This window comes from Apium graveolens, chromosome 3 (assembly GCF_009905375.1).
Source record: "Apium graveolens cultivar Ventura chromosome 3, ASM990537v1, whole genome shotgun sequence".
Classification (NCBI taxonomy): domain Eukaryota; kingdom Viridiplantae; phylum Streptophyta; class Magnoliopsida; order Apiales; family Apiaceae; genus Apium; species Apium graveolens.
In genome coordinates, this window is record NC_133649.1 from 83,266,053 (window position 1) to 83,337,432 (window position 71,380).

General features: G+C 38.2%; 6 protein-coding genes, 1 non-coding gene and 1 pseudogene across 9 annotated transcripts; 4 read left to right on the plus strand and 4 right to left on the minus strand.

Moving 5' to 3' along the window:
• Positions 1–4,082: 4,082 nt before the first annotated feature.
• On the plus strand, positions 4,083–7,629 carry LOC141714396 (CENP-B homolog protein 2-like). Its single transcript, XM_074517917.1, has 2 exons — positions 4,083–4,281; positions 6,032–7,629. The coding sequence occupies exons 1-2, from the start codon at positions 4,083–4,085 to the stop codon at positions 7,627–7,629; spliced, it is 1,797 nt and encodes a 598-aa protein (XP_074374018.1).
• Positions 7,630–9,453: 1,824 nt separating this feature from the next.
• On the plus strand, positions 9,454–12,267 carry LOC141714397 (uncharacterized). The gene is made up of 5 exons (XM_074517918.1): positions 9,454–9,560; positions 9,676–9,835; positions 11,172–11,485; positions 11,572–11,638; positions 11,768–12,267. The coding sequence occupies exons 1-5, from the start codon at positions 9,454–9,456 to the stop codon at positions 11,774–11,776; spliced, it is 657 nt and encodes a 218-aa protein (XP_074374019.1). The 3' UTR covers positions 11,777–12,267.
• Positions 12,268–14,420: 2,153 nt separating this feature from the next.
• Positions 14,421–14,494, plus strand: TRNAN-GUU (transfer RNA asparagine (anticodon GUU)). Its single transcript has one exon. It is a non-coding gene; the product is annotated as a tRNA-Asn (tRNA).
• A 951-nt stretch (positions 14,495–15,445) lies between these two features.
• LOC141710803 (protein TEEBE-like) lies at positions 15,446–17,271 on the minus strand. Its single transcript, XM_074513331.1, has 3 exons — positions 16,981–17,271; positions 16,334–16,834; positions 15,446–16,176 (listed from the first exon to the last, which is right to left on the minus strand). Exons 1-3 carry the CDS (start codon positions 17,066–17,068, stop codon positions 15,653–15,655), a joined length of 1,113 nt encoding a protein of 370 aa, XP_074369432.1. The 5' UTR covers positions 17,069–17,271; the 3' UTR covers positions 15,446–15,652.
• A 1,183-nt stretch (positions 17,272–18,454) lies between these two features.
• On the minus strand, positions 18,455–20,222 carry LOC141710804 (protein TEEBE-like). The gene is made up of 3 exons (XM_074513332.1): positions 19,900–20,222; positions 19,162–19,662; positions 18,455–19,064 (listed from the first exon to the last, which is right to left on the minus strand). Exons 1-3 carry the CDS (start codon positions 19,997–19,999, stop codon positions 18,532–18,534), a joined length of 1,134 nt encoding a protein of 377 aa, XP_074369433.1. The 5' UTR covers positions 20,000–20,222; the 3' UTR covers positions 18,455–18,531.
• Positions 20,223–21,689: 1,467 nt separating this feature from the next.
• LOC141712526 (PP2A regulatory subunit TAP46-like) lies at positions 21,690–31,962 on the minus strand (annotated as a pseudogene).
• An 18,534-nt stretch (positions 31,963–50,496) lies between these two features.
• Positions 50,497–52,706, plus strand: LOC141712528 (uncharacterized). The gene is made up of 2 exons (XM_074515498.1): positions 50,497–51,242; positions 52,388–52,706. Exons 1-2 carry the CDS (start codon positions 50,574–50,576, stop codon positions 52,544–52,546), a joined length of 828 nt encoding a protein of 275 aa, XP_074371599.1. The 5' UTR covers positions 50,497–50,573; the 3' UTR covers positions 52,547–52,706.
• A 640-nt stretch (positions 52,707–53,346) lies between these two features.
• LOC141712527 (polygalacturonase-like) lies at positions 53,347–56,332 on the minus strand. 3 transcript variants are annotated; one of them, XR_012571621.1, is made up of 10 exons: positions 55,656–56,332; positions 55,374–55,505; positions 55,113–55,265; positions 54,998–55,018; positions 54,697–54,904; positions 54,519–54,600; positions 54,317–54,425; positions 54,123–54,239; positions 53,626–54,043; positions 53,347–53,493 (listed from the first exon to the last, which is right to left on the minus strand). XR_012571621.1 is itself a non-coding variant. In XM_074515497.1 (9 exons), exons 1-9 carry the CDS (start codon positions 55,980–55,982, stop codon positions 53,819–53,821), a joined length of 1,389 nt encoding a protein of 462 aa, XP_074371598.1. In that variant the 5' UTR covers positions 55,983–56,330; the 3' UTR covers positions 53,530–53,818. The 3 variants fall into 3 exon arrangements, 1 of the variants encoding a protein (XP_074371598.1); XR_012571620.1 differs by having other exon boundaries at positions 55,098–55,265; positions 55,656–56,330; XM_074515497.1 differs by lacking the exon at positions 53,347–53,493 and having other exon boundaries at positions 53,530–54,043; positions 55,098–55,265; positions 55,656–56,330.
• Positions 56,333–71,380: the final 15,048 nt, after the last annotated feature.

Consider the following 71,380-nt stretch of genomic DNA (forward strand, 5'->3'; position numbering starts at 1 on the left):
GGCGAATGTGATGGCCTGCTGGATTACGAACCCATCCGGGCTGGAGAGGATCAGGCCGGCTCCGGACCTTTCGGCTGTAGCCGAGCCATCGACATGTAATATCCAAGAATCCCGATTGTTGAACTCTTTTTCCCTTTTGGATCTGGTTTCAGGCATCTCGGGGGTTTCCGGAAAAGTGCATTCCATGACAAATTCGGCCAACGCCTGGGCTTTTATGGTTGTCCTCGGGATAAATTTGATATTGAACTGGCTCAACTCGATTGCCCAATTGACTAACCTTCCGGAGGCGTCTGGCTTGTGGATGATTTTGCGAAGTGGTTGATTAGTGATTACCCTGATTTCCCGGCCTTGGAAGTATTGTCTTAGCTTTCTACTCGAGTGCACGAGGGCTAATGCGAATTTTTCCAAGTTTGGGTACCGGGTTTCAGCATCTTTCAGGACTTGGCTTGCATAGTATACCGGGGCCTGCGTTCCATTTTCCTCCCGGATGAGTGCGGAAGATACTGCTCTTTCCCCGGCTGCGATGTAGAGATAAAAGGGCTCCCCGGGCTTTGCTTTTGATAAAATAGGCGGGTTCATCAGATGTCGCTTTACTTCCTCAAACGTTGTTTGGCAGTCCGGGGTCCGGTCGATTAGCTTTTTGTTTTGGGCTCCTTTTAGCAGCTCGAAGAAAGGTAGGCATTTCTCTGCCAACTTTGGGATAAATCTCTGAAGTGCTGCTAGGCATCCTGAAAGCTTTTGGATGTCCCTTTGAGTCCGGGGGACTGTCATTTCCATTATAGCTTTGATCTTCTCCGGGTTGGCTTCTATTCCTCTTTCACTGACTAGAAAACCCAGAAACTTCCCGAAAGGGACCCCAAACGCGCATTTCTCTGGGTTCAGCTTCATGTTGTACTTCCTCAAGTTGTCGAAACACTCCCTAAGGTCCTGGATGTGCTCTGAGATTGTGACCGACTTAGAGATCATATCATCAACATAAGATTCCATGTTCCTTCCTAGCTGATCTTTGAAGATGGTATTCATCATTTTTTGGTATGTTGCCCCGGCGTTGATTAACCCAAACGGCATCATAACAAAAGCGTAGACAGCCCGGTGTGTGATGAATGCCGTCTTCGCGATGTCTGCCGGATTCATCTTGACCTGGTTGTATCCCGAGAAGGCGTCCATGAAACTTAATATAACATGGCCCGAGGTCGCGTCTATCAGCTGGTCAATGTTGGGCAGGGGGTAAGAATCTTTAGGACACGCTGAATTGAGGTTTGTATAATCCACGCACATTCGCCATTTGCCATTGGGTTTCTTGACCAGCACAATATTTGCTAGCCAATCCGGATACTTAATTTCACAGATTATGTCTGCCTTTAACAACTTTTCGACTTCTTGGTCGATTGCCTGTTGTCTCTCTGGGGCAAAGTTCCTTCATTTTTGTTTGATTGGTTTTTGCTTTGGATCTACATCCAGACTGTGTATGGCCACGGATTCATCAATCCCCGGCATGTCTTCCGGGGACCAGGCGAATACGTCAGCGTATTCTTTTAGTAGATCGATGAGCTCCTTTTGGAATGTGGTTTCCAGGCCTTTTCCGATCTTGATTTTTCGGGTGGGGTTCCCGGGTTCCAGATCTACCTCGATTGTCTGTTGGGCAGGTTCTACCTTTGTCTTATCCTTGCTCTCTACAAATTTTTGAATCCGGGCATCAGCATTGGTTACGCCGTATCCGGAGTCTTCGATCATGTTCACATCCAAACGGGCCCTTTTACTAAGGTGTTCTCGATGCTTCTTTCTGCTTTGTCCCTTGGGTAGGGATATTTTCTTCTTCCGGTTTTCCGGTTCCGTTTCTGCCATGACAAGTGCTTTTCCATAGCATTTACCTGCCATTTCCCTGTCTCCTTTCAGTTCTCCAATGCCTCCCGGGGTGGGGAACTTGAGTTTTAAGTGAATAGTTGAGGGGATCGCCCTGAGCTTGGTGATAGTGGGCCTTCCAAGGATCATGTTGTATGAGGAGGTTGCGCTTATCACATAGAATTTCATCATATGAGAGACCTGTCGGGGTGCGGTTCCAAAGATGATGGGAAGATAAATGATACCCCGGATTGGAATCATGGTGTTCCCAAATCCGTACAAGGGGTCTTCAAGACAGGGGTCCATTCGGAGGTGTCCGAGCTCCATCCTGTTAAGTGTGTGCTCGAATACAATATTAGCAGATGAACCATTGTCAACTAAAATTCTTTTTACCTCATTGTTTGTGACGTCAAGGGTCACCACTAATGCCAAGTTGTGATCCGGATCGAGGCCCTCGTAACCAGAATAAGAGAAGCAGATCGGCTCATCCTCCAGAGTCTGGATCATCATCACATCATTCTCCCGATCCGGGCTCCGAGGTGGAGAGGCTGTGCCTCCAAAGCTCTGTCTTTTTCATTTGACCCCCTTTGAAGATACTAGTTCATGTTTCCTTTCTTGATTTGGTCTTCTATGAACATCTTGAGGGAGAAACAGTTTTCAGTGGTATGGCCGTGATCCTCGTGATAGCCACAATGCTTGTCCCGGGCCCTGTTTTCGGGAGGCGCCGGCAAGGGTTTTGGCGGATAATAGAACGGTTTGCCCTTGATTTCGCGCAAAATGTCGGCCCGGGGCCTGTTGAGGGGTGTCCACTCCGGTTCCAGCTTGGGTTCCTTCTTTGTCTTGGGTTTCCTTTCACTCTTTCTTGATTCGGTGTATGTATCCCGGGGTGGGGTTCCCCGGGACTGCTAAATGTAGTTTGCTTGTCTGTCAAGTTTGTACCTTTTGTCCCTCCGGGATGACGAGCGTCGCTCCGGAGACTCGTCATCATCATGTATTCTTCTATTCATCTTCATTGATTTGAGGAAGTCGTTTTCCTTTATGAACTTTGATGCCAACGCATATGCTGATGCTAGGCTCTGGGGCTCCCTATGAATCAAGTCTTTAACATAGCCTTCACAAGATATCGGGTGCAAGTTTCTTCGAAAGATGTTTACTGCCTCCTTTTCTTCTAAGTTGGAGAGTTGGTTGACCGCTTCCTGGAATCTTTTGATGAATTTCGGGAGAGGCTCCTTGCTTCTTTGCTAGATTGTTTCCAGATGACACATCTGCAGCTCGTTCATCCGGTTGGCCCTGAATCTTTTCAAAAATATCTCGCGGAAGTCTCTCCAGGAATCCACACTCCGGGATGGTATGCGGCTGAACCATTTCTGAGCTCTCCCTTTCAACGTTGATGCGAAGAATCGGCATCTAGTCAGGTCGCTGTAATCATAAATATTAGATATTTGCTCAAAATAGTTCAGATGCTCCTCGGGGTCAGCCAGTCCGTCAAAAGAGTCAAAATTGAAGTGCTTCAGCCCTGACTCCCTGGGTGGATTCCAATTTCTTTGTGAACGGGGCTGCTGCCGCCCCTACTTCCATGTCGCCTTCCACTTTCCTTTTAAGGTCCCAAAGGACCCGGGCCATTTGTTCTTGCTTGGACTCCTTCTCTGGTTCTGAGTCTGAAGAAACATGAATCCGGTGAGCCTTTCTCTTTAGCTTGGCCTCCTCCTCCCGGACTCTCCTTTCTATAGATTCCTGGGCTTTAGCCTCTTCTTCTTTCCGGATTCTCTCACAGAGGGCAGCTCTTTTTATTTCGTCTCTGGCATCCTCTGGTGGCCTTTTGAAGTTCTTCGCAATCCGGTCGAAGACGGATCCTCGAGATTCTCCGGACCGTTCGCCGGACCGCTCCCGTTGATCCCCTGGGCGGGTCTCATGCTCGGCGTCGTGCTTTTCCTTCCACAAGTCCATGGTCGCCTGTATTAGTTTCGGGGTCATGCTTCCCCATGGATTGGTGGGGACCCCTGTGTGTTTGTGGGCAGCTCTTTCAATAACTATTCTCTGGTCTCCTGGTTGGAGATTTTGAGAGGGCGTTTGGGTTATGAGGAGCCCTTCGTCCAGATCTTCCATGTCTCCCTCCCTGGGTTGGGGAGGAGGCGGAAGGAAAGAGGCAGAAACTGCTGCTTTGCTTTTTCTCGTAGTCATGCTTATTTAAAGGTGCTATGAACTCAAAATAATAAAATTCGTAGAAACAGATCTAAGAGATGGGTAGTAGCGTTCTTACTGGGAGATGGTGTTACAAGTTTCTGGGCGGTGGGGCTGCGGATACGAACACCAATGGTCGGAGGTTCCCCCCTCCTTATAGCGCCAATGATAATCCCAGATCACCCCGGGGCCTTCTCCTGGCCGGGCCCGGACTCAAACTCCTTTTGGACGGCGACGGTGGCGGTGTGCGGTGTAGCTGTAGGATGGGAACCTACAAAACAGAACCGGAGGGGGGTGGTGTCCCCGCGGCACCTCCGGCGTGAGAATGAGAAAGGGTTTTAAGGAGAAGGAGGGCAAAGCGGGGATTATACGAATATATTTATGGGAAGTACGTGTGTGCATGTAAGTATAGGTGAGAGAGAGAGTATGCAAGATTGTAACCTGTATCCTTCCTTCTGTTCTACCTTTTATAGGCCTCCTACTAGGGTTTAGGGGTTTGTCTCTTTTCATCTGGACCGTAGGTTGGCCTTTTGGACTGTAGGGCATCTCGACGTCCGGGATGCGTCAGAGTACTATCAGATCCGGACCGTAGGAACGTCCTGGATTCTGGGCACCTGGACGGTGGTGATGTTGCCACGTGTCCTGGGCTCCTCAAGGTCAACGCTGAATGCGTCAGAGTACTATCAGATCCAGACCGTAGGAACGTTCTGGATCCCGGGAACCTGGACAGTGGTGATGTCGCCACGTGTCCTGGGATCTTGTATTTGGGCTCTGGGCCTCTTCAATTGGGCCTGACTTATTATGGGCTATCAGTCACTACCTCGATCTATGTGTATTTGTGAAAGATATAAGAAGTGTAAAGTACGATCTATCATATATCAATTTTAAATATAAGCAAATATAATTAAATAATTTGAAAAGTGATCTACATTAACCTTAACCTATGATATTATTTGTATGAGACCAATCTAAATTTGTATACATATTTTTTCTTTAATGTGACTCAAATATCCAAAAAATATATGAATTACATAAATTCTTGAATGATTTTACAATATTTTTCGTATGGTGGATATTGTGCCAAGAGAATTATTTGGTTTGATGTACGACGCAAATACGCGATGCTGTAAAATCATATCATATTTTTGCCACTGATATGCCTTTAATATTATTAGTATTAAGACTATTATTAAGAAGGTGATCTCTTTACTTAATTTGTCAACCCCTTCAAATGAGATTGTTGTCTTATATTTATACCAAATCCCAAATGGGCTATTTCTTACAAAATGGGTCTTCTTGTGTTTTACATTATATTTCATAACGATCCTAATTATAACTCGTTTGGGCCGTATTCTCTTGGTCCAACATTTGTCCCCCTCCTAGTTCGAGCAATATCTTTAGATTTGTTGAGTTGTTTCGAATTTTTGCACCTTGGTTGTTGGGGATAATGCGGGTACCTGAACAAAATTAGAGCAATGATGATGAGAGTGAGTGTGTAAAAATGATAAAAATAAGGAAAATATAATTGAAATGTCAGAAAAATGCTGAAATAAATTTTGACTCATTTATCTACAGTTAAACCTCTTTAAAGTAATACCCTTGGGACCGGGAAAAAATATTACTTTACCGAATTTATTACTTTATCGATATAATAATATTTTATTACTTTATCGATAAAGTAATATTTTATTACTTTACCGAATTTTTATGTTTACGTGGTACAGTATAATATATAATGTACGTATAAAAACTAGAATTAATCACATGCAATGTATTTGATCTAAAATTACTTTTATTATGATTACTTATATCCAAAAACTAGATGCATGCATATTAAAATTGCACCAGATCAGTACATAAAGGTAACATGTGTTGTGTACGTTGTATTGAAACTCAACCATCTAATATTTATTGTAATTCTTAAATAAAAATACATGAAGAGACACCATAATATTAATGATAAGACTTTGTGATTAACTATATAAAATGATAGAATGGTACACTACAGACACATACAATATCAACTTTGTTTTACAGTATACACCAATGTCTTCGCATCATCTAAAAGGAGTGAAAAAATCAGCAATCACAGATAAGATAAGGAGTGCTATTTGTGAATATAAAAAGGAGAATCCAGGTGTAAGCCAGAAAGATTTACAAGCATGGGTACATCAAAAATATGACTTAGATATCAGTCAATCAACTATATCAAACACACTCAAGAGAGCCTCGGAATACTTGTCCGACGAGAGGAAACAAAGTGATGTCAAAAAACACAAATCAGCAAAATATCCAGAGTTAGAGAAAGTTTTGTTTGAGTGGTTTCTTCAAAGGCAAGATAAAGTTAATATGTCTGGAGAAATCATTCAAGAAAAAGGAAAGGAGCTAATGAAGAAAATGTATGGGGAAAGTAATTCCGATTTTAGCTTTTCCAGTGGATGGTTAGAACGTTTCAAGGCAAGATATGGAATCAAATCTTATCGGCGTTTTGGTGAAAGTGGTTCAGTGATGATGGAGAACATTGAAAATGCATTGCCAGGCATCCAATCAAAATTGGATCAATTTCAGTTGAAAGATATTTATAACATGGATGAAACGGGATTATTCTATCGACTTGAAGCTGACCATTCACTAGCTACCAAACACCTAGAGGGCCGCAAAAAAGATAAAGAGAGAATCACTGTAGTTGTGTGTTGCAACGGTGATGGGTCTGACAAAGTTCCACTTTGGATCATTGGTAAGTACGCCAATCCTAGGTGCTTTAAAAATGTGAATATAAACAATCTTAATTGTGTGTATCGTTTTAACAAGAAGGCTTGGATGACTGGCTTGCTTTTTCAAGAATTTGTTACTTGGTTTGATAGTAAAATGAATGGCAGGAAGGTACTTTTGATTGTTGACAATTGTCCTGCTCATCCAAAAATAGTTGAAGGCTTGAGAAATATAGAGTTGTTCTTTCTACCTCCTAACACAACATCTAAGATTCAACCATGCGATGCTGGAATTATTCGAGCATTTAAAGTTCACTATCAGCGTCGTCTATATTCTAGCATGTTGCAAAGTCTTGAAGTTAATGCAACAAATCCTGAAAAAGTTAATATCTTGAATGCTATTAGTTTTGCTAACATGGCTTGGAATATTGATGTGAAAACAACCACAATTGCAAATTGTTTTCGGCATTGCAAGATTCGTTCAGAAGAAAATGATGAACAAGAACTTGGAGAAATAAATGAAGGTGTCGAAGGATTAAATGAAGTTATCTCTAATTTACGATATAGGAATGTGATGGATGTCGAGCATCTCTTAAACTATCCAAACGAGAATGATGCGGTTATGGAATCACCTACGGATGAAGAAATCATTGAGTCGGTAATGAGCACTGATGAAGGGACTGATCCTGAACCCGACGATAGCAATGTCATCCCAAGCGTGTCATCAAAGGAAGCATTTCAAGCACTCACCACTTTGAACAATTACTTGTTACAACACGAGCAAAACATACCAGGAGTTATTTTTGCTTTACATAAAGTCAAGGACGAGATTAATTTTGGCTTTGGTGGAAAGAAGAAACAAGCTACAATAGATTCATATTTTAATAAGAATTAAATTTTGTAATCATATACATTATACAGTATATATATATATATATATATATATATATAATTATGGAATTATTACTTTACATATTACTTGGGCCCTTAATGACTTTCGAATTTTTTATTATCTTATGCTTTTAGCGAGAATATTACTTTACAACATTGGCCCAAGTTGGGACCGATGAAAATTATTACTTAAGCGAGGTTATTACTTTATCGGATATTACTTAATCGAGGTTTAACTGTACGAGTATGACAAGCATTTATTTTTTTATTTTTTTTAAATGTATAAGTATTTGTTTTTTTTGTTGTTTGCCTCTCTTTCTTCATTTTTGGGTGGCATTGATTGGAGGTGGCTATTCGGCTGCTCTTCCTTTTGATAAAAACGCAGCGGTTTCCCGGAATTGGCTACTTCCACAGGTTCTTGATATACCGTGTAATTTTTCTATTTCTTTTTTTACTTTCACTTGCACTTATTTTTGTACTTCGATTCTTGTGTGTTGTTCCTTGTTTTATTCACCCGTTCTTATATTATGGAACAATCGAGCTCCTCAATTTTTATTTATATTATTTTTTGGGTTTAGTTGTCCGCTATACAAGGTTATCTTCTATTATAATAACAAAACTATCTAATAATAATATTATTATTATTTATTATTATATAAGTTAACTAGTCACCAGAGGAATATAAACTTATATTCCGGCAATGATCATTTCATTGATTCATTATTTAAATAACGAAAATTTCAATAATTATTAAAAATAATTTTTAACTATTAATCAATTTTAAATTAGGATAAACATTCAAAATCTTCCAATCACCGTGATGGCAAAATTCCAAGTTATTATAAGTATTTGTTAACCACATTCTTACATGCTTAAAAAGAAATACAAAAAATTCGTGAGAAGTATTTGCTCAATTACAGTATTGAACTAGAAAGTAAGTTTATTAAATAAATATCTCTCTCAGTTCCATTATCATAAAACATACAATTTTACTTTTGATAAATGAAAGATAATTTTTTGATCTTAAAATATGTGTCACGGCTTGTAAGCAATTTTTTTAATAAATCAGAGAAATCAATTACACATACGGATAAGGCTGTCAAAAAAATTCGAAAAATCCGATATCCGTTCGAAAAATTTGTACTCGTATCCGAGAAAAAGCGGATATTATCCGTATTCGAAATAAAACGGTTATTATCCGTATCCGAATCCGGGATATTCGAATCTGAAATCAAATAAATATATGATATTTAAATTATATAAATATATAATTATATATAATTTAAAATTTTATCTATTAGTTTATTGTGTGTATATACATTAAATAATACATTTATTCAAATTTTACATAATTGTACACATACCTTATACATATATAAATATATAATTTGAGTTTAATCGTAAAAAAATATTATAGTATTATCGTCAATACGATAGGGCCAACAAAAAAATTTAAAAAATTCGATATTCGTCCGAAATATCTGCATTCGTCGTATCCGAGAAAAAGCGGATAATATCCGTATCCGAAATAAAGCGGATATTATCCGTATTCGAATCCAACGATTGCGGATGCGGATGCGGATACGGATGTGCGATATCCGAATTATCCGTTTGACTGCCCTACGGAGATAGCTAATTAATTTTTATTTACAATAAAGTTTAAAAATGAATTATAAAATTATATTTTAAATGCACCTTCGAATTCAAACAAGCATAAACTCATTCCATCATTTAAGTAAACAAAAAAGGCAATAGTTAGTTACAAAAAAATTGGTAAATTTCAAATTTTCTGAAAACATCCCGCCATCACCAAAAAACAAAAAACAAAATGGAAGCATCATCACCATCATTTCCATGTGAAGATGAACAAATAGTAGCTTCAGCTCTTCTTCTTCTCTCAACTCCTCCTCTTTCAATCTCTTCTTCTACTTCCTGGTTATCTTTAATCACCGATCGATCATTTTTATTATTACTTTTCTTCGTACTTATTTCATCTCTGTTTTACTAATGTAGCTTGTTAATTTATGTGTTTTTCTTTGAATTTCTGTAGCTACGATAACAACATGAGTTTACTTCTCGCTTCTTCGAAATCTTACGATTCGAGTACGAGTGTGATGACGATCGACGAAGCTTCTTCTGCAAGTTTCCAACCGCTTCGTGTTGTTTGCAAGTTTCCTCTCTCTGTTCCTTCTCGTGAGATGAAGCTTAAGGTCTTCGATTATCTCTGATTACGTTTTCGAGAGTTTTTCGTGATTTATTATTATTATTTTTTTGAATTCATGATGCTTTGATGTAACTGTTTATTAGTTTTAGCTTTAATTTTTGCCTAATGTGATTGGATCAACGTGCTTTGTATATTGATTTTTTAAATAAGAAATGAAGCTGTTAATCTCAATTGACTTGGATATTGTTCTGTTTGAATCGATCATCAAATTTGGAGAGCTATTTTTATGATTGATTTTGCATGTTCATGATTGATTATCATCAAATTTTCATGCCTGATTTGCTTCGATTATCTCTGATTATGTTTTCGAGAGTTATTGGTGATTAATAGTGATTGAAATGGTTTGTTTGAATTCCTGATGCTTTGATGTGCTTTTTAATTAATTTTGGCTGTAATTTTTGCTTAATTTGATTGAATTAGCATGCTCTGTAATTTTATTTTTTTAAAATTTGAGATGAAGCTGTATATCTCAGTTAACTTAAATATTATTCTGTTTGAATCGATCATCCAAATTTGGGAGTTTGTTTTCCTAATTGATCTTGCTTGTTCAGATTTACGATGATTTGATATTTTTGTTCTGTTAGTTTTAGCTAATATTTTTGCGTAATTTGCTTGGATCAACTACTCTGTATATTTTGTTATTTGTTTTTGAGATGAAGCTGTGAATCTCGGTAAATTGGATTGTGTTCTGTTTGATCATTCATCTCAACTTAAATTTGTGACTCATCTTCATAGTTACCTGTTTGTTCGGATTCCAGATGATTGAACACATTATCGTTAGTTTAAATGATTTTTTTTTTGCGTATGTGCTTGGATCAACGTACTTTGTATTATTGTATATTAGTATATGGGATTTGAGATAGAGCTATGAATATAGACTTCGATAATGTTCTGTTTTCTGAACTGAGTTGTGGCCCTCAAGTTAGATTTTAATCTACTAGGATCAGAATCGTCATTTGGAATGTTTAATTCAGATTATAAACAATAGTTCTGTTAGGAAACTACATAAATGATTTCCACTACATGCTTCAGAATTTCGATTTGTTATGGTGCTTGAACGACATTGATTCCTAGCTTCAATATGCTCATACTGCAAATTTCTTATACATATCCTTTTCTATTGACAAGTGCTATAGCTGTGTTCCACTTTTATTTTCTGCCCTAAAGTAATCTAATCCTCAATTGATTTGCATTGACTCATAATTGTTGTGATGTGAATCTCATGAATTTGAGTTTCAACCTGTGAGTAAAACTGAAACAAATTTTAGAGCAGACTGAAGATATTATGATTTTTTAAAGTGAAATATAATTTCAATTTGCAGGTTGTGAGAAAGAGCCGGTCTAAGAATTTACGAATTTCTGATTGCCGAAAAGCAACTTCAGGCAAGTTGGCTACAGTTTCATGGGGATCCGAGACAAGGAGTGAGGCCTCGTCGTGTTTGTCAAGTACCACCAGTACCTCAATTTCCTCTGTTCAGACCTGCAAAACTACAGTAAAAAAGGCGGTGGAAACACCTCACCTGCACAGACGCGCTGACTCCATCATGAATCTATTGGCTCATCGTGGTGGTATTTCTGAAATCAGGATTCGTCAGTTTCTTGGAGATAGTCCTGATACCAGCAAGGCCCTAAGAATGTAAGATATCCTCTCTCACTCTATAGACTGATATTTTGCACATGCTTGATAAATAAAACTTGTCTGATATTCTGCTGGTGCTGCAGGTTAATGAAACAAGCTGCGGTGAAGAGGTCTGGAGCTGGAGGTCGATCTGACCCTTATATTTACATGGTAATTACTATTACTACTACTACTACTACTATCACAATACTTGTAATCTCAGGACAGTTTTATGCAATGTTTAAGTTTCTGTAAACTTATTATTTCATCATAATTTATTTGTGTCTGTTTTGGTTGCAGATAGCATGATGGGTGCTGTCCATTAACATATCAGAAATCTTAAGCAGATACTGCCGTAATAGTAATCCCCTTACTATCATACATCACATATCTTATGCAGACACTTTAGTATCCCACTTAATATTATTACCTGGGAAAATTTTGTTATTAGAAAGTAACGTGAACGTGGTTGAAAAGAACCACACTGCCGACCGATTACATGTTGAGACTTGAGAGGTTGTAATGTATAGCTCATTATAGTTGTTTGTCATTACATTTAGTACAGAGATCCTGGGGTCTAGTGATATAAACTATGCTTCTATAAAGATACCATGCATGGGTTTTGCAGATTGTGAGCTCTGGTTTTAGAAGGCAGTCCCTTTCCTTCGCAACTTAAAATAGACAGTTCTTATCATCTATCCCTTCATAAGAAGATAGCCTCATTTTTTAACTTGTCAGATAAAGGCCTTACATTTTGGATCTCCGGTGGTATATATTACCGGTTCATATATGTTTGGACATTAGGGTGGTGTAAATTATTTTGTTACCAAGATATTTTGTTAATTGCATCTACTAAATTGTTATCGGATATGTTATGGTAACTACTGTTAGATGCCTCGATGGTGTATACTGTATACAGTAACTTTTAAGTAACAAAAAGAGTCATTTGTTTCTTTGATGTTGCCGTGAAATAAGTTATTTATTGGCCGACAATTACTGGTTTTTGGTTGCTTGGAATTTTGTACATATTATATTGCAAACGAATTTATTATTAAACAATTGATGTTGTTGGAAGTTCTCTCTTCAATCCACTTGAAAAAACTAATCTCTTTTGTCATGAGAGACTGTATCTTCTAATGAGCAGGAGAAAACATAGATCCATATGAGAAAAAACGTCATGACTGATCCATAAAGAAACCCTGAAGCTAACACTATGTACTCTGAAATATGGAAGCAATAAGCGTCTCAATAGACGTACTTTTTTAGAGGGCACCAGTTTTAATATGCTTGTAGAAGAAAGTTATTAGTTCTTGTGTGAGTCGCAACCTGCTAATTGTCGATCTTAATTTTTAGCTATTCGAATTGCTGCATAAATATTATTGTCCACAAATGTCCGCAAGGGACTTTTCTTCTCTACATTTTACCTTTTAAACAACAAAAATTGGTGACGAAGAGAACATTTATGCTGCATCTTTTTGGTTATTGATCTTGTAACAAAGAAAGATAACTATTGGATTGAAAATTCAAGCTTTATATGCTTATCAAGCAACCCTCCTCCATGGGCTCTTGTTGACGGAGTAATTTGGTAACAACAAATATTGAGGTTTTTCGCTGAAATTAAGATCTATGACGGTGGTACTTTGCCGGAAAATCAAGCGGTGTGTGATGGTCTATGGTTGTTTTAGGCTGATATTAATCAGAGTAAGTGGTGACTCCCTTATCAGCTCTCAACTTCTTAACCCTCTCAATGTGTCTACGTACCCTTTATATAGGGATCAAGTCTGAGGTAGTTTTTGTAAAACAAGAAATCTAATGGGTTTAGACTTCTTATTCCTAGGCCCGATAGAAATCCATCCAGAGTTCGTCTTCCGCTAGTTTTAGGAATGTCCAACTATGAGGCCAAACCGCGAAGGCCCAAGGCTCGTCCGTAATCGTAGGACTTCACGGATAGTGCATCTCCCTGCGCAAGGATAACACTCCGCAGACGCAAGTATAGCCACGGTTCACCCCAAGTGTCGGACGCATAAATGTCCCCCGAATGAGGATAACCCACCTGATAACAGGACAGGTGATCTCAAACTCTTGGGTGCAAAGTGCATGATGACTTCAAAGTTCTTCAACGAGGACACCCGTTGAATATAAGAACAGAGTTCCCAAAGCACACACCAATATTAACCCCGCATCCCCCACGAGGACACCCGTTGAATACAGGAGGAGGACTTCAATCATTAGGCATACCCCTAGAGGCCTTTAAGTTTTTCACGGACATCCCCCTCCTTGACCGTCTCAAAGAAGGGAATTTTTCAAAAAGTACCTGCAACAAATACGTTAGTAAAGATAGTCATCCATTCCTCCTTTCCATGCATACTTTTGTCCTGAGGTCACCATTTAGAGTGTATTGACCAAACACAGGACGCGTTCTCAGATATTGGGCGCGCCCTAACTTCCATAAAACTTGTATTGTTTCTTCAACAACCGCTTCTCACAGCATGCCATAGTGACAGGACGCGTCTTAACGCATCCTCCAGCTTTCATTGCTAAAAGACCACATTCGCCAAATACTTTCACCATGGTGGACACGTACACAATACTTGGGCGCGTTCCATCCTAATCATGCGCTCCCAAGTTTCCCTATTATCAGACCATCCTCCATAAAACATCTTCTCTAGATTGGGTGCGTCCTCCGTGCTTGGGCGCGTTCTCACCTTCTTCAATACAATACTGAGTTTGACCGTACTTAATCCGCATTTGACCCGAATCAATTTAATGCCAGATTTTGGGTATACCAGCTCCATATATTTGTGCATCCTTGCTGGATCTCTAAAACATTTGTGCAGCGCATGAACATTCCATTGCGGACGAGATGAGTCATGAGAGTGACATTTGAATTTTCTTATTTGTTTTGTTGGTGACGTCTGATATATTTTGGATTAATTTTCTGTGCCCATCATCAGCTGGAATAGCTCAGTTGGTTAGAGCGTGTGGCTGTTAACCACAAGGTCGGAGGTTCAAGCCCTCCTTCTAGCGTTGCTTTTTTATTCTGATTTTGTTCTTTCTGCCAGTTTTTTTAAAATCTCCTTGCATTTGCATTACACTGAACTAGTTCCAAGTTACTGCAGAATAATACAGGTGTTAAAAGAATAATGTATCCAATCTTTCATAGCAAACATATCAGGAACTTGTAACAATTAAAATTAATGCAAAATATATCAGGTGGTAACATTATGTACATTTTTCATTTGTTATGATAGTTATATACATTTACTTAATGAGCAGTCTCTTAAAAAAAATTGCAGAGGGGGAGGAGAGTGTATTTTTTGATTTAGAGCATTGTTCTCCAGATCTGATCTTCAGATTGTGGAAAGTAGGGAACACGAAGATCTTTAATTTCCGACAGAGCAAGCTGATATTCTTAATGAATGAGCATGATACTGCAAGTCTGTAACAATGAACATGAACAACATGCTCAGAACTCAGAAGTAAGCATAAGTTCTTTTAGATGATCTCCTACACTTAACAATTGATCATATACCCAGAAGGTCATCATGAGAATTGAGAGGCATTGCATCAAAGAGAAGCAAGGTATATCACAACACTCAAACACCGTATATAAATACTTATTACAGAATATAACAGCACTTCTTTTACTTGCCAAAAATCTGATTTTGTTATACTAGTAGTTATTAAGGACAACCAGTAGTAGTTATCAATCTGTACTGTATACTGTCAAAAAGAATAGGTTATTACTTGTTTACATCCGTTGAGGATTGAGGAAGATTTTTCACTACTTGACAAAAAAAAACTTGCAACATAAAGGAATAATTTGTAGTATAATTGTGACACACTAGAAGGTGATACATTTTCTGGATTTAATTAAGTCCATGAAGAAAGAATGGAGATTGCGAGTAGAGTGATGTTTAATGAATGCGAAACCGTGAATCAAGTGTACATGAGAAAAAGATGTAGGTGGCACAAAACGAAAACAACATAGTGTACATATCATCTGTTATAGAGTACAATAGAAATCATGTCGGCAAACATATAAAGCACATTTCTGTCTTTTTAGCAAATTCCAAATACATTTTATGAAAGAAGTTACATCTAGGTTTATATTTCTATTAGACAATAAAAAGCAGAGATTCAGTAAATTTTGGCTTTTTGGATAAGCAGGACTAGTTCATCTTTTTATACTCTAGCAGGCCAAACTCTAACATTGTCCAGAACAGGGCCACAAATATGACCCCAGTCGCTAGTCTTTGTGTGATAATATGCACTAAAAAATGTGATCCTTGTTCTATCTGATATAGCCTGGAAGCGCAGACTAGCAGCTTTAAATCCTCCTCTTCCCAGTGATGTAAATTTAGCTTTCACAGTTTCTTTAGCTGCAAATGCTTCAATTACCATTGTTGCCTGGCAACCATTCTTTGCATCTCCAATTGTGAAGGTTAGGTCATAGAGCTTGTTAGCCACTGTCCTTACAATTTGTGCAATGGCACTTTCTCTTCCTCCAACTATTTCAATTGCAGCACTTCCTGATGGAACTGAAAAATGCTTTGAATCAATATACTTGACTGGTTTCAAGGATTCAACTATCCACCCGGGAAGTGGTGATATCAGATCTTGCAGCTTTGGAAGGAGAAGAACCCCTGTTGAGAAGTTCTTGAACACATGTGGACCGATCTCAAAGCCACCGTTTTTCACCAAATTACCTGTGCTCAGATAATAATCAGATTAAGCATTTCAGCCAATGAGTCCATTTGTCATGCAGGTAGTTCTTGTACTCACAAGTCAGAGTCAATTATCAGTTCAAACAAACAGGTTAGATATACTAGGACGAAGATTAGGAAAGAAAAAGAGCCGACTGACCTCTGCTATACGAGAGAGGGGGTATCTCCTTGATTGCAACAGCATCCAAGAGAGGGCCACAAGTGGGATCTTCTTGAATACCAGGGTTGTGGAAGGTGACTTTTTCACTAGCAGAAGAAGCCTTAAAAGCCCAAGCATAAGTGTCCCCTCCATCACTGCTGAAAAGGGTCTGAATCGGGAGGTCACTTGATTGACCAGGGACTGAGACCCTCAGGATCTCATCTTGAGCACAAGTTCTGGTGGCTGAAAATGTGAGTGAGTATATGGATCCTGGCTTCAGACCAGACACAAGTTGAGATATCGAAGCTTCATTTCCTAGTCGGGCTGCATGCGATCCACGAGGGATTGCAAAGTAGAAGCCACCTGGCTGTGGTCCGCCAGAGACATACTCAACTAAGCCACTGATTTCCCATTTAGGCAGGGAGTACTTCCCTATGATTGCTGTTTTCTTCATCTCTGATGGCTTTGGTCCAAGCTCAAAGTTGCCATTTGCAAGATATCCTGAAACATATTAGAAATATTACTTAATGTAACTGTAAGAGCAATATAAAGGACAGATACAACAAAGACCCTGTCACCTAACACTAAACATATGCAGTAAGTAGCTCAAAGATGTACTAATAAGGAAGCTAGTTATAAGTACATACCATCAAGATACGGAGGATTAGCTGCAAATGCAAAGCTGAGGAAGAGGGAGAATACCAGGAGACGACAAAGTGAGAGTAAAGAAGCCATTTTAGCTATTTTTCGTAGATTGTGATTACAAAAAAACGTTCAAGTTAGAGATGCCCCAGAGGATAGGGAGAGGTCAGATATATATAATGTAAAATAGACATCAGAAGTTGAAAGCAGAGAGTTGGGAGTGGCACGTTAAAAGTAGCATTAGTTTAGCCGTGAGATGTGTTAGTGTTGATCGTCTCTCTTTCCTGTCTCCACTTGTCACTATGCATATCAACATATAGTATATAACAGATTTCTTTATTTGTTAATCTGTGATCAATAAATTGTAATTAAGACAATTACGCGTGCTTATGAGATTACATTAGTATATTGTTACCTTGCTTTGCATCGAAAAAACGAACAATAAAAGCCATGAATCCCAGATTAGGAGAAATTAAAGAATTCCCACTAGTTGAAACAAGAAAACGTCCTTTACATGCTACCAGTAAACATAAGCACATATCAGTCAATAATCTAGTCTACCAGTAAACGTTAAACCAGTGTACACTGTTGTTTCTAGTTAGTAGATCAGGTGATAGTTTGAGTTCTGTTGGAGATATCCAAGTACTTCAATACTTCAATTCTTGCAACTAAGTGTTACCATAATATAGGAACTATAATTCTCCTTCTTAATTCTTGTGCAGAGCAGTTGAATATAATTTATAGCCTAAGAGGATTTAATCATCTACCTCTGTTTAGAAGTTGGAGGTTTAAGTAAAGGTTAGCAGTATGGATCAAATTAGAAGTTTGATCATATTAGTAGTATCTGGTAGTACGTGAATTAAAATAGCGATTTGAACCTAATTCGCTAATTTTGAAACAACTATTTCGAGGAGTCTTTTTTAATTAGCATATTGGCGCGTGCCTAGTAAAAATACAAACATTTAATTCAAATAGCTACTTTCCAAGCGGTTTAATTCGAAACAACTAAATCCGATTCGCTAAATTAAATTCAATCCGCTAATCAAAATTAGTGTTAACCGGTAACAGTCAAATTAGACCATAGGTTATTATGGTAGTCCGCGCCTAGGAGTTGAGTTGCACAGTTCCTTAATTCAATGAAATTGACATCGGCTCCCTCATACATTTTAGAATATTGAATAATGTACCCATGGTGGTTCCTAGAGTCTTCCCCAGTCAGTAGCCGTGATTCGCTCTGCTTTGTTCAACTTTCAATTGCATTTTCTTCAATCTTAACAAATAAGTGTTCTTTAAAACTATTTTCTGTCTCTTTACCACGTGCATTCCGTTACTTATCCGTACTTTTCAATCAGTACTAGATGTTTATTATTACAACTGGATCATATCTTAAACCAACTTTCCCTGATTGACGGACAGGTTTATAAGATACACATGTTTCGTATCTTCTTTTTCACTTCTTTAGACTTTAAAGCGCGCATGATTTCAAATTTAAATCGATCAAGATAAAGAAAATGTGTATTACATGATACAGGTTATTTTGTTTTAAATGATGAATGTTACACAGAGCGTCTGGACGCAGAGAATACCCTGACATTGTCCAATACAGGGCCACAAAAATGACCGTAATCGTTAATTTTTGTATGATAGAATGCGCTGTAGAATGTGATTCTTGTTCTAGCTGAGATTGCTTGAAACCTGAGACTCGCGGTTTTAAAGTACCCCTTTCCTTGAGATGTGAAGGGAACTTTTAAAATGCTTCTAGCTGCGAAAGCTTCAATTGTCATTGTTCCATGGCAACCATTCTTTGCATCTCCGATTGTGAATATGAGGTTGTAAAATTTGTTTGGCACGGTTCTTATGATTTGAGCGATGGCACATTCTCTGCCTCCGATTAATTCAATTGCCGCGAGCCCTGAGGGAACTAAGAAGTGGTTTGAGTCAATGTACTTGACAGGTTTGATGGACTCTATTATCCATCCAGGAAGTGGTGAGTATAGGTCTTGTATTTTCGGAAGGAGGAGCACCCCTGTTGAGAAGTTCTTGAACACATGAGGACCATACTCAAATTCACCATTTTTCACTAAATTACCTGCATAAATCAATGGAACAATCATATCATTATCAATGACAAAGAGGCATTAAGTAGCTGATATAATAAAAAATTAACCGGGTGGCTAGACATGTACCTTTTGAGTACTTGGGAGAAGGGAGCACCTCCTTGATTGCAATAGCATCCAAGAGAGGGCCACAAGTAGGATCTTCTTGAATACCAGGGTTATGGAAACTGACCTTGACACTACTAGACGGAGCTTTGAAAGCCCAAGCATAAGTGTCACCTCCATCGCTACTATACAATGTTTGAATCGGAAGATCACTTGATTGTCCAGGGACCGAAACTGTAAGCACCTCATCTTGGGCACAAGTTCTAGTAGCTGCAAATGTGAGGGAATAGATTTTGCCTGCTTGGAGATTAAGAACCTGTGATATGGAACCATCATTGCCTAGTCGTGCTGCATGAGCCCCGCGAGGGATTGCAAAATAAAACCCTCCTGGTTGCGGACCACCTGAGACATACTCTACTAGACCATTGATTTCCCAACGAGGCAAGGAATACTTGCCAATTATCACTGTATTCTTCAGGTTTGACGGCCTCGGGCTTTGCTCAAAGTTCCCATTGGCAAGTAACCCTGAATAACAACAATAATGTCAGTGGTAGATAATAAAAACACTTGGCGCCACTACTTTCTTTAAAAATGTATAATACTAATTACTTGATCTCCTATCAACTCGACCAGTAGTTACCTGTAAACGTATTAGACTTAAAAAAGACAATTCATTGTTTGATCGATCTCACAGCATGTAAGTATATGATAAGATAACAGGAGTAATTAACTGTAAGGCCGTAAGGGCAAGGGAGTCGTTACCATCGAGATAGGGAGCAGTAGCTGCTAGAGAAACAGAGGTGAACAGGTGCAGCAACAGAAAGCTTATAGAAAGAAAGGTAGCCGCCATTTTTGTATGCATGGATGGATTCAATAGAAGAAGATCAAACTCACGTAACAAGGCAATATCAGCTCTCAAGTTGAAGATCGATTCTTCTACTTAATAAGTGACTGATAAGACTGATAAGAGGTCGATATTATATATATGCAAGACGCATGATAGCTAATTAGCTAGGTGCATGGTAACCATGTTCATTTACCACGGAGGCAGGCGTAAGATACGTTTTCTTGTACATCACTGTACTGTATCAGTTTATGTATATTTATTATAAACAACTATTCTCAGATCGGCCGACTCTCTTGCTACTAGGTCGGAAGTTTAGCCTTCATCTTTTTCTTTCCCATGATTCGCTCCGGAAATTTATACAACATATATATATATATATGTTATACCAGACATTAAAATGAAAGGAAATGTCAAGGGCGAATGCTATCATAAATGAAATGAATTTTCGTGCATAATATAAATCCCACATATAGAAAATGGCCACATTATCTTGTGCATTATAAATCCCACAAATAGAAAAAGTCCACATGATCACACTCGTGATATCCTTTTCGGCAGGGGTGTACACAGTTTGGCAAATCCGACCAATCCAAACCGACTCTATTTCGACCGAACCAAACCGATTTTTTTTAACCCGATACATATTTGGGTTGAAAAAATGTCAACCCGATTTAATGAGGTTGTATATGATTTTCAATAATTTTAAACCAATCCAACCCAACCCGATTAAAAAATATATGTACATGCTAATAATTTAATCCAAAAATTATGTTTAGGCCTATTACATACATCCATTTATCTGTAACTCTAAATGTTACTTATAACCTCCGTGTTCATAGTTCATTTCGTAACAATAGATGTTTGATTAATGTTATATTTTTGCATTTACGATTCATTCCAATATTTAAAACGTAAGCAATATTATTAGTCATTTTGGTGTCAAAAATTAGATGCTTAAGACTATTCAATATGGAGGATTGTAATATTTTTTTGAACTATTTTAAGTGTTTTAGACTTTGAAATCTTATGTTTTATTATACTTTTTTATATTAATTTTGTAAATTAATAAATCGATCAAACCAATTCAAACCGAACCAAACCGAAGTATACAAATTGGTTTGGATTACAAATTTAAACGGTTTGGGTTGGGTTGAAATTTTGAAAACCCGAATTAATTGAGTTTGGTTACTAAATTCTCCCAAACCGCCCAACCCGATCCGTATACACCCCTACTTTTCGGGGTATGTAGCATTATTCTAAAATGAAAAGGCAAATAAAATTAGTTCAATGAAAAGGGTAGATATGTTCCTGTGCAGATAGATTTGATTTAATATTTGACAACAATGCAAAACTCACATTTCTGCAGCCCGATCAGTGATCAATATCATAAAACAGCTCTTTTCACAAAAGAAAAAGAGGAAAAGCCCAGCCTATAAAATTATGAAAATTTTGCAAAGAGCAAATTTCCGACTCATAAATTGTTGAGCAGAAGCAAAGTTTCATACATTAACTGATGTACGGCCTAATAATGTATAACCACCGCCCAAGTTGTACCTTGTTACAAACTTGTCCCCGACATATTTTTTTTGGAAAAGTAAATTTAGATTAAATACAAACTATACGAGTAGCACCAAGGAGGCCAGGACCACTCGTAGATGCAAAGCTCTTGCATTATTGTAGCCAGCAAACTAAAAGTTGGAGAAAAAATCAGAACAAAAACATACCAATTTCAAGAACCGTAGAATGGACCACAATAAAACACAAATATCGTAAAGGTTAAGGAACAACAATATGGTTATACGACAAAACGAATTTGTGGATGTATTTACAACACAGCTAAAATTTATTCTATATAATTGACAGTGGCACCTAACCACAAGGAGTGAGCTTCTTATTGCCCGCACCCCGAGGATTCTCATCTTTCCAGTCATCCCATGCCCTAGCTTTATCTTGGGCTGCATCGTCATCTTCGTCCTCCTCTTCTCCCTGCCTTGTCTTTTGACCATCATTATACCATGAAGATTTGGCCTCTGCCATCATCTTGGCAGTTCTCTCTTGCCAATCATTCATCATATTCATCTCTGTTAACCCAGCCTCCTCGATGCTCATTGTCGGGAGTCTACAAAATTAATTACAAACATTTATCCACATATACAAAAGAAAAGTCTATTACGAAAAAGAAAAATATAATTCAAGAAAGTATTTCAAGTCATATTCAAGGTGGGTAGAATAATCACCTGTGTCCTGCTTGGAAAACCTGTGCGGCCATCCTTTCCCTTTCGCTTGTAACTCTTCCACCCACAAGACTTGCTGGTGCAAATATCAAGGGTTGCTGGTGTTTGTGCTCATGTGCCTGTGAAACCTGGGCTCTCCCCTCTAGAACATCTTGGGCAAATGTAGCGCATGTAATTGGTGCCGCTGGTTTTGTGTATTGTGCTCGAGCTGCAGCACCACGATGCCAGGCTTCAGCCGTCTTAGCACGCTCATCAAGAATAGCCTGTGAAATTCCCTTATCACCGTCCTGCCAAAGTAGAAAATCGATAAGCATATCTGATCCTCGAATCGCTATTAATAAATAGTCACCAAAGATCAAACAAGGCAGTAAGAAGCATGCTTTTCCGGTTTAAAACGCTAACAAAAGAAAAGAAAAAAGCCACCATGCATTGTTATCAAGTCATCAACCAGTTGCTACTAGTCATACAACCACCATCATTTAATCAGTGTTCTAAAACCGTTAACCGGACCTAATGGTGACAAATTCTTGTTGCGAATATCCGGGCCTAGATTAAAAGGAATAATCAAAAGACTAATTGTTTATAACATAATATTAATTCTTATATATTACATATATTATATTTACTTGTGTATTTAAAGATCGTGTGATAGAGCGCGATGAGATAGCTCAAGTGGTAAAGGGCTTATCTCTTGTCATCCTATGTTCTGGATTCGGCTCCCGCTCATCCCCGAGATCATGAGAACGGATACTCATTTGTAAGGCATATAAGCCTAAATTATTCAAAAAAAAAGATTGTGATATATTTATTAGAAACATTATAAGTTAAAGCTAAAAACAAATATAAATATAAATACAAGTTCTGGGTTGCATATATACTGGTTTGGGCTTGTAAAACGGCAGTAAATCGAGGCGACCAGTCGACTGAAATGTCGACATTCGGCTGGTCTAGACTCTAGAGTTTGATTTGACCTTCCTTTACCGCTTGGTTAACTAGTGTAGTCGACTAGTTGAGCGACATGATAACATGGGTGCTTACAAATGGTAAGTGTATCCAGAGGCAAGGAATCATACACGCGTTTATCAATTATATATATCATCTTTAAAATTCACCTTCCACCTCTTTTCTCCCAAATTCCCTGATCCACTGTTGTTCTTTTCTACCTCCTTTTGTAATTTCTGAACCCTTCCCCCTTCGTTATCACCCATAGCAGACCATCTCATCTTTCATCAAAATCCCATAAATTAACCTAGCTTTAGGACTTCATTCGTGTATTTATCTATCTGACGCCTGACGCAATTAAAGAACAAACACGCACAGGGGGGGGGTGTGTGACCTCTTCATACTTGGTGTTATTAGACGTAATATGCGCACTGAAGCACAAAGGCCTCCTGGAGCATAAGCGCAATGCGATAAGCGCGCTTTTTTAAAAAGAGCGCAAGAGTTAAAAAAAATGCATAAAAAATAAATTTAACATTTTATAAGCAAATCATGTTGTCATAAAACATGTTAACGATTACCAGATTCAAAATCAAGGCACAAATACGAAGTAATGATAACAAAAAAAAAGGATAGAGAATCAACTACAAGCCTTGTAGATTGGTTCTGGTCTTCTCAACAGTTGACAACTTAACATAACTAAAAATCATAACCAGGCTCTTTTTGAAGATTTTCAAAATCTTCATCCTTACTATCCTAAAATCGTTCTCGGCTAATTGCCTGCCCTGTATCATTCGTGTGTTTATATATCTGTTTGTATGTCTGTATCGTATCATTCATGTTTGTATATCTATTGGCTGACTAAGGTTTTAGGGCTTTGTTATGACTTGTTTCCTTAAAACTACCCAACAGTCCAATCAACGGCACACACACAGTCAACAAAAAACAAAAAAGCACGCTTTTTCTGCTCTTCTTGCACATCATTTAAGCGCTCAAAGCGCACAGAAGCGCACGCTTCAGTGAAGTTCCATCGCATAACCAAAGCGAAGCGCTTTAGGCTCGCATCGCATCTCGCATATGCGCTCGCATATGCGAGTGCATATGCGCGCTTTTAATAACACTGTTCATACTAAAGAGGTGCAATGATCAGATTGATAGTGAAAGATCAAGCCTCTTATATATGTAACTCCAACTTTCTAATTTTGACCCGAATTCTGAAAAAAAAATTGTGTTTGGGACATTAGGGTGATTATTAGGGTGACTGGCACAAACCTACCTAGTTATAGTTTGTTAGATATAGGAATAAAAATGAAATCATACACCATGTCGCTTCAATTATTTAATATAAAATTCCATGTACAGAAAATATTGCACTTCAATTTCTCAATGCAACCAAAATTGAAAGAGGAGAATGAACTAGAAAGTAGGAAGAGTGAAAAGTAACACTTCTTGTTTCTTCAATCAACTCATAAACAAAAACCCTGAACCTACTTTCTTCACGAAGCTGCTATTTCGCAGCGTTTCGGAGATGATTGAGTACTTCACACTTCAAATATATAACTTTTAACAAATAAAACAATCCCGCCCCTATATTTATCATCATCATGGTTGTTAGTTGACAAGTCGAGCCCGAGTACCGTGGAATTGACTAGTCGACAAGTCGCCCGACTAGTCGTAAAAAGTTGTAAATAGTCGACAAGTCGCCCGACTAGTCGTAAAAAGTCGTAAATAGTCGACAATATCCTATGTAGAGTAATTATAATATTATAATATATAATATAAGTAAACATACTTCAAAATTATAGTTCAAATAAAAACTAATAGATAATAAGTTCAAATACCCAAAGTCAAACATCTCTAATCAAATAAAAACATAACTAAATAGTCAAATCAATTAAACAAACACAATCATGCATCATAATCATCCATCTCGGAATCATCTCCATCCCCCTCTCCATCTCCTCCTTCAGTATTCTCCTCGGGTGGGACACCATAATCATCTTTCACTTCCTCATCATCGAAAGGAATTATTTTCTGCAGAAACTAATTTATTAAACTTAGTGGCAGTTGCAGGTACAAATGTAATGGATGAGCAAATGGAGGTCTGTAAAATTCAACAGTGAGCAACAGTGAGCAAATGGACAGTGAATTTATGTGTAATGAGTGATACTGTAAAATAAATGATTTGATGTTTACTGGAAGTATGTAACAGAGTGTATTGGTGTTTACTGTAAGTTGTTTATAAAATCAAAATGCATAATTTGATTCCTAAAATTTGATGTACGATTGTAATTAATAAAAATAAAAGCGATACAAAAACTGAAAATTTTAAAGTGATGCAGAAAAATATTACTTTAAATATTAAGTAATATTTTTAAAAAGTAATAGAAAGTAATATTACTTAATATTTAAAAAGTAAAATTAAATAAATGAAATTAAAAATGATTCAGAAAATATTACTTGATATTTAAAAAGTAAAATTAAATAAAAGAAACCAGAAAAAATCATAAAAACTGAAGGTATTTTTTTCAGTTTATAGTTTTGAAAAAAATACAAAAAATTAGGTGAAAAATCATTATTTATATTAATAAATAGATAAAACTTGTTTTTTGGAAAAAATAAGTCGGCGACTCGGTTGTGTATATACGTGTATATAAACACATATATACACAACCAGAGAGAAAGAAAAAAAGGAGACGAAGAAAGAGATGGAAGAAGAAAGAAAGAAAGGAGAAAGGAGATGAAGGAGAAAGAAAGAAAGGAAGAAGGAGATAGGAGAAAGAACTTACCGGAAATCGGAGATCGGAGAAGCTTCGCCGCAGTAGTGCCGTCGCTGGGTCGGAGAAAGGAGATCGGAGAAGCTTCTCTCTTTATCGCCGTTTCTTGTCTCCCTCTTTTTTTCTTGTGTGGATCTAAAAACGCGCAAGTTTTAACACACATAACCTAATTTTTACTTAATTGGGTCAGATACCAGGTCAGACTCAGGTCGGATCCGGGTAAAACCCATGGACGCCAGAAACTATTAGTCGGCTTCGACTTATTCTACTGTGTCGACTGGGCGACTAGTCGCCGGCTAGTTGTCGACGTGACGTGACAACAGTGATCAACATATAGGTTCAAATGTTTATTAATCACAGGGATACTCTCCATAATACCTGTGACAACCCGGGTCAAATCCCGAGTCTTTTTCGAAAACCGGGCCAAGTCCCGATTACGAGTCCGAAATAAATCGAAGCACATTGTCCCGAGTGCAGCCAACTTGGGTTACAACAAGCCCACCACAGACCCCCAAAATATCATGATTTGTTAGTGCACATAGTAGTAGTACTTCGCCTTATAAACTGAACAGAAGTCTCAAATCTCCTCGATCTGGGACCGGGGTGTTACAAACTCCCCTACTTAAACTCCTGACGTCCTCGTCAGGCCCGAACAGACAGCCCATAGGTCCGGATCGTTCCTCTCAGCCATTGTGGGATAATACCGGTTGGCTTCGTGTCCCCACCTCCGGATCTCTTGCCATTGTGGGATAAATACCACCAGCCTTCGTGTCCCCACCTCCGGCAACTTGACGCATCAAGCTTTCGAGAGTCAGCTCTGATACCATATGTGACAACCCGGGTCAAATCCCGAGTCTTTTTCGAAAACCGGGTCAAGTCCCTGATTACGAGTCCGAAATAAGCCGAAGCATACTGTCCCGAGCACAGCCAACTTGGGTTACGACAAGCCCACCACAGACCCCCAAAAGATCATGATTTGTTGGTGCATATAGTAGTAGTACTTTGCCTTATAAACTGAACAGAAGTCCCAAATCTCCTCGATGTGGGACAGGGGTGTTACAATACCACCATCCTACAATTGGCTTTTTCCAGTGGTACCACATCATAGTTTTAACTTATTCGTCGTGATACCTTTAAAATTTAAATAGCCACATCCTACAATTGGCTTTTTCCAATGGTACCACATCATAGTTTTAACTTATTCGTCGTGGTACCCTTAAAATTTAAATAGCCACATCATGAAGACTTACATAACAGCTGACATATAGTAACACGACTTTACACGATAGAAACTCATATAGTTGGTATAAAACTATGTTTTAAGCAAAGTTTAAAGTTTTCATCTCCCAACACAAAAATACACTATACACCATAGTTGTCACGACGCTCGATTAGTCGCGACTAGTCGACGACTAGTCGAGCAGTCGACGACTAGTCGAGCAGTCGAGATTGGGCAGACTGGAGAACATTGGATATTTCAGGCGACTAGTCGTTCCAGTTCATCGACTAGTTTATTTTAAAGACCCAAACCCAGTCAAAACTCGGTTCAAATCCAGCTAAACAGATAATTCAACCCTAATTTGTGATCCAACGAAAGAAATGGCACAACCCAACCCTAACAGATAAGCTTCTGAGCTTTTCCACTTTTCAGATCTTCTTCAAACTAATTCACAGTAAGCTTCTTCTTCTGCTCCTCCAGCTTCTACGCCGGCTCCTCTTCGTCCACCTTCTTCTATACGTGTGTATATATATAGTTATATACGTATATGTATAATAGTATAGGTAAAATATGATATATTTTATAACTACATATATATTATGTATGTATATATACATACAAATGTATCATATCATGTATGTATGAGTATATAATTTATATATGTAAATTGTAAGCCCTCATTCTTGGATATGAGAGACAAGGACCTGAAATACAATATTTTGGTATATGTTAGAAACTTGGAATTTAGAAGCCTAAATTATAATATATAATGTAATATATTTAATTATAATTATATTTTTTTTGGTCGACTAGCGACTCGCCTCGACTTGGCGCCGTGACAACCATGCTATACACTATTGATAATTCATTTTTTATAAGGTATTTTCTTAAAACAGAAATGAAGGAAGGGCACTTTTAAGTTTTAACAAGTTATTACTTGTTCGAATACAGAAGACATGTAGTTACTATTTCTAAACCTTGAATTCAAGGCAGCTGTCCCAAACAAAGGAAATCATATGAAGCATTATGGTGATCAGTTCCAGTTGTATAGCCATCTACTTTATTCACATTCGTATAATTATAATATCAATAATATTATCATATGATCCATAAACACATAATTGAGCCTCAAGATTTAATCATCTTAATAAGCTACATGGCTACATAGTAAGTCTTTTCAACACCAGGGTTATTAGCAAAAAAAGAGGTTGTAATTGCTCCAAAAAAATTAGAATATATCTCAAAACCAGGAAAAGGTCCCTATGTAAGCGGCCTTTTGATTTCGTTATTTATTGTAAACAAACTGTTTTGAGGGAATCAAACCCATGACTTGACATTTGACTAAGATTCACAATAAAGCAGTATTAAAGAAAATGAACAAGTATATATACCTGTAATTGCTTTTCCTTTATAGCAGTTAGCATTTCTTCCTCTTTCTTTAGCATTTCCATAAGATCAAAAGCCTGATACATGATATCATGGCAGGAGTCATCATAATGAATCTGATGCCGACTACATAAAATATGGAAAAAACACATCCAGAATAAAATTTTAATAAGAAAGATGCACTAACCTTGCAGATATCCAAAGAGATGGTAATAAGCCATGCCTGTCAACCAAGATGACCGGGGAGGGGCAAAAAGTTTGTCAGTGATTTATGTATAATTTGAAAAATAATAATACATCAGGATAAACAATGTTGTACATTTAAGTTGCGAACATCACAAACAACCTTACAGGGAACATGTAAAACAATCTTTAACTACGTTAATAACTACGACTGTTTGTGTTAAAACTAGCTTTGTATTTTACCCACAGGACAAGCCAAACATGTAAAAATATTGTTTGAGTATCACAAATGATCTTATAGCTTTTGCCTGTGATAACCAAACTGTAATTGAGGTATTAGAAAGTAAACACCATACATTTGCTATCCATGCATTTAATTATCTTCGCCTTTTGGTAGAGAGTTAATTTAAATGGCAAAGGCCCCAGAAGAACCAACAGAAGTCAAGCTAACAGTCACTTATGCTTTTAAAATTATGACATGTGCATTTCGTGAAAGTAGTGGATTTTACGTATCACTTTTTGTAGAGTTAACAAAAATCATTATAGGCGCAGTCATCAGTTTGCAGTTGCATACAAGGAGGGGGGAAGTATCTACAAACTATAGAATTAGATATATGTAATTGAGTATTCACGAACTACAAGTATTAACCTCTCTTTCTTCCTCTCCATCATAATCTAGTACGTCTTCCTCTTCCGCCTCAACTGGAGTAGATAAAGCAGATGCTCTAGTGGAACGCATGCGTCGCTCTTTACTTTCCTTTATTTCAAGTAGCTTTGACTCTGTCCGCTCTTTGACGCTTAAACCGAGCTATCTGAAATAACCAAAGAAATAAATAAGAGCAGCTTCGTGCTATCATTTGGCTATAAACATTAATACAAAATATATATAACATGTATGTATGCATAGAGGGGCGGATCCAGGAATCAAGTTCCGGTGGGACACCGTCTATATTTTGTGAATACACCCTTATATTTTTGAATTGTCGGGGGGCACTTTCATATATTTTCAAAAAAACATCAAAAAATTTAATGGTGAAAAAACATAATATTTTCTTTTAAGGGGGACACGTGTCCCCGGTGCCCCTTACTAGATCATCCCCTGTATGCATATACCTATGTTCACCTTCTTAGCCCTGCGATCCACATCAGAATTAGGGCCTCTTGCAGATGCTTCTAACTCCTCTTCGGGCACAAGCTCCATTGCCTCGCAAAATGAAATGAACTCCTACAGAAATGAGAAAATTATATCACAATTGTGTTACTTCTCTGATAAAATGAACTTCCCAAATGTTCTTTTCAACTATAGATTAATGTATCTATTTCGACCTATTAACTTTTATAGAAGAACTTAACCTTCAACTTCACAAGTGAGGCTTTAAGAATTTGTAACCTGTCACCTTCTACTGTTTTCTCTGTTAACTCAGCTAGATAATACGGCACCTGCAATCATGTACGGAACCCATATTAGAATCTTTGTAAATCAGATTGGTCTCAGAATTATATCAAAGATATCGGATAGCATAACTATACCAACAGCCACAGTTTATTAAAGAGAAAAAAACTGAGAAACGATCAAAACGAACATAACTAAAACATATAATTTACAATTGTTTTAAGGGAAACCCTTTTTTAGGTAAATGGTTCTCTTTCTTGGAATGGAGGGTGCTTGTTAAACGCAAAACTTTCCAGAAAAAATTTCCATTATACTAAAAAATACATGAACTGCAAAGTTTCTAGACTTATTCTAATTTATAAATGTAATTCGTGATTTTCTAATGTTGTGTTTGGTTGGGATGAATGAAAATGGAGGGAATGAAATGAAATTTGAACTATAATATAACTATATAAGTAGATGTTCAAACTTTTCATTCCTTCCTCCACTCCATTCCTGACAACCTAAACAAGAGAGGAATGCTCCATTCCACACCAAACCTAACTTTTTCATAATTCCTATCCTAACAAATTTGCATTCACTCATTTATTCTATTCAGAAATTCCCTCCAACCTCCATTATTTCCTATTAGTTTTCATTCATTCCATCCCAGTCTCTCCCCAACCAAAGTCAAAATAAGAAGTAATAGATATCAACAGAATATCCCCATTCATTACAACACAAACTATGATGCTTGTTAGCTTAATTATAAAACTATGAGTGCAATTTCTGCAGGAGCATTTATTGTCAGTTCTAATTTTAATCCAACTAAAACCTACTCATGTACTTGATTTCTACGTAATCAATTAGCCAAACTACGTAACAGTTTAAATCAGTGTCAAACACCTTTTTGACTATAAAATGCAATATTTTCAAATGAATAATCATATAATTCAATCAACTTTTTTCCAGCCAAAATAGCTAAAATTTACATACAGCTACCAGCATTATAGTATCTTGCCTCTTGTGGTCTTTTTCTTGCAGATACACATATAAAGCAGCAAAAGTAACTATAATGTGGCATTTAGTTAAAAGAAAAACTATACTGTGGCCGGAAAAAGGTTTTCTTGGCCAACATTCACATTGCCAAATAAATGTGGATCCTTGTATACATTCAGCTGTAACAAGTGTATATACAAATAGAAAGGACTCCTAGCTTATTTCACTATTACCATAAATCGAAAAGTAACACATAGATAGATAGTAATATATTAACACTGTTATGCTACTACGATCGAAATAAAAAAACTTGAAAACGATCAAACAGAGTAAATATACGATTACCAAAATATACTTAAGATTAGTGGTGCTGATATCTTCTTTGGATTCATTGGACGAAAAAAGCCCCAATTTACTAATCATCTCCTCGCACCGACTCAATGCTTGGCACCCTTTTTTGACCATTTCCTAAACAATAACAGGAAAAAAAAACATAAATTAAAAATTGTAAGGAAATAAAAAACGCTTAGTAGAAAATTAAAGAGAATGAAAAGAAAAGAAACCTTATGAGCAGAAGATTGAGAAGCTAAGAGATGAATCTGACGAGCAAGCTCGAATAGACTTGGTAAAGACATCTCCTCCATCTTCGATTCTCCCAGTTCAATTAGAATTAGGGTTTCTTTCGATTAAATTAGATCGTGGTTTGTAATATATTTTTCTTTAACACGAAAGAGAGTATTATATATTTCTTAAATAATTTTCGTCGTAGAATCAAACCTCCACAAAGATCTTGGTTTGTAATTTATGCAAGGAAAATGTAAAATGGAGATATAGCAGCGTTCGACGTTGAGGAAGAGGACTGCAGTATACAATGAGGGCGGAGTTTTGTAAATATTGTTTATTTATTTTTTTGAAAAAAATAACTGTAAATCATAATTAATTAACTAAAATAATTTCATTTTTGTTTATTTACAGTAACTTTACCTTTTTTCGGAGATTAATGTTTAAACACAAGCCGAATACTTTTAATAATTACCAAAAAAATATTATTTTCTTAAATTTTTGCAATTTTAATATTTTCTGAAAATATTTTCATTTAAAATCAAAAATAATATATGCAATTTTTTTATGTTTAGAGAAAGATAACTAATTTTTTATATGATTGCATTAAATGTTCAATATGGTTGTATCGTATTTAAAAAAAAAAATTATATTTTTGTAAATAAAAAGATTTAAAATATATATTTTTCAAAAATATATTTAAATTAAATTTAGATAAACATTAATATTTTTATAGCTACATAAATTAGTCATGTATTATTATTATTTTCATTAAAACATATTATATATTAAGTTAGACTATATTTCCCGCAAAATAACTTCAAAAGAAACAAGACATTCATTGTATTGAGAATTTTAGTACTATGTGTGGAAAGTTTGGTATATGCATTATGAACTAGAAGTTATAACAAATTTTATATGCTAAACAAGAATTTATTCAATAATATTATTATAGAGTTGTAAGGCCCTATTATTTTATTCGAGGGATATGGAAGGCGCATGCCCTTCTATCCCTTGATTTTATTAGTTGGTTATCTCGGTTTCTATCCTGTTTGGTTGGATAGGTGGAGAGGGCAGAACTTTTGATTTTTTTTCATGTTGTCAAAGTCACGGCCGATTTTAAGTTTTTTGAGACATGAAAACATATTTAAGGCATCTAAAATTTAATATCAAAATCTAATTTTTTTACATTTTTGTGATATATGTTAATTATAAAATTTTAAATTAAATATACTTTTTTGATAACAATTTTTTTAATTATTAAGTAAAATAATCTGTGTAAAATTAAAAAAATATTTATTTAGCTTTTTAAAAAAATATATATTTAAAAATATAAATATTGTGAAATACTGTATTTTTCGTAGGTTTTGATTATTCTGTCTAAAATAATTAAGTGTGAAATTAAATTAGAAATCTAGGAAGTTTACTAAATGAGATAGTAATTTTCCCCGAGATTTTCTTTTGTGGCATTTTCCCATAATCCAAGTCAATATCAATATAACCAGACATTTATCATTAAAACATGTTCCGTCAAAATTTATTGACATATGTTAGGTATGAAATGCAAACGATGAATATGTGATCTTTGATTTTTCTTGCTCAAAATCAAGTTATGTGTTTGGCTTACTCTTTAACTTGACAAACTATATAATATTTGCAGTGATAATTAATTCACTATAAAAGACATAGAAACAATTATCAAAATCTACTTGATCTTTATAATAAAAAACAAATATGTTGTGCTATAAATCTGTGTTCTTAATGTTGGTGAGACTGCGTAGCTGTATGAACAGTTACGTTATAACTCAATATGAGAACAACACTAGAACATGACATGTTAATAATACTACGACTACACAAGAAATTAGAAGAAATGAAGACAAGGCAAATACAAAGAATCAAAAGATTAGAAGTAGAGTCGTCCAAAAAATCGGGCTGAGCGTACCGGGCCGAATTTTCGGCGGTCCGGTTCATAGTTAACTCGTGAACGACTCGTGAAGCTGAACGAGCCGTGTCGTGCCGGTTTGACAGAATATTAACCCGTGAACGGCTCGCGAATTAGGAGAATTTGGCGCTCTGGTGAGTCTGGCGGTTCGAGCCGAATAAGCAAATAACGAATAGGCGAATAAGGCGAATTACGAATAACCGTGTTGATTTGTGGTTGTGTACTTGTGTGGTGTAGATTGTGGACAGCCTTTCTGTTTTTTTTTTGTTTTTTTATTTTTTGTTTTTACTGTGCTGAAGTTCTCAAATCACCTTACCAATTCTATACAGGTCTTTTCTCTCTTTTTCTTTCTTCAGTTATAGTATGTGGTCTGGCGAGTTTATTTAGAATGTAGGCTAAATATTTGATAAAAGTCCCCTGAGAATTTTCTTAATTTTCTAAACTGATGTAAGTATTATAGTAGTACCGATCACTTTGTTAATTTTCTTAGCTAATGTGTCTGCTTGATAAACTTACATGAGCACTCAGTTGGTATTTAGGCGGACCTTGCGTAGCTATAATAGTTTCATTCTAATTTATAGTTTTATACAGACTTTGCATTTCTGTTTTTATTGTTGTTGGAGGCTTGGAGCAGAGTGCAGGTGACCGTTGTAGGCTGTAGCAGGAAGAAAGCGCAAGCGCGTGGCAAGGACTCGCGGGTCGAGCCGAATAACTGCGGTCTGAGTCGTGCCGGTTACCTCCATATAAGTCGTTCCCTGTTTATGCGGGCCGGTCCGGTCCGGTTCCGGTTTCAGAGATTTGTGTTCGTGTTCGGTTTATATAAATTCACGGTTTGTGCCGAATAATTAACCGGTACATAACGAGCCGATTTAGACGAATTTTTGGCGTGCCGAATTGCGATCGGGCCGAGCCAAACCGTTCATTTGGCCAACTCTAATTAGAAGAAGGCTTGAAATCTGTTTACAGGTCACTGAAAGAAGCTCATTAATATGTTCATGCCTCGGTGAAGAATAAAGTTTAAAGACTTTCAGGGTTTCAGAAATATTGAAGATTCAGTGTATAAGTGCTACCAGAAGATTTCAGTGTCTTAGCATTGATTGAAGATAGACAGTGTTCGAAGTATAAGAATCTGAATAACTAAAGACATGGTATAGCAGAAGTTATAGAAGACAACTGTAGTCTTGAAGTTATACTCACTGACAGGATTTCATTTACATGTTCAAGCGTCGGTGAAGAACAGTGAATGAAGTATTCAAGATTTTGGTAGCAAGAAGACGTTGTCTAAAATACCAGAAATGATTCAAGTGAAAGTACATTTGTTTGTTCACAGTCAGTGTTCGAAGCGATAAAGTTGTTGGAAGCTTAACAATGTAATCAAGGCTATAATACGAATATCTGAATCGGAGTTAGTCGTCTGTGAACCAGACCAGTTACACTCGGTGTCAACAGCTCGTGAAAGGAATCTATGTATTATTTTTAGAAGAATTATTAAGTTGAGGAACGTACCTGGATTAAACGTTTATCTGTTAAAGTACGAGAAGAAGTGCGTAGGGTGTACAGCTAAAACATCTCCAGGGATTGGCCAATTTCAAAGTTTAACTGTTAACTTAAATAAATTTATTTAATGGACTTTAATATAATTTATATAATAAACATAAAATGATTTTTTTATAAAATTTAAATAAGTTTATTTTATAAATCTAAATTATTTATTTATATAAGTTATATTTAAGTTTATTTTATAAATTAATTTAATTACAATTTAAACTTAAAGTAAAGAAAAAATAGAAAACAAAAAAAGGAAAAACAAAACAAAAAGGAAACCAGGGTACTTGCTTTTGCTTTTGGTTAAGTGTATTAGTACTAGGTGGAGTCGCAGGTTATAAAAAGAAAGAAAATGATTAAGGCACTTTTTATTTTATCTAGTCGCAAGTTAATAAACTTGCAAAATAATCTAAGTAAAAGCCCTCCACCTGTAGTAGTCGCAGGTTGGCTTTGGACTGAATAAAAACTAAGTACAATTGTTTGTACTAGTACTATGATCTCAGGTTGGCGTAAGATTGAAAAAAAAACTAGGGCAATAAAAATAGTACTCACCCTGTGGTCGCAGGTTGGACGTGCAAGAAAACAAACTAAGTTACGCTCCAAGACAAACTTGCAAGGGTACTTAGATTGTGAGAGAGTAACGGGGAGTTACATTCCAAGATTAGTCCAGTAGATTTTGCTATTGTATTTTGAGGAATTAGCGTGTAGTTAAGGTCCAAGATAAATACAAAGTGTTGTAAAGGCTTCTCCGGCTGCTATAAAGAAGTTTTTTTTAAAGAAGTTTCTATATAGTAGAGAAAATCTCGAGTCTGGGGAGGAGCTCGGAGACTGGAGTAGGGGTGAGTATGCTCCGTTTGCTGAGTTAGCCACCGCGAACCAGGATAAAATCGACTATGTCGCACTCCATATCTTTACCGCTTTTTCTTTCCGCACTCGGCTTACTTGTTTACAAGTAACAAATTTTTAAACGGTAAAGAAAATTTTAAAATGCCAATCTCTAAAATTTAAAAAGGTTATAAGTTATTTAACCACCTTCTAACTTATTAACCCATATTTTGGGCCTAAAAAATGTAATGCGTGTATACAAATATGATTAATATTACTGCAATTTGCTCACCTTCATGAAGTGCATCCAGTGTTTCACTAATTCTTCTCCGGCATTCTGAGCTAATTAATTTAAAATTCACAGTTTCTGTTGATTAAATTATTTTAAATTTTAATTTCCATTCAATAGTAAGATCTTTTTAATATTGATGTTTAGCTATGATATTTGATTTTAATATTTCAGTTACATGTTGTTACTTGAATTACATGTAGACTGATTTATTTTTACAAAGTTGTGTTACCCATTTGAGTATTTTTTTTGGTTGATTTTGTAGCTAGGTACTTATACATACGCTAGCATTTTGAATAAGTTGATATCTTTCTTTTTTCAGCAAAATGATTTTACATATGGTAAAGAATACATGTTAGCTACTTGGCAACAACCTATATATTTTTTTTCAACAAAATGAGTTTAAAAGTATAATAGAAAACACATTTTAGGTGGTACTTGGCCTATGCGATATTAATATATTTACTCCATTTTCCTTTTTGCCAGGTATTTCATACTATTTTTTTCACAAAAAAACAATATTATTTTATAGACTTTCTTAAATATTAGGTGATATCAATTTTTAGAATTCACATTTAATTTATAATAACTGTAATTTTGGTAAATATTAACATGTATTTGGTTTAAGTTTTGTTTGAATCTAGGAGTTAAACATCTAAAATTAGAACGTTATCCTCTTATTCTTCTTCTTGCTTTTTCCATCTAGCAGGCTTGATTTGAGGAGTCTCTTAGCCATTTTCATGCAAGCTCATAGAAAGATTGATACATGATAATAAAATATTACTATCTTACCCAGGTGCACAATGTTAATCATGTCACTGTTTGATCAATAAATAGTTGGGGGTGTATTCAATTGGGATTTTTATGGATTTTAGAAATCAAGGGGTATTTAATTTGGATTTTAAATAATCCTTTAAAATCTGAAGGTATTCAACAAGAATTGAAAAAAGTCTTTTAAAATCTGAGTGTAGTCAATTTAGATTTTAAAAAGTCAATCAAAATTTGGTGCTAATCAATTTGGATTTTAAAAAATCCATCAAAATCTGATGGTATTCAAAAGTCCATGGATTTTCTTTTATTTAAAAAATTTGTGGATTTTGATGGATTTGCTAGTAGATTTTTAATATCTTGGAATCTCTTCAAAATACATGAGATTTTATTGGATTTCTAAATAACTCCACAAAATCTGCAAGACTCTACAAGATTTTGGATCAATTCCATCAAAATCCACGAAGAATTAAATCAACGAAAATCTTTTAAAATCCATAGATTATTAACAATCCTTTAAAATCTGAAATGAATACACCCCCTAATTATTTAATAATATATAGATTATTCATATCATTTGTTAGAAAATGCAATTTGGGATATTTGCAATTAAAAATCAAATACATAAAAATGTAATATGTTCTTACATTATTTTATACATTTGATTATGTATTACTTCTTGTTATGTTATTGTTATAGGGAGAATTTCGTATAACAGTGTTGTGGAGGTTAATGGGTGGAACAAGGAACAAGGACGTTGTTTGAGGGCGGAGGAAGGTTATGTATGGTGGTGGTTGAGCTTGTATGTTGACTCCTTAAGAAAGAATAGGATTTGTTATTATCTATCAAGTGTCGAATCATGTCTCATACAAGTGCCTACGTACCCTATTTATAGGGATCAAGCCTTACGTAGTTCTTGGGGAACAAGTCACGTAGGCTAGGGTTAGGGTTCTCCAACCCGTGCAGCCTAAGCCCACGATAAAGTCAGGCCTTCATCCAATTAGTCATGTAAATCTCGACCGGCTCCACACGCTTCCTACAATCTCGCGGCATCTCCGCATTTCTTCCCGTAATTGTAGAAATAACCCGTATCAGCCCCGAAATCTACGAGCAACTCAGTCATCTATGAGACAATTTTCATATTACACACAAAGTCCTTTGATGCGGGCCGGCCTGGTCACCGCCTTCCTTTTTAATTAATAAATACAATGTTACCTCTGTTTTCATAAGATGTGAGCTCATGGGCTATGCCCGCATGTGGGCACCTGAGCCCAGCCCGCGTGTGGACAACCGAGCCCAACTCGCGGGAAGGCAACTGAGCCCACCTCGCGTGTAGACATTTGAGCCCAGCTCGCGTATGTGAGCCTGGATGGCAACTGTGAGCCCGCCTTACATGCGTGAGCCCAACTCGCATATATGAGCCCGGGTGCATGACATGAGCCCAAGTCACAATAATCCATGATTCTAGCCCACACATGATAGTTCAACTATTCAATACACCCATGTGGACCTGTTTAGGGCCCATGACCGAAAGCGGGCATAACAACTACCCCCCAAAATTCCTGGTCGCATCTTGAGGCTAGGAATTTTTCCAACATTAGTTTTTTATGGCCCCTAAAGCGCGAGCCCGCGAGGTCGCACCAAACCACCTCGCGTTCCTCGCCGTGCATGCCTTTCAACGATCATGTGTTTGAACACACGACAGCTGTTGGACAGCTGGAGTAGGTATTCGTGTCGTCTCTTGAGATGGTGACACGCGTCCCTTGTCCTTTCTCTCTCATATCCCCTATATATATGTGGGATTTCAATTCCTTTCTCACACTTCCAAGAACACTTCTCGAATTGCTGCTCATTTTGCTCAAGGATCTACCACGGTGAAAATCATCATCTCCACAAGAACCGTCTACCGGTGACGATATTCTCCGGGAACATATTCATAAGGACCATCCTACACTTCTCCTACAGGTACTCCTTTGATCCTTAATCATTCATATTCATTCATGTTTGTTCATATGCATCATGCGAGCACACACCACCTGTTCGATGCGAGCACACACACAATCACAACATGCGATGCGAGCCCATCTGCTCGCTTAGATACTTAGGTGTGATCCCATGTGAGATGTGAGGACACTTAGGTGCAACCCCATACTTGTTTTTACTTTCTTTTTAGGGCCACATACTAATTTTCACCATCTTTTAAAGATGTCGAGTACGTCTTCAGCCCGCTCTTACGGATCGTCTCGCTCTTTCTCGAGCCCGGCTCGCTCCTCTGCCATCCCGGTTCGCTCTTCAGCCACTCTGTCTCCATTAAATCAATATCCACCCGAGCAACGAGGCTCAAAGGACTTCCAACACGAGCTGACTTCCCTCTCTGGCCGTCTCAGCCAACCCATTTCCCCTGGTTCTGCTATCAACCCTCAAGGGGCCTTGAACATTGCTAGAGTTGAGAACTCAATGCGAGCAGCTGGCTCCGGCTCGCTGAATATTCACCTCGACCCTAACCATGAAGACTACACCAGGGAAATGAATATTTATGATTGGAGAAACAGGCTCGTGGACCTCCCCAATATACCAGCTTCCCTAGGGGTGGGGGAGCTCCTAAACCGCGAGCCCGCTCCTTTGGACAAAGAGCGAGCTGAGGAGATTTTAAGAGAAATGGTTGAAGAGAGGGCGGCCCGCCTTAGGCAAGCTGCAGCCAATGACCTCGACCACATTCAAGTCGACTGGAAGTCTACTGACAGCGACCTGGGGAGTGCTTATTATGACACCGAGAAAGGGAAGGAACCTGTAGCCGCAGAATATCCTATCTTGGGACTCGAGGGTGAAGAAGACGGCTCACATTGGTCTTATGAATCCCCTCAAAGCGAGGAGGTGTCAGATGTGACTAGTCAGTATAAGATCTGCAACTATAACTACGTCCCCGCGGCCTCTCTTGAGCCCTATGTGCCTCTTGCCCAGCCCGAGCTTGAGGGTGAAATTATTTTTAAAAGGCAGATCATTCCTGATGGGGAGGAGAACTCAACTGCAACCGAGGAGGTTAAGCTGCTCGCTTGTCGCGATCTGCCCACCTCGCTTACTCAGAAACACCTGACCGAGCATATTGAGCAGTTCCAGCTCGAGGGTCATGTTGTCTTGCCCCTGCCTCACATGAGATGTTATAGGTTCAACCATCCGGAGAATGGAGGCAGGGTGCCTCACATGGTCTTGTCCACCTTCCTACTAAGGCTATGAATCTCCTCTCCCCTTCACCCCTTCATCAAGGATGTTTGCGAGTACTACCGGCTCACACCCCTTCAGATCAACCCAAATGGGTACCGGTCCGCGTTCGCATTGTTTATCATATACCAGAAATGCGGGTTTCCTCCTCTAACTATGAGGCAGCTGGGCTACTTCCTAAATTTAAAGCATTCTCCTAATGACTTTGGGTATTTCTACCTTTCTGTATGACCGTGCTTCAACAAAAAGAACCTCATCCATAACGGGTCGAACAACTCAGAGAAGTGGAAGATCCCCTATTTTTATATCCACGAGGTGCCTCGAGTTTAGATCCACTTCTGTTATAATCCATTTAAGTCATCCCTGGACGTTTCTCCTTTCCTTCACCATAGTTTTTTCTTTTAACAAAAAATGTTTTTTACTCATCTCTAGCCACCCCGCCTCGCACTATCCTTTTTGGACAGGAAAAAATAAACACGGATAGCCTTCTTGAACTTTCCAAGGTGGACAGGGACATCAGAAAACTCATAACGACCTAAAATTTGGTCGCGTGTGGGTTTTTGAAGGAAGGAGTGAGGCTGACTCCTCAAAAGAAAAAATCTAAGAAGAGGGTCTGAAAGGGAAAGAACCTCGGGCCCGCACGTGCGAGCCCTTGTGCTCGCATATTTACATTTCCTGCACCCATCTCACTTTACATTGTATTTTAATTTCCTGTATTTATTATCTGCTCGCATCTCTTCTCTCCATTGTGACTAATGTATTACTTTATTGTCTTCTTTTCAGAAATGGCCATCTCCCTTATCCCCTTTATGGAATAGGCAGAGCAAGCTGCGGCCTCGGGCCCAGTTCAGCCTGCGGCTGTGACCACAGCAGCTCGCTCTCAGGCTAACCCTCCAGGATCCAGCCCGCATGACTACTCTGACCGAGCATCTCAAGGGCTCAGGGCTTTTTCCTCGGCTGAAAAGGTATTGAGGCCACAAAGAGGAAAAACTGTCGAACCAGACCCGAAAAAGGCTACTCCATCTGATGCCCCTCTCCCTACTTCTTCTTCTGTCAACACGATCATGACCACATTTTGCCGGCTCGCTCAAGCTCACATCAGCGACCATGATGTGAAAAATTGGTCCTCTTCTTCTCTTGAGGCCAACAACGACGCGTTGACCCGGGCCGTAGCTGAGGTGTATTACCGTCAGCTGTCTAAGGCTCGAAAAATGCGAGCTCTCATCCATAACAACACAAAGCTCGACTCTAAGGTCAAGTCTCTTCAGAGCAAGGTCACCGAACACGGGCAGGAGAAAGTTACGATGGTGAATAACTATAATCAGAAGATTCTTAACCTGAATGCTGCTCATGAGAAGGCATTAAGAGAACAGAAGGAGGCTCATGACCTGGTCGCGAAAGCGTGGAAGAAGGAGAAGGATAGCCTCGAGGAGAGTGTGCTCGAGCTGGAGGGGTCAGTTTCTGCCTTGACCGCGGGCCGCGAGGCCGCCCTCGCTGATGCCAGGAACCTCGGGGCCAGGAACTTCATGAAAATCTTCATCAGTAAGGTTCCTGACTTTGATTGGGTGGCTCTGGGTGCGGGCACAACTAGGCACGCTGAGAAGCTGAAGCTGGAGATGGAAAGGGACGCTCAGATTGTCGAGGAGGCCCGGCTCACAGCTGAGTAGGCCCGGGTCACGGCTGATGAGGCTCGCAAGGAGACGGAGGCTGATAACCCTTAGATTTTATTTTGTAACTAGACTTTTGACTGGGTAAACGGGCACCCTTCTCGCCTCGCGTATGTATTCGAAATATTCTGTCTTGGGGCATAACTTATTTAGAACTTGCTTGTTTAAAATATCAAGTATTTTGTGCCCGCGTATGTTTTTATTGTGCTAGCTGGTTTTCTTTATTTTGTGTAAACTTACCATGCCCCTACTGACCAAAATCCCTGGCCGCGTATGGCGGGTATTATACCTTTACAGCGAGCCGAGCTCATCAGCTCGCTTTCATGTTCAATTAAGTAAAAATAACTGTTTTGTCCTTGCATGGGCTCCCGAGGATGGGCTCCCCTGCTGGGTATTTTTAATTTATTAACAAGAGTTAAAATATCAAGGGCACAAATAGATATCAATCGTTTATTCATAGATAATAGAAAGTGAAAGGAGTACATGCTTGTGGTCTCAGGGAGGCACCCATATGGCACTACCCCCCGAGATTTAGGAATATTTTAAGATAATACTAAGTCTGAGAAGAAATAATATTACTGATAATACTTGCGGAGGTGTTCCGCGTTCCAGGCTCTCGGGATCAACTTGTCTTGCATATCATTGAGATGGTAGGTTCCCTCACAGAGCACTTATTTTATCTTGTAGGGGCCTTCCCAATTTGCCCCAAAGACTCAGTGGCTCACCACCTTGGTGTTTGGCATGACCCGGCGCAGAACAAAGTCTCCCACCTTAAAAGTTTGGGCTCGAACCTTACTGTTGTAGTGCCTAGCTGTCCTCTGTTGATATGCTGCTATCCCGATCTAAGCATCTTCCCGAGTTTCTTCAATTATATCCAAATAGAGCCGATGGTTGACCTCATTTGCCTCTGAGTCATAGTTGTCCCTCCGAAAAGATCATGCCCCTACCTCAGCGGGCACGATAGCTTCACACCCATATACGAGAGAAAAGGGATCTCTCCAGTTGTAGTTCGGGGAGTCGTGTTGTAAGACCGCAAGACCTTGGTGAGCTCCTTCAGCCATGTCCCTTTTGTCTCTTTAAGCTTTACCTTCAAGGTGTGCTTAATGATTTTATTAATAGCCTCCGTCTGCCCGTTGCTTTGGGGGTGGCAAACTGTACTAAAACTCTTCTTAATCCCCAGCTGCTCATAAAATTTTCGCACTTCCTTGCTATCGAACCGTTTCTCATTGTCAGATATCAACTTGTAAGGGATGCCATAGCGACACACAATAGTCCTGTGCACAAATTTCTTGAGCTTTTTTGTTATAATAGTGGCTAAAGGCTCGACCTCTACCCACTTAGTGAAGTAATCTACCGCAACAACCGAATACAGGACTCATCCTTTGGAAGCCACAAGGCTATTATAGTAATTGGCATATCGCTGGCACTTATCACAAGCCCGGGAGAATTCAAAGGCATCTTTTTTCATCGTTGGCTAGTAGTAACCTTGACGGAGGATTTTCTGAGCAAGAGAGCTACCCCCGAGTGATTGCCACAAATACCTTCGTGTACTTCCCTTAGGATATAATTGTATTCATCCCCATCTATGCACTTGAGGAGAGGCACACTAAACCCTCTTCTGTATAGGACCCCATCGTATATCACATAGCGGGCTGCTTTGTATCTTATCCTCCTTGCCTCATTCTTTTCATTCAGAAATAAACCTTCTTTTATGTAGGCTAAGATATGTGTCATCCACATGGGGCCGAGGTTATCACTGAGGTTGCCCACCTCGTGCTCGGGTACACTAGGCTGCCTCTGTATCTCAAGGGGCACGACCCCTAGCAGAGTGGCCTCGCGGCGTGAGCCGAGCTTAGCTAGCTCATCCGCGCCTTCATTCTGCCCGTGCGGGATTAGTTCCAACCTCACCTCGTTGAACCTCGCGATTATCCTCTGCGCACACTCCAGGTAAAGCTCCGTTCTCGCCCCCTTAGCTTGATACCCCCCGTTTATCTGATATACCACGATCATGGAGTCACTAAACACATTCAAATTCTCCACATTCATTTCCAAAGCTAGCTTGAGACCGTTGATCAGGGCCTCATATTCAGCATCATTGTTGGTTGCATGAAAGGCCAAATGGGTCGCACGTCTGATCTTGTGCGCCTCCGAACTGATTAACTCAATTCCAGCTCCTGCATCATCCCCATTAGAGGCTCCATCCACAAATAGGCTCCACCATGGGTACTAGCTGGTCGATTCGGGGTAGAGGAAAACTATCCTTCGGGCAAGCTTTGTTCAGGTCAGTGAAGTCCACACATGTCCTCCATTTGCCATTGGGCTTCTTGACAAGCACGGGGTTGGCCAGCCACATGGGGTAGAAGGCTTCCCTTACAAGTCCTGCCTCTATTTGTCTATCTACTTCTTCTTTGAGGGCCTCTGTCATCTCTCCACTATCGGTCGTCTCTTCTGTCTGACCCCCTTCTTTTTCGGGTCCAAGTTGAGCCGGTGGCACATGACATTCGGGTCAATCCCTATCATATCAGAGTGTGACCATGCAAAGACATCCAAATTTCTCCTCAGAAAGCGGGCTAGATCCTCCCTCAAGTCAGGACTTAAGTTAAAGCCTATTTTCAGTACCTTGGAGAGATCATTTGGGTCTACCAAGATCGGGATTTTGTCTTCTGCGGCCCCAGCCCTCTCAACCATTGGGGGCATTCTCGGGTTTTAGTCTGCTCGAGCCTCACTAGATTCTGAAAGAGATATGTCCTAAGTCCAATCTTGTATGAGGATTTATGAATAACTTTTATGTAATATGTTTTGATTTCATTGATATTAATAAAAGACTTGTTTTGTTTTTATTGCGGGCTCTATCTATTTAAATGTTTAAATAAGATATACCACAGTTTAGAGTAAAACTTTTTATGGATTGTGATGAGATCATAATAATGATACCTAAAAGATGATAACTCTAAACTTAAATAGTTCCTGGTCGTAGGATTACTAACTGGTAATTAATAATCCGCAAAGATCGGTATATACTATGCTTGCTTCATTATGAAGGATGTCTGTTCTCATAGACATTTGTGTGGTGACACTATAGCTAGTATGTAGGTGCTTATTATAAAATAAGTTCACTGAACATGACTCATACAGCTAAACAACTGAAGGAGTTCACTCACGTGTCAGCAGTTGTTCACATAGTGATAGTTGTACAAGTATCCTTAGACTTGAGGTCATCATAGTCATCTTGTGTACACTGAACTATGCTTTGGTTTAGTTTTTAGTCTCAAGGGACAATTATAAGGGCTCTACTGGGTATAGGAATTTGTACACGAAGATAGTGTATGATCAATAAAGGATCTACCCCTTCCAGTGAAGGAAGAGAATGTTCAATGCTGATCCACTTCTGCTAGTTCAGGAATATCTGGCCATAGTGAATGAAATTAGAAAGGAGTTTCTAATTTACATTAAATAGAACTAAGCATAGTGAATGGGAAAGCAAGTGATTAAATAAGATAGGCTTGACACAAGTTCCATGCCTTGTATTTAATCGTGACATTGCAGGGTAGAAAGAATTGATTGTACGGTAACTACTCACTGAATAAGTTCTTGGTATTCTAAGCAGTGAATTCGTATTATCCGGATAGTCGCGATATGCTGAGAAGTATCCCTCACGATGTAGAATAAATATGATTAATTAATTAATCATATTTAATGAATTAGAGAATTTATATAAATAATGATAAAATAGTTTTATTATTATTTATTTCTACTACCGGCTTAATATTGAACCTACATGGTCACACCATAAAAGAGAATGATTTAATGGTGGAGGAATTAATTAATAATGGCTGATAATTATTTATTTATGAAATGAATAATTAATTGGCAAATTTAATAATTGATTAAATGAGATTTAATTGATTAAGAAAAGGTTCTTAATATTATTAATTAAGAATTTAATTTTTGGATATTAAATCAAGTGAAAGAATAATTTCTAAAGAGTTTAGAAAAAGGATTAATAATTAAAAGGTGTTTTAATTATTAGTGAGAATAATAAAGGGTTAATAATAATAATAATATTATTTTATGGGAAAATTTTCAGCTAAAATTTTTGCCTATAAATATACTATTATAGACCCTATTTTTGCCTCAACCAAAAAGATTTACAAAACCCTAATTCTCTCCGTCTCCTCCTCCTTCATTACATCGTTTTCTTGGTGGATACCGGTGGAGTGCTTCACACTTGAGGAGCAACTGCTAAGGATCTCCGTTCATCATTTTTGGATCGCCATTAAAGACCTCAATCTTTCCATTAACGTAAAGCTTCTTAAGGTAAACATACTGAACTACGAATTAAATATTATTTTTCGCATGGATCCTGAGGAGGGTTTCGTTTTTTTTTTAAGATTTAAATTTACGTTTTCGCTGCGTTTATGTGCTAAAAACCCTTCAGATTCTCCCCCTTCCGTGATCGTTAAGCCTTCCGTATCCTCGAGCTCAGGCCGGTGAGCTCGGGCCGGATTTATCAAGCGTTCAGAGGTCGTAGTGATAGTGCGAGTGATTCCGTTGGGTAGATCCATAGTTCTTGTCGTTTCTTCGCGTGCCCATTTCCCTTTCCCAAGTCTTGCAGCGATTTGTTCTGGGCTCTCTTCTTCATCATTTGCCTCTTCCACAATCCCTTCTTGTATCAACATGATGGGCTGAGAAGCTTCCATCAGCAAGGCCCCTGGGCGTGGTTCCCCCTTAATCCCCATGTGCTCGAAATAGTTCTCGGGCAACTCCTCGATTGAAATCAGGTTACAAGTCTCATGTCCCTCAGGACGTACTCTCTTCCTGCCCTATGCCTCTTCCATAAGGACATCGTCCTCAACCGGTTGGACAATCTCCTTTGATGCATTTTCTGACTCGGCCGCCCCGAGTGCCTGGTTGTAGCAGACCCTCGATTCATATTGAAAGCTCTTCAAGAAGCCTACCCCCGTGAGGGTTGGGAATTTCACCGTCATGTGATGGATCGAGGTCACCATCCTCATTTCCCTCATAAGGGGTCTACCCACTATAACATTGTAGGCACAAGGCTGATCTACAACCGTGAACATAACGATCTAGGTGGCCACATAGGGCTCTTCTCCTATTGTTACCGGGAGCCGAATTGTACCTTTCACTCCGATCGAGTTCCCCGTGAACCCATATAGGTGTCCACATGTCGAGGTTAATTCTCTATCCAACAATCCCAGCTTCTTGTAGGCATCATAAGTCAAAATGTCAGCCGAGCTCCCGGTATCCACCATTGCTCGGTGAACATTCACCGTCCCAATCTTCATTTTTATAACTAGGGCATCTGTATGAGGGTAATGCACCCATTTGACATCGTTCTCCCTAAACACGATGTCATCAGCCTCCCTTTCAAAGAGCTCCGGGGGCCTTTGGCTCAGATGGTTGACGTTGGTGAGGGGCTTGTCCTTTGCTTCTCGGGCATACCTGTCCATCGCCTTCCAGCTGTCTCCGCCAATGTGAGACCCGCCTAGAATAATATGAATGCTTCCGGCCCGAGGTACCCTCTCTTTATCTTCCAGGGGTGGAGGAGGGACGTTATGACAATCAGTTATGTGCCTTCGAACCTCCTTGACAACCCATTCTGTAAGCTTCTCTTGCCTTATCAACGTCTCGATTTCATCCTTCAATTGTCTGCAATCAGCTGTATCGTGCCCCGTGGCCTCATGGTACGCGCAATACTTTGAAGTGTCCCTCTTGTTATAGTCTGTGAGAGGGGCTGCCTTCCGGAATACCCCCTTCCCAGCATAGGTAGCATATATGTGGTCGATAGAGGCTACCAGAGGGGTGTGCGTCTGTCATTTGCTTGTATAAGGTCTCCCCGAATCTTTGTTTGTCTCTTTACCTCGTGCAGACTTTTTGGGGCTTGAGCTACGTCGATACGTTTTTCTCCTCTCATCAGGGCTCGAAGACTGGTCTCTCTTATCTCGATAGTTCTCGCTGATTTTCAGCTCTCTCATCGACTTCTCTACCCTCTTAAAGGGTTCAGCTTGCTCATAGATCTTGACCAAGGTTCTCGGCTCACTCGCCTGGAGGCTCTTCCAGAATTTCGACCCTTCTTTCAACCCTGCAATTAAGAAATTCTTGATGGTCTCCTCACTGGCTCCCCTCACCTTCGGAACTTCGGCGTTGAACCGACGAAAGTATTCTGCCTGAGGCTCCCCCTCCATTTGCTTGATGTTGGCTAACGTGGCCACATGAGGTGAGTAGTGGAGGGTGGACTGAAATTATCTGACGAACATGTCCTCCAATTACCGTCATGTCCTTATGCTAGCAGGCCCCAACTTGGAGAACCATTGTTGGGCACTACCTCTGAGTGATGCCGCGAAGAGTCTGCAGCGGGTCATCTCCGACACCTGATAGACTTCCATCTCAGTGTTAAATTGTATAAGGTATTCCGCCGGGTCGACTTCGTCGTTGAATAGAAGGTCGGGGTTGTGCCTAAATACCCAAGGCAAGGGGGATGATCGGATGACAGCCGTGAACGGAGAAGGGCAGCCGAGCTTGGGGGTCCCCTCTTCTCTCGCTCCATCTCATCTAAGATCCTCTTCAGGTCTCTTACTCTAACAACTTCTCCTTCTCTGTCACCACCCGCGTTACTCGAATGGTGTGAGCCTTGAGGTCACTCGCGGCGTCCCCCTCCACCAGCTCGCACTTGTGACTCCTCTTCATGATTGTCTCCGCGTCTACATCGCTCCTCCCTCCGGGGTGGGGTGCGCTGATATTTTTCGGGAGGGGTCGCCGCACGCTCTCTTTTTGAGCCTCTCTGATCCACAAGCTCTTTTTCTTCTCTCTCTTTCTTGCAATTCTCTAACTTAAGCCTGAGGTCGTGCTCGCTTAGCTTTTTACCCACACGGTCTAGCACGCTAGTCGACCTTGCCTCAGATGAAGCTGGCTTCTGCCCCGATCTCTTAGAGATCTGGCTGCCCCGCTCATCATGATCTTGGGGTATGTCTTCCTCTTTATGCGATGTCTCTTTCTTCTGCTTGGTCTCAGATGCCGCGTCATCAAAATCGTGGATCAACCTCTTTTGAGGACCTTTGCCCCTCTAGCTACGCTGAGAGACCTTGAGGCGGTGTGCCTTACGCTTGGCGTTCCGGCCCAAACTTCTCTCTACCCGTGACATCCGGGCGTTAATCTCGTTTATCTAACCGGCTAGTCCTTCGAGATATGTCATGACCGCCTGCCCGTCCACGATTGTGATTGGTGGAGGTGGCGCCTGATTCTCTGGGGGCGTGAGCTCGACATCGTTCTGGTCCTTCTTCTTGCCCCTGCTTCCTGGTGTCGCCGCTTGTTTTCCTTCTTTGGTCATCTCTTCTCCCTAAAATGAAATACACCCTCCTTCTAGCATCAATTGTTATAGGGAGAATTTCGTATAACATTGTTACGAAGGTTAATGGGTGGAACAAGGATCAAGGACGGTGTTTGAGGGCGGAGGAAGGTTATGTATGGTGGTGGTTGAGCTTGTATGTTGACTCCTTAAGAAAAAATAGGGTTTGTTATTCTCTATCAAGTGTCGACTCATGTCTCATACAAGTGCCTACGTACCCTATTTATAGAGATCAAGCCTTACGTAGTTCTTGGGGAACAAGTCACGTAGGCTAGGGTTATGGTTCTCCAACCCGTGCAGCCCAAGCCCACGATAAATTCAGGCCTTCATCCAATTAGTCACGTAAATCTCGACCGGCTCCACACGCTTCCTACAATCTCGCGACATCTCCGCATTTCTTCCCGTAATTATAGGAAATAACCCGTGTCGCCCCCAAAATCTACGAGCAACTCAGTCATCTATGAGTCACTTTCCATATTACACACAAAGTCCTTTGATGCGGGCCGACCTGGTCACCTCGGCCCGCACCGCCTTTCTTTTCAATTAATATATATAATGTTACCTCTGTTTTCATAAGATGTGAGCTCATGGGCTCAGCCCGCATTTGGGCATCTGAGCCCAGCCCGCGTGTGGACAACCGAGCCCAACTCGCGGGAAGGCACCGGAGCCCACCTCGCTAGTGGACATCTGAGCCCAACTCACGTATGTGAGCCCAGATGGCAAATGTGAGCCCACTTTACATTCGTGAGCCCAACTCGCATATGTGAGCCCAAGTCGCATGACACGAGCCCAAGTCACAATAATCCATGGTTCTAGCCCACATGAGAGTCAAGGTATTCGATGCACATGATGCACCCATGTGGACTTGTTTAGGGGCATGATCGAAATCGGATGTAACAATTATATAATTGTTGAAGTAGGCTTTTGTTAATCTCATTATATTGAATTATATAATTGGAGAATAAGATTGTACGAGATAAACTTTTCTATATACCCCATTTCGTCTATTTTATTATAGTATAAATTTTCAATTTTTGAATTCGATCTGAGCTTGGTTCGAATAAAAGTATTTTTGCCAAATTCATAACACGGATGGATCATTTGAGACATTTTCGGTGAGATACTACGATCATTTGGACCTTTTCCCATTATCTTGAGCCCAATGTAAAAGCCCAAACCACCTAAAAAAACCCTAAAAGCACATTTATATTCTGCATCACAAACATAAATCTCTAGCCTCCATTGTTTCCAAATCTCAAAACCCTAATTTCTGAATTAAAACAAACAGATAAACCATGGCTGAAAGAGGCGGTGAACGTGGTGGTGATCGCGGCGGCTTCGGTCGAGGCTTCGGCGGGCGTGGACGCGGCGGCGATCGTGGACGTGGCCGGCGACGTGGCAGCCGTCGCAACGACGAAGAAACCGTGTGGGTCCCAGTCACAAAGCTCGGACGTCTCGTACGTGACGGCAAGATCAAAACAATCGAGCAAATCTATCTCCACTCTCTCCCAATCAAAGAGTACCAAATCATCGATCTTTTAATCGGACCGTCACTCAAAGACGAGGTCATGAAAATCATGCCGGTTCAGAAACAAACTCGAGCCGGTCAGCGAACCCGGTTCAAGGCGTTTGTGGTTGTTGGTGATGGAAATGGACACGTAGGATTGGGTGTTAAGTGTAGTAAGGAAGTGGCAACTGCTATTCGTGGCGCGATTATATTGGCCAAATTGTCGGTGATTCCGGTGCGGAGAGGGTATTGGGGAAATAAGATTGGGAAACCACATACTGTGCCGTGTAAGGTTACGGGGAAATGTGGTTCAGTTACGGTTAGGATGGTGCCTGCGCCTCGTGGAGCTGGGATTGTTGCGGCTAGAGTGCCTAAGAAGGTTTTGCAATTTGCGGGGATTGAGGATGTGTTTACTTCGTCTCGTGGTTCCACTAAGACTCTCGGCAACTTTGTCAAGGTTTCCCCCCGTAATTCTAACATTGCACATTGCTCGTTTATTTATATGACATTGTTTACTTTTGTTTTAATTTATGTGTATAATATGTTCGAATAGGGTAGAGAAACATGAAATGGTTGTTTGTTTATCTGTTGGGATGATTGTTAATTGTTGATAAGCTATATTTCGTGTCTTGTGTAATTAGTTTCCAGAAGCCTAGTTTCCGAGTGTGTGATCGATTCTTGTTAACTAAGAGCATCTCCAGTAGGGGTTGCCAAGGAGGTTGCCAAGCTTATGTGGCATGGCACCCTTGGTTGCCTACCTATTGGAGTTGGGAGGTTGCCAAAAGGTTGACTACCAATCTCCAATAGGGGTTGCCAAGGATGTTGCCAAGCTTATGTGGCATGGCACCCTTGGTTGCCTACCTATTGGAGTTGTGAGGTTGCCAAAAGGTTGCCTACCAAGGTTGCCAAAATTTGGCAACCCCTTGGCAACTTCCTAAATTAGCAAAAAGTCATAAAAAATATTTAAAGTATATATTACCCAACCCAATTTTATATTGAACTAAATATAAAATTAATATAAAGGGACCACATGGGCAATCTTTAAAGTTGCTTAACTATTGGAGCAAATTTTTAATAAATGTTGCCAAGAGTGACATGGATGTGAGAGAAAAATAAAAAATAATATATTTAATGATTTGTCATGGTTTGACAACTTTGTTAGCTACCTCTATTGGAGATGCTCTAAGATTACCCTATATTGTAGGACGGGAAAAGATAGAATTAGAATTATGCTCGATACTTTGGAAGTTAGGTTTATGATGTCTTGGAAAAGCTTCACCGCCTACACTATTAATAATAAATGCTGGCTGGTACTGAAACATCTGGTTGGTACTGAAATGTCACCGTTGACCATGCTGTAACTTTTAACTCGTATTGAGGTAGCAAGTGGTATTGTTGAATTGGCTCTTGTTTAAATTGTTTTGTTTTTGTTTACCAACGTTTACCATCTGCATCTGCATTTTCTAACTTCAAAATTTTGCATTGTCTGTACTAGCTGACCATTTTCTAATCACTATGTCACTTGTGTTTCTAGGCTTATACATGTCTTTTGCTGTTGGATAATGTTTTTGTTGATTCTTTCTGTTTTTGTTATATGTGCAGGCTACATTTGACTGCTTGCTGAAGACTTATGGGTTCCTTACTCCTGATTTTTGGACTGAGACTCGTTTTACTAAATCTCCTTACCAAGAGCACACTGATCTTTTGGCCAAACCAGTATCAAAAATCACCTTCACTGAGGACCCAGTTATTGAGGCATGATGTCTTTTTGCTCTGGTCAGTGGTTGAGAATATGTTTTGTGGAGGACATCTTGCTAATAGTTTATGCTTTTCACATAACTTCTGTTTTCTTTTAGAATTCTATAATGTGTTGCTTAGACAGCACTTCTCAATTTTGAATAGACTATCTTGGTTTTGCTTCTTTGTTTGTGCATGACAATGTTTTATGCTTGAAGTTTCATTAAGATAAGAAATGTGATTGTGCTCAGACAAATATTAAAGAAAAAACCACTGATATGATATTTGGTTAGAAATAATAGCTGGCATTAATAGAATTAAGAGTGTGAAAGGTTTCCATTGCAGACAAGAAATTTGGTTTGATTGGAATTAGATAGAAGCATGTAAATGTAAGTTATGGTTTAGAAAATAGTTGAGGAGTAGAATTTGAAAAAGTAGTTATGTATTGCAAGCACTTGGTAAATCTTTTTCCACAGTGAGTTACCAAACCCAATGTCATTGGGTGATTTTTCCTGAGTAATACTTTGGAAGTATGAATCAATTTGTTTAAGACTCTGGGGGTCTTGATGATTATGCGGAAGTTTATTGGATATCCTTGAATTTAGCTACAATAATGTCATTGAGCCCTTTGCAGTTTTCAGAATTTCAGTTGTATCTTGTGAATTCTGGTTTCCCTATATCCTAATATTTTTGATTATTTTTGTTTTTACAATGACATATTTTGAGTACATCTTATAAACTCTGTAAAGTGGTGTTTAGAGAAATGGTTGAAGTTTGGATACAGTTGCGTGTTATGCAGAAAAACTAAAGATTTCACCAGATGAACTAGTGTATTGTGATGTAACAACCCATTTATAGTTTCTATATATGTACATAATCTTAATTACTGGCAAATTAAATTAAAAGTGCAATATTTAACATGTTGTGTATTCTTGGAACTTCAAAATCTATCCCAACTTGTAGCGTGAAACCTGAAATTACAATGTACATTTAAATTCAATTCTAGTCGCACACATAGTATTGCCATAAATCCAATTGGAAAATGATTTTCAGAGCAGTGAAAGTACATAAATTATACAGCAAGAATACATATAATGTCTTACAGGGGTGTCCAACGATTAGAGCTTTGAGGATGATCTAATGAAGCGGAGTGACTAACCCATTGATACCTTGATATCGCAACCTATTTACAAATCAAATAATAGTAACAATGGTTGAACAATGAATAAATAATTAGATATGTAGAGGACGTGTATGTATTTTCTGAAGGAGCTGTCCACGGAAATTCACAAGTTGTCAATCATCAGGACAGCTTGGAGAAACAGTTCCAATTTGTTTAATCTCAACGTTATTGCAGAAAGCTTGGGCAACTTCATCTTTCGGTGCTCTTAACTCTACATCTCTGAGAACAATTCCTTGGCAAGGATGGGTTTGGCTGCAATCAAACTTAATAGCCACATCCGTAGCACTTGTTCCTGTTATGTTCTGATAAACCACATTCTTCACCAGAACAGCTGATTTCTGTTGAATTCACAAGTCAGATGTATGATAAAAGAACAGATTGAATGTTAGTATATGTGGGTTCTTAGTTAAAATTGACCTGTTTTTTACATGGTTTGGACTGATCACAATAGTTCTGATCTATAATGATGGGGTTCTTTACATTAACCATCTCAATATTCGCAAATTTTATATTGCTTGCATTTCCCGATCCTCCCTGCAATTTGAAAAAGCACAGTGAACATGTATATTTTCGTATAATCTGATTTTTAGTTCTCATAACATAATGTTAACCTGATATGTCTTGATCCTAACACCATTTGAAGTTCCGGAGATCTTAGCTCCATCAACAGTTACATCTGAAACATGAGCTTCTGAATTTCCGTCTCCTAAACTTCCAATGCTGAAGTTGTTACAAGGGACAGAAACGTTGTTCACAGTGATCAGAAGCAAAATGGACACACCAACAGATTGGAGTAGAGATATCTATATGTACCTAATACCATGACCTGGTCCACAGGTTATATTTGTGATTTTCAAGTTCTGGCTGCCACTTTCAATTGAAATGCAATCATCACCTAGATTAAATTCATCAACAAAGCTATCACTTATGCAAATATATATATACACACTTGTTGTCATCATTCGTTACAAATGCACAAACAAACACACACCGGTCTGTATTACAGAGTCCGATAATTTCATGTTTTCAGTGCGGGTGATATGGACTCCGTCTGTGTTAGGACTATCTCCGGGTGCAGTGACTGTAAGATTCCAAGCTTTTACACTCTCGCATCTCTCAAACGATACTTGTATCTGCTGTGCATTTTGTACATTCAGGTCCTTTACTGTCAGATTCTTCACATTATAAAAGGTCAGGGCCTGCAATTTCATAATTATCATAACATCAATTTTATTTATTATTAATTATGAATGTTGCAAATACTTCGATAAGTAGAAAGATTGTTAACGTACAGTTGGCGCGTCCTTGCAGGGCTGCATACACAAAACGGCAAATCATATAAAAACCATAAGGCAATAAATTTCAAATAAATCATATATTAGCTTAGCTAACCTTATGTTTATTGACCTTACAAGAATTTTTCCACCAAATTTCGCCATTACCGTCTATAACTCCACCTCCTTCCACCAGAAGATCTTCGACAGTGTCAAATATTAGCCAGTGTCTCTTGTCTTTTTTGTAGTCTCCTCGATCGTCAGACGCTAAAAGGGTACCGTTTATCTGTTAATACGGGAGTTTAATGAATTCGGTTATTTTAAGAGTTGTGATAACTGATTTAGCTAGTGGTCAAGGCAATAACAAAAGCACACACATGAATATGTAGAATACCTGAACAGTCAAGGCAGCTTTGCAAGGTCCTCCGAATCTAATTTGCTTCAAAAGATACTCTTTGTTTTCGGGTACCACAAAAACTGCTCCCGAAGAAGAAGAACAAGCTTCATCCCACGCCTTCTCAAATGCCTGATGATTAGTGTATATATCAAACGTTTGTCAGAGGCCCGGATCAAAACTTGGATATATGTAAATCATTAGAGTAAAACAAAACCTAGATTTTAATGACTTGTACTTGTTCAAAAAGTAATATATTAACGAGTACATGCAATTACGTACCTTGGTGTCATCAGATTTACCGTCACCTTTAGCTCCATGACTCTTTACGCTCACAGTTGTAGCAGAAGTTTTTGGTGCAAGCTTTTCCAAGTAACTTGAAATTCCAGTTTCAACCTTGGGGAAGTCGGGTGACAAGCCATCAGAGCTTAAAAATTGTGAAGGATATGCGCGAGAGTCATATCCAGTTTCTTGATCGCTAATAACATTATTAAGATGTAAATTATTAATTATATTAGGCTGAACGTCGTCTTCGACACTACAGCAAGACGAGATAAAGCAAACAAAAACAATGATACTGAAGAGGAATATATGCATGTGTGGAGCCATTTGTAATTATGATATGTTTCCTTTGGCAGGATGAATTAAGGATGATATGGCACACAAGCTTTAATGTCTGGAGAAATTTGGCATGCAACTAAAACTATATATTGGAAGTAGATTGAAACAAGATGAGATATATAGGCAAATAACAAGCTAGCTAGTTGCCGAAACTAAGAAGAATGTGATGATGAAATGATATATATATATAGGAGTGTAGGGTTTGGGGGTAAGGAGAGACTTTTGAGATATAATCTGGTTGCTGTGACTGTGTGTGGTATGGAATGCAATACATATATGGGAGAGATTTAGACGAAATGTCCTCTGTCCTGGATAGCTAGCTTCTCAATCCAAGTACCCATGCATTGCCGTTTTTCCTTCCTCTCAATAATTTCCCCTTTTCTCCAAGTCATGTTTTTTTAGTTAATTAAAATGTGTTTTTCTAGCATGTGCCAATGGACTTATCATTAGCCAAAAATTATAAAATTTGCTTATTTTGATTAATGAAGATATTGTGTATGCAAGGGTCCGTCATTTTTAAAAAATAGGAGCCAGTCAAATTATGTTAAACTTATAAATTTAGTATTTAGTGTGCGCCCAGAAGCACGTCATAGAAAAATTGAATTAAAATTGATAAGTTTTGTCAAGTCATCTTGGTACCTATCATATTGATTTTTATACGATTTTTATCAAAAAAAATAAAAATTCTCATTTGGAAAATCCATCTGTTCAAGAATATTTATTTTCTGAAAAAATGACATAAAAACGCCTATTAGTACAACGAATATGAATATTTTTTTTGGCAAAATACGTACAATTGGAATAATTGGCATGTCAATCCTACAACGGTAACCTTATTTATCGCAAACTGATGACAGACACATAAGTGCAAAAATAGTTCATATTAAGTATCATAGTTCCTTACATTTTGGTAGATTATAGTGTTTACAGTTTTGCAATTGATTATGTTTGATAATTTGTGGTGTAGGTTGGTGGATTCAAGAAAATTGAGAAAAAAATCATGTTTTTGATGATTTTGGAGTTCATGCATTTTTAAGGCTAGCATATTTATAAGATATGGGCACAAATTATCTCAGTGGATATTTTCAAGGCTATAAGGCGTGGGCAGAGTCCAACTACCATAAAACAACTCTTATCTCACTTGTATTGGATATATATTTGTCAAGAACCATATTAGAGAAAATATATACACTGATTTTGAGATCACGTAGGTTTTAATATCAAGAACATATCATTTCCAAAGCCATGTATGGCTAATTTTCTAAGATCAAGCCAAAGATAATTCAAGGTTTTGATGCAACAATTGTGAGATCTAATTAAAGTTTATTCTTGTCACATCTCTTGGGTATTTATATATTCTCCGTACGTTCTTGTCATTATTATTGTGAATGATTGAGTAAAGTGCACGTTATTTGATTGTCCATAGTAGTATATATGTTGAGAATCTCACTAACAAGTATAGCAACATAGAGGCAAGTGTATAAAGAATTTAACAAGTTTAGGCCAAGACCACAGTTAACAAAACAAAACATGCAGGTAAATAAAATCAGTAACTGAAATAACGTAGAGAGAAAGAAAGATGTACCCGAAACCATAGCTTTCAACAGTGACTGAAATAAAGGTTTACAGATACAAAACGCCAAGAAAATGATTACAGCTGAGTCACCAGGCCTTGCTCGAAGTCCTGGCTGCTCTTGAAGAGATTATTGCCCCCTACCTGCTGCGTTTGGGATGTGCGCAATATCTCCACCAGGATAAAACAGCTCGGAGTTTATGTTAACAGCAGCAACAAAACCTCCACTTCGACCAGCACCTCAGTCGCCGGAAAATATCAGCACTTCAGTTCTTGTGGGAGAGAAATGCAGAGAGGTTGAAGAGAAGAGATGAGAATGTAGTGTGTTGTATTATTTATTCATTCAGTTTAGCTTCTATTTATAGGAGAGGAAAAATGAAACTGTCAACACACTTAATGTCTGAATTAAACTGCTTCATTAATAAAAAATAAAAACTGATCAGATTTTGAATTCATTAATGAAAAAATCAAAACTGATCAGCTTTTGAATTTAAATTATTTGTAACAGCTTTTCACATTAACACCCACATTATTATCAGAACTTAAGTTAAGTTCTGATTTAACTCATCAGTACTTAAGTTCTGATTCTGATATCAGAACTTGTTAAGTTCTGATTTTATTCATCAGTTCTTAAGTTCTGATTCTAATATCAGAACTTGTTACAGATCAGATTATTTGCAGGTTCAATATATTTAGACTACTTAGCCTATTTCAGAACCCAGCCCAATAATCCAATCACCGATAAATAAATTCGAATTAAAATAATTCTCAAATAAATAAAATCCTCGCCCAGGTCGCCTCGCGTACGCGAGACGCCGAGACATTCGCCCAAATCGCCCTTCGACCCGACCCGGTCCGGTGCGGTGCGGTGCGTGGCGGGGCGGGCGCGCGCGCGTGTGTGTGTGAAGCACACAACAACACAATGGACCATCACACACCTTAGTAGTTGTATACTACTCATGTGGGTAATATCATATAAAGCACACAACCCCCTTTATTTATTTCAATGTGGGACAAACATTCTCAAATTTTCCAAGCTTTTCCAAGCTACTTTCAACTCTCATTTCATATGGATTTCATTAAGAAAATTCTTAAAACCATACATGAAAATTTAAGTTCAAATATCATTGAACAATTTCCAATCATTAGATTTTAGGATTAACATCAAGAACATAATTAAATTAAGCTCTAAAATCCTAATTTTCTAACAATCCCCCACAAATCCATACATGATGTGATCAATTTCCCATCATGACTTGTTTTTCAGAGTCGGTACCCTTCCGGGTTTGAACCCTCCTAATTCCTCTACTTCAATGGCTATCGGACTCAGATGGAATGTTTCACCTTGAATCTTAATCCGTTTAGCATAACCATATTCCATAGACGACGACAAGTCAAAGGTTATGGTGCCAATCTACGGCTTTGAGACATTAATGGTCATGTCTCGATCCTGTTCGTCGAATGCTTCAAGGATTAACCCTATCCTCTAATTGCGACCACACAATTACATTCGCTTAGCTGGGCATCTCCAGAGATATACTGCCTCTATCTCGTCAAATGACTTGATCCCATTCAGAGTTTTAACACTCTTGCTTTTCTGGCAGTGTCAGTACCTTCTAGGTTTACAGGGGATAGACTCAGATACTATAGTATCATCTTTGTAGCAAAGGTACTACCAACTCATCCTTACAGCTTGTTATTACCCATTGAATACACTTCGAGGGATCTCCTCTCATGTGTATTGGGTTCCCACTGTTGATGAATTATGATGGGTTGACAATCCCATCCCCAACCTTGACTTAAGGACCACTGCAGGTTCCAGTCCTTTAGTAAGAGGATCAGCTATATTATTCTGAGTTCCTATGAACTCTATAGCTATGATCCTATCAGTCACCAAACCCCTTATAGACTTGAGTCTAAATTGGATGTGTCTCTTAGTTTTAGCATTATGCTTTTTACTGCTAATCTTGTCGATAGTTGTTCGACTATCACAGTGAATAGCAATAGTAGGGAGCGGTCTGCTTACTACAGGTATTGCAGACATAAGTCCGTGTAACCATTCAGCCTCCGTCCCTGTGGCATCAAGTGCACACAACTCAGCCTCAAAAGTAGACCGAGTAACAATAGTCTGTCTGCTTGACTTCCAGGATATTGCTCCACCAGCCAAGGTGAACACGTATCCAGTCACTCCATTGGAACCAGACTTCTTAGCTATCCAACTTGCATCACTGTACCCTTCAAGCACACCAGGAAATCTCCTGTAGTGTAAACTAAGGTACATTGTGCCTTTTAGATATCTAAGTACTCTATCAAGAGCATCCCAATGAGTTCTGTTTAGACAACTTGTATATCTCGCCAATTTAGACACAGAATATGAAATATCTGGTCTAGTACAGTTAGCAAGATACTGCAAGCTCCCAATAATCTGAGAATACCTTAACTGAGACACAGGCACTCCTGAAGTATTCTTGACAAGGGCAACTTTCGAATCATAAGGTGTACTAGCGATTCTACACTGTGAATAACCATATTTCTCAAGTATAGATTTCTCTATATAATGAGATTGAGTCAAGGTTATTCCTTCAGTGGACTGAATCAATTTGATTCCAAGAATCACACTTGCCTTACCCATATCCTTCATTTCAAAATGCCTTTTCAAGAATTCTTTAGTCTCGTTAATAATCTCAATATTGGTTCCAAACAATAAAATATCATCCACATATAGGCACAAGATAACACACTCATTACCTTTAACTTTAGTGTAGACACACTTATCACTTTCATTAATCTTATAACTGAAAGGCAATATAGTTTCATCAAACTTTTTATGCCAATCTCTGGGAGCTTGTTTCAAGCCATAGATGGACTTGATCAACTTACATACTTTCCTTTCATTGCCTGATGCAACAAATCCATCAGGCTGATCCATATAAATCTCTTCCTCAAGTTCACCATGAAGAAAAGCCGTCTTTACATCCATCTGATGAATGATAAGACCATGGACTGAAGCCAATGCTATAAGCATTCGGATTGTTACCATTCTTGCAACCGGAGAGTACGTATCAAAATAATCAATTCCTTCCTTTTGTTTAAAACCCTTAGCTACCAGTCTAGCTTTGTACTTATCTATTGAGCCGTCAGGGTTCAACTTCCTTTTAAAGACCCATTTGCATCCAATAGTAGAACACCCAGGAGGGAGATCAACCAACTCCCATGTTCCATTGGAAACAATAGAGTCAATTTCACTCTTGACAGCGCCCTTCCAGTGCCTTGACTCAGAAGAATCCATAGCTTGCCGGAAAGTTAAAGGTTCGTCCTCGATATTGTAAGTGATGAAATCACCTCCAAAATCCTTGACTATTTTTGCACGCTTACTTCTCCTTGGTTCCTCTAATTCCTTAGGAATAGAGCTACTACTAGGTTCCGCCCCCACATTTGTCATCTTTTCCACATGATCAGGAATAGAACTTGATGTGTGAGTAGGATCTTCCTCAGAAGTCGTTTCAGGTATTCCAGTCTTCATAGGGTAGACATCCTCAAAGAATGTCGCATCTCGAAATTCAACTATCGTGTTTGCCACTATACCATCTATGTCAGATTTTAACACTAAAAATCTCATAGCTGTAGTGGTTTCAAGATAGCCCAGAAAGATACAGTCAACAGTCTTTGGACCTAGTTTCTTTCTCTTGTGTTCAGGAACAAGCACCTTAGCAAGGCACCCCCACACACGAAGATACTTAAGACTAGTCATCCTGCCTTTCCATAACTCCAAGGGTGTTTTATCCATGTGTTTCAGAGGGACTCTATTCAAAATATGGCAAGCCGTATTTAGAGCCTCTCCCCACATGTATTTGGGCAACCCAGAGTTAATAAGCATACTATTAATCATATCTTTAAATGTTCTGTTCTTTCGCTCAGCAACCCCATTAGACTCAGGTGTGTATGGTGGAGTAACTTCATGAACTATACCATTGTTTGCACAAAATTCATTAAAAGCATTACTCGTATACTCACCACCTCTATCAGATCTCAATCTTTTAAGTAACTTACTAGTTTGTTTTTCTACTTCAGTTTTATATATAATGAATTTACTAAGTGCTTCATCCTTATGTCTAAGTAAATAAACATAACAATATCTACTACTATCATCTATAAAAGTAATGAAGTATCTAAACTGGTCCTTGGTCAACACACCACCAAATTCACAAATATCAGTGTGTACTAAATCTAACAAGTCTGAATCCCTAACAACGTTATGAAAAGGTTTCCTTATCTGTTTAGCAGACACACATACTTGACATTTAGAATTCTTTTCTATGGTATATTTTGGAATCAACTCTAAGTTCATCATGTTCTTAAGAGCACCAAAGTTTAAATGACCTAGTCTAGCATGCCATATATTTGAGGATTCAATACAATTAACAGTAGGAATAACATTATTTTCAAACTTCCCAAAACGGGATCCGCATTAATAACAAATAAACCATTTGACAAGTAACCCTTGCCAAAGAATGTACCAGTGTGAATAAGAACTACTTTATTACACTTGAACGAAATTTCAAAACCACTAGAAACTAAACAGCTTCCACTTATTATATTTCTACGCATGTCGGGAACATGATGCACTCTCGTCAGAGATAGAATACGTCCTGAAGGGAACTTCAGATCCACGTTTCCAACTCCATGTACTTGAGCAGTACTAGCATTCCCCATCTTCACAGTCAGGCTATGACTCTGTTGATAAGATACAAATAAACTAATATCAGCACAAATATGTACATTAGCTCCAGTATCTATCAACCATTCATTTGACAGATAGGTAGAAAATATCACAGGGTTGTAGGATACATACCGGTCAATGTTGGTTTCAGAAGCCGTAGCCTCACCAACAACCATGTTCACTACAGGCCCACTTGCGGTTCCAAGCACAACATTTGCTTGTGCTACCTCGGTTTTCTTCGCTTTCTTCGTAGGGCAGTCCTTACTCCAGTGCCCAACCTGCCCACAAGACCAGCATGGTTTGTTTGCCTTGGGTTTCTTGGCCTTGTCCTTGTCACTCTTAGGTTTATTACTATTAGCTTTCTTAGCAAAAGCCTTCCTCTTTTGTCCTACAGTTGCTATGTTTACCTTCGAGGTACCGTGTTCAGTTGGCATCACATGTCCCTGTTTGGACTTGTGTTGTTCTTGTACCGAAATGTCCAGCATAAGGTTGGTCCAGGTGATCTCTCCTTTCTGTCTTTTCAGGGAGAGAGAGAACTCTTCCCAAGACTTCGGGAGTTTTTCAATCACACTCATCACCTTGAACTTCTCCGGGAGATTCATTCCAGACTCCTTCAAAGCATGCACTATCATCTCGAACTCATGCACCTGCTCAGTCATGGACTTATTGTCCACCAGCTTGAACTCGAGGAACCTTGCCACAGAATACTTTTCTAGACCTTGTGAGTCAGTATTATATGTCTGGTCCAGCTTCTCCCATAAGAGTTTTGCAGAGTAGGCATCAGAAGAATAGACATCAAACAAAGTTGTAACACCCCCAGATCCGGGGTCGGGGATCCGGGTTGTCACGGTCTTTCTTTCCACAATATCACTTCACTTAATTAATAATAAATAACCTTATGTTGTGACCCCACACTAACACACACCACAACCCGTTATAGTCTCAGAGATGAAATTGAAATAAGTACAAGTCTTTGAATCCACAATTTAAAAGTTATTACAACCCAAAATGATTACTTGATAATTTACAGTTAATTGCCATTATCTGCCACAATTTATAATTATACATAATTGATTCTCAAAAGTAGATGGTCGGATCTACAATAGATCTACCTCTGCAGCTATAGCAGCTACAACATCAACAGGAAGACGCGGGACGCTTCCCACGCGCTTGCGCTGGGTCTGCTGGAGTCTGGCCATCTTTCCTAACTGTTGTTGTGTGATGAAGAAATAAAGCAAGGGTGAGCAGCAAGCCCACCAAAATAATATGTATAATGATTTACAATATATGAGCCTACTCATAATACTCATGAAAGTCTTGGTCAAAAGAAATGAACCAAGTTTGATATCTTAATGCGATGAAGTCGCAAAATATTCAGTATATATACATATATACTTTTCAAAATATTGGAAGTCCTCTTCCATGCATAATATACACAGAGTCCCAGTGTATAACTGTATAAAAAAATATCGTTGCAAGGTGATCTCATATATCTAACCTTGTCTCAACGTTTTTCTGAAAATCTTTGTCATTCATAAGACAATTATTAATTAGATATAAGTTTAAAAGATGAGGTTACCAAATACCCCAATATACTTATATCTTTCCCAATACTACTTGAACTACCACCGTTCAAGTTATAATCAGTTTCAAAAGTTCATCACATAGATGAGACTACAAGACAAGATTTGAATAGATTCAATCTTTGAAATATTATTGAATGAAATAAAGTTACGAGATACTTTATTTAGTCCCGATATATATATATATCCACATATATATATCTCTTAAATATTTCCTGGAACCTCTGTTATGTAAAGTATGAACAGAGTTTAAAACATCCAATGAATTTTGGAAAGGAAAAGAATTTTGGCATAAACCCGATATCTCGCTGATCAGGCAAAGATACCAATAAGTAACCTTTTCTACTGTAGATGGATGAATTCCTCACCGGTCATCACCCTGGCCGCATTAGGACCTCGCGCTCGACCGTACCCCGGCCCCTCACGCGTTGATGGACTGCCACCCAGCCACTTACACAATAATAGACCGTACCCCGGCCTGTCGCTTATGCCGACTCAATGAGATGGGCTTACTTCCCGAACGTTGGGCAAGTAATCAATTCATTTACCAAATCTGCAACCTCGTTGCGAATATAAAATACACCACAGAGCCGGATTCCCCAGGTTTTGAGCGAGTATTTAAATCCCCTTTAAAAAGGAAGATCTTAAATATAAAAATGAGTTTTGGGATCCGCTCTGACTTTTAAAAATCATTTTGAAGACTCGAAAACACTTTAAAGAGTGTTTGGAGTAAGGCTGATTTAATGAAGTAAATCAGTCCCCAGAATATTAGAAAATATCTGAATATTATTAATTAAATAATATTCCCATAAAGAATAATCTTTATAAAAATAATTGAAGTAGAAGTATTAAAATTTATACTTGAAACGAGTATTAAATAACCAAAGATATACTTATGTGAAAGTATTATCTTTATTTGAATAATCGAAAATAAGTTTGATTATTTACACCTTATTCTTTAATAAAATAAAGAATATATCTCAGCAAATAATCGGAGTCATAGATCCTCAAATGAATATTCAAATAATATTCAATAAATAAAATAAGCTGAGTCATAATACCTCGAATGAATATTATAAATAATATTCATTAAATAAAATAAAGGAGTCATACATCCTCAAATGAATATTCAAATAATATTCATTAAATAATATAAACTGAGTCATAAGCCCTCGAATGAATATTCAAATAATATTCAATAATAATATATAAAAGAGTCATAAGCCCTCGAATGAATATTCAAATAATATTCAAATAAATAAATAAAGTTAAAGTTATCGAATAAACCTTATTCGATTAATAGTTTAGAAAACTATAACCATACATATATATAAATATATATATATATATATATATAAATATCCATATCCATATATATAAAATCTACTCGGGATCCTCGACTCCCGGTTTTTGAAAATATTTTCACCTTTGGGTCCCTATACTAAGGGTATATGCAAGTTACCGCTATCCTCTAGCATAGGTATTATCAACTGAACCAACAGATATATATTTCAAGAATATGAAACAGGCATGCATATATACCATATCACATGCTACAATATATCGCAAGAATTTGCTAAATAACCAACATGCATCTATCGCAAGATAATGCATATACAAGTGTATACATCACAACAACAGTATAACGGATAGAATACTTGCCTGAGTGCTCCCGGACAGACTTACGCTTAGAGTGGGTCCGATAACCTATGAACAACAACATAAGTCGGAATTAAACCCCGGTCGCTTAAGAAACTAGACTTTAACCATTTAGAGTCCTAATGTTCGCTTTCGCGCTTAACGGTTTACTTAAGTCGCTCGAGTACTCTCGGCTCCACCATTTTTAATAAATTAACCATTAAGGGTTTTATGGAGATTCTTTCGCGAGTACCTTACCAACTACCTAATCCACCTTACATAATTGTTTCATACTCCAATTAGTCCTTTAAGGTCTTTAACCAAGGTTTCAAAGTAAGGCGAGGGGAAATGTTTCGTTCGCGAAACGCCGTTACTTAAAACGGTCGTTTTTCCTAAACCGTACATCGGAATCAAACGAACTACATATCAAAACGAAGCTCGTAACATGAGCTATCTAAACATGGCAGTGGTCATAATCTAGCAGTGGGTTCTCGGGTCCTAATGTTATGCACAAAAACAGTCCAAAGAAAATCGGACATTACGACGGCTATGTTTACGCGATTTCCCAAAATTTTACCAACCAATTCAACCACCAATCAATCCCAATTCACAACCCAATCAAAACTCCATCCATACTTTATCATAACAGCCCCAACAACTCAACATTAACAATTTATACTATTCTTTATCATGAATTTAAACTACACTTAAGTTCATTAATCAACAACCAAGATTTACAACTCCAAAAACAACCCAAAACCAACTAATCTCTACATACACAACCATCAAGCCTCTCATGAACTATATTACTCATATTATGCTCTTAACATTCAATAACAAATCTTGGTTAAGAGATTATACCTTCCTTGAAGCTTTTAATCCATGAAAGATCCTTGGAATGTCCATGGAAGCCTTAATATATGCTTAAGCTACCTTGACCTTGCAAATAAAATCAAGAATCACAAATTTGTTCTTGAAAGTTACTATTCACCCTAAACTAAAATGATTTGTTTGAGATAGAAAACCTTTGATTCAAGCACTCAAACTACTTGCTCTTCTTAGTTATGAAATATAGGATCCAAAGAAACAAACCTTATAATTTTCCATGGAGTATAGCTTGTGTTTTGAATTTCTAATTCACCATTTTGGTGAAAAATTCGAAATGAAGAAGATGAAAAGGGGGGAGAGAGAAGCTTGCTTTGTTTTCTTGATCTTTGTGCATAAAAAGCTTGGTTGATATCCTTTTGTTTTGTTAATTACCTTTTAACCATGGTAAAATTTGTGTGGCTTGAAATCAACCAACAATACCTTCCCTTTGGTCATGCTTATGTCATCCTCCTATGTCATCTTCCCACACTTGTCATCTTCTTGTTGGTGTGGTGACATCATCATCACTAACCTCTTTGATTAGCTCTTAATTACTTGGCTAATGACCGCTGATCTGTTATACGGTTCACTTAACTTTCGTTCTCGTTTATCGTTTGAGGGATCATACCCGGGATCTTATTACTTGGGTTCCCTTAACCTTTCTCAATACATTATATTCCTTTTATGATCCTCTCTTATAATCCTTGAATTTAAATCCTTTTAATCATGTTACCTTATACTCAATTCTTTCCGTATCTAGTGGATTTTCGGGAAAAATCAAAGTGTTCGGAATTGGATTCTGACGATCTTTACATACACTTATATACCATATAGAGTACTAATAAAATCTCAGAATATCCATAACAGAACCCCTACATAGTGTGGCATGAAAAGTTTTCTCATTCAGAAAAAACACTATTCATAAGGGTTTCAAAAATTTCCAAAAATTGGGGTTATTACAGTCTCCCCTCCTTAAAAGGATTCCGTCCCGGAATCAGATAGAAAACGAATGGGGATACTTTCTTAGCATTACACTTTCTAACTCTCGAGTCAATTTTCCCACATTGTGGTTCTACCACCAAACTCTGCCTAGTTTGATAATCCTTCTCCTAAGCACTTGTTCCTTTTCACTCTATAACCCTTCCTGGTTGCTCCATATAGGTTACGTCGGGTTGCATATCTATGCGCTCATATGCTTCTATTTATCTGGCATCTGAATTACACTTCCTTAACATTGATACGTGAAATACGTTATGAACTTGCTACAGGTTCGGGGGTAGGGTTAGCTCATATGCTAACTTCCCAAACGTCCTAATATATCCAAGGGTCCAACAAATTGTAGACTTAGCTTTCCTTTCTTTCCGAACCTCATCAATCCTTTCCAAGGGATACCTATAACATTACTAGGTCCCCTATTTCATACTCTTTATCCTTTCGTGTCAAATCAACATACTTATCATGTCCATCTTGGGCTACTACCAGCCGTCCTCTGATTAGATCTATCATATCCTTGGTCCTTTGGACTACTGCGGGCCCGAGCATCTTGCGCTCTACAACTTCATCCTAATATAAGGGAGATCGACATTGTCTTCCCTCAAGGATCTCATAAGGCGATATCTCAATACTGACATATGATCTATTGTCGTAAGATAACTCAATCCGCATTAAGTGATCATTCCAATTCCTTTCAAGTCTATTGCACAGACTCTCATTATAGCTTCTAGCATTATAGCTTTTGCTTCTTAATACCCATTCTTTTCCAGTTCGTAATCGCTACTACCTTCCATTCCTAATATTATACTGGTTATACTTTTGCTCGTTAGCGTTCTATAACCTTTTAATAACCACGTCAACCTTAGTATCACGAATGTGTTCCCATTCCACATACTACCACCACTTTATTACTCCTTTTTCAGTTGTTTCTATTTTCCAAAATTTGATCAATCAAATAGAAGTAAAGGAATTTGTTGAGAGATTACTATGATCATGAACACTTGTTATATCGCATAGTTAGTACAGAAGGTGGCCAGCCTTTAGTACTTGACAAGCAATTAAACAATAGTTGGTATCCTACTAGGCTTCTATCACACAGATAGACAGTCATTCGGTAATACCTCCCCTTCTGGAAGGGTTGTTCTTCTCAACTTACATGAAATGAAAAGAAGAGAAAAGAACGAACTGAAGAGAATTGTATATATAAAAAAAATATACTGCCACAAAATATCTGGCTTGGAACCTACCTCTGAACTATAGAGGTTTGTCATAGGAGAACAAAACATATACGTATTTATATCAGTATCAAGTATTATAGCATCGTATTTCCCATGCCTAAATATTTCTATTCCGTCCATCATTCTATGGACCCATGCTCTTCCTCGAGCTTATACACAATCACCTTTGAAACTCCCCCGATTTCGAAAATCGAACCTGGGATCTCATTTTAGACATCACCGTTACTAGAGTTCTATGCTTGCACCGCAACCTTCCTCATATAGTAATACGACTCTCTTTTCATAAGAGGGAATAAATATTCAATAGGTAGATACTCTACTTAATTAGTCTATCAATGATAACTTATACACTACCACGACCCGATTAGTGGTACATAATCTCAACACCCATTCCAATACAACTCTCACGGTTGTATTCAGCTCAATACTCGCAGAATCATTGCTGCCTTACTATGGTCCATCACTGACCTACTGTAGTCATTCATTTTCCATGAAGTCTTAATAGCTAACCATACGGAGTCCATACATGTCGTATCAAATCCTTCTAAGGAGATAACATAATCACCATTCATGATTCATGGAGTACACTCCTGATTCTGACATACATACATGACATGAAGCAGATAAAATTTACAGAAGAGTTTTGCTCAAAGCAACGATAGCAGGTTAATACCATTCTTAATCATATACCTTCAATAGAAGACTTAACTCAAAGGTTTGTTTAGTCCTTTTTGAAATATAGTCCTGGCTCATTCTCAAGATGGTACCTTCTAAGATAGATAGCCCGCTCCTGGCGATTACACGAATTAAACCTTTACCGAACTACTATTATGGTTGGGTATTGCACAGTCATCAGAAGGAATGTCAATCTTCCAAACCACAATACAACCTTCACAGTTTTAACCATCATTACTGTATTCCTTTGGCACAAGCGCCTATAATTATCCTCTTACCTTTAAAGTGTTGGCCACCTCTTTGGCCTTCCCTGATAGTAATAGTTCCTTATAATCAATGTCTTTTAACCACCTTCAACTAAATTTTCTACCTCATTTCAATCACAGCTTATGTGAAGATGTTTTCCTTAACATATGATAAGTAAAAAAAAAATCACCATTTTTCCATAAGTTGTTGCCTCAGTCTTTAGAGGTTAATCACTGTCATGACTGACGCTCAATCATAATTAGAACATCTTTTATCTTAAGTCCTAATTGCCCTGAACAATTTCGACCATTACTGGTTCGATCCATACCTTCTCGTGGTTTAACACGTGCCTCACTTGGCATCAATATAATTACGTCATATTTCCTTTATCAACATTTCTATTCTTGAGAATTTTGAATATTACCTTTTTCCTTATAAAACCTCTAGGGTTATCCTTGAATCGTTCCTCCTGTATTCCTTAGATACAGGGCATATCAAAATACCATTTACTACTACTAGAACCATTGTCTATATACTTCTGGAAAAAATTCTCCACTGATTCTTAAAGGTTGTTATTACCTTAATCCTTTCCAATTCATACTGTCAAAACTCATACTATCCCTATTAAGGGTGAAATGCCAACCTTTATGCATTCCCCTAGGATTCATTTTAAGTTACCGATGTTCTATTCTTAATTCCACCTTTAAAAAGGTACATGCATCCTTCCATGGATAAATCAATTCATATATCCTTGATAGATTATCTTATTCATCATTCCCACCTCGATAGTCTATACCTAACTTCATAATAGCATCCTTATTCAAATTGAGGTCAATCCATATGGCCTCCAAAAGATAACAATGGTCATCCGCTTTTCTTTCCTGATTTGGTAATGATAACATGGAGCTTCTGAAAGATATTGGTCATGTTCAACGTGAACTTCTTCTTAATAATTCCTTATTTACTTTTGTTGTTTATCTCAATAGTCACCTCAATGTTGGGATATCTTTCATACCTGGCGTCTCCCTTTCTGGATATCAAGCCACCGGTCTTACACTTCACATTCTTGAAGGTCACTTCCTTCATCCAATTTTTCCTAATTTCTTACTTCCTTGTCTCCTCAGTCTATCTGCGTCTCATTATTTATCCTTCGAACTATTTCAAGGTTTCCTCGAATCCTCCCAACTTAAAGGGGGTACAATATATGTATCTCTTATGCCTTCAACCATCAATTTTAACTCATGGTGGATCATCATCATCCTGACGATTACATACTTTTCTATTTCTATTGCTATGAGTCTTTAGGGTTTCCTCATACCCGACTCCCTTATCATACCTCAAACTCTTTTGCCTTTAAATCCCTTTCCACTTCAGTTCCTTTTTATTTCCCTTTTTCTTATCATTATTTCATGAACCAACACAACATAAGCATTGATTTCAAACATCCCGTCATTCTGGATTCGTGTCCTTAGAACGAATCTTGACAACTTTTACAACTTAAATTCACAATTCATCATACTCGTTTGCCTTTGTTCTGGCTCTAAAGCTTTTACACTCTCTCCATAACCTTGGGAATTACTTTCCCGAAAACAATTGGCTGAACTTTAATCAGTTTATCATAACCTCTGGCTCCGTACCTTTCTTGGTCTTTCACCAGCGGGTGGTCTCTCTTTTAGGAGGGTAAGTGACAAAAACAGTCTTTTGTAGTTCATCAATCATTTAGAATCTCAAATGATTCCTATATTTCCTTTAGCCAGGCTCTTGCCTCGACTGGGTCAGCTTGTTCCCTGGAACTCTGAGAGCTTAGCAACTTAAACGTCTTGAAAGAATTTCTCACCGCATTGTTTCCTCAA

Bases quoted from the DNA above. Each gene is read 5' to 3' on its own strand.
- LOC141714396 (XM_074517917.1), top strand. From the start codon at position 4,083: ATGGGTAGTAGCGTTCTTACTGGGAGATGGTGTTACAAGTTTCTGGGC. The intron at 4,282-6,031 runs GTAGGATGGGAA...GGTACACTACAG, and splicing joins TGGCGGTGTGCGGTGTAGCT to ACACATACAATATCAACTTT.
- LOC141714397 (XM_074517918.1), top strand. From the start codon at position 9,454: ATGGAAGCATCATCACCATCATTTCCATGTGAAGATGAACAAATAGTA. The intron at 9,561-9,675 runs GTTATCTTTAAT...GAATTTCTGTAG, and splicing joins ATCTCTTCTTCTACTTCCTG to CTACGATAACAACATGAGTT. The intron at 9,836-11,171 runs GTCTTCGATTAT...TTCAATTTGCAG, and splicing joins CTCGTGAGATGAAGCTTAAG to GTTGTGAGAAAGAGCCGGTC.
- LOC141710803 (XM_074513331.1), bottom strand. From the start codon at position 17,068: ATGGCTTCTTTACTCTCACTTTGTCGTCTCCTGGTATTCTCCCTCTTC. The intron at 16,835-16,980 runs GTATGTACTTAT...AATATGTTTCAG, and splicing joins TAATCCTCCGTATCTTGATG to GATATCTTGCAAATGGCAAC. The intron at 16,177-16,333 runs GTCAGTCGGCTC...ATCTGAGCACAG, and splicing joins CCCTCTCTCGTATAGCAGAG to GTAATTTGGTGAAAAACGGT.
- LOC141710804 (XM_074513332.1), bottom strand. From the start codon at position 19,999: ATGCATACAAAAATGGCGGCTACCTTTCTTTCTATAAGCTTTCTGTTG. The intron at 19,663-19,899 runs GTAACGACTCCC...GTTGTTATTCAG, and splicing joins TACTGCTCCCTATCTCGATG to GGTTACTTGCCAATGGGAAC. The intron at 19,065-19,161 runs GTACATGTCTAG...TGATTTATGCAG, and splicing joins TTCTCCCAAGTACTCAAAAG to GTAATTTAGTGAAAAATGGT.
- LOC141712528 (XM_074515498.1), top strand. From the start codon at position 50,574: ATGGCTGAAAGAGGCGGTGAACGTGGTGGTGATCGCGGCGGCTTCGGT. The intron at 51,243-52,387 runs GTTTCCCCCCGT...TTATATGTGCAG, and splicing joins CTCTCGGCAACTTTGTCAAG to GCTACATTTGACTGCTTGCT.
- LOC141712527 (XM_074515497.1), bottom strand. From the start codon at position 55,982: ATGGCTCCACACATGCATATATTCCTCTTCAGTATCATTGTTTTTGTT. The intron at 54,905-54,997 runs GTACGTTAACAA...ATGAAATTGCAG, and splicing joins CCTGCAAGGACGCGCCAACT to GCCCTGACCTTTTATAATGT. The intron at 54,240-54,316 runs GTTAACATTATG...TTCAAATTGCAG, and splicing joins TTAGGATCAAGACATATCAG to GGAGGATCGGGAAATGCAAG.